We start from the raw sequence: 71,875 nt of genomic DNA, 5'->3' as shown, positions 1-71,875 counted from the left end.
GAACCCTCACCAACCTCCACCCACACCAACCTCCTCCCTCACCATCCTCCACCCTCAAAGGAATCACTCCCCAGTTGGCCACTCAAGCAGACTGATTGAATTCAAAGCCCTCTAGTGTGCAGTAGAGGCGAGTTCCTGCTGAAGGCTTTCAAGATGTTTGATCCTTCCAGGACCTCGCTTTGCTCCACCACACCTGGAGCTCCTACGTACATGATGACACATGCAGGCCAGCATACCCGTTTCCAACAACAAAATGCCTCAGCAGTGGTCGCTCCAGCTCTATCCAGGATAGACTACGCAAATGGTTGTTGCCTTGCTCTGCCTGGACCGCCGCAAAAAAGAAGCGGACCAGAAAATGTCACCAATTCAAGACCGCCAATGGGGAACAGGGTGCAAGAGGGGGGCGCAGGCCAGGAAAAGGGAAAAGGAGGACAGCAACGCAGGAGGGTTGAGCCGGTAAGGGGTTGAGGCAGGGCAGAGAGGGTGCAGAAAGCTGTTAAAATACAGCCAGCAGGCTTGAGGGGATGGGCTGGGCCAGGAGGTGGTTCATCAAATGGGGTGTGGCCAAAGGGAGTGGAAAGGGGGTGGCGAGTGCATTCGGGGAGTGTGTCCCCCCTATTATTGCACACTGGATAATAGTAGCTCATTTTAGGCCACTCCTCTTCAGCCAAAAAAGCACCCTTTATTCAAAGAGGCCATAATCAGGTGACTGTTACACATAGAACCCCCTTGCTGGCTGTGTGCCTGCTTACAGCAAATACAGAATACTGCTACATGGGCTAATGATCTGAAAATGTGCTGGTAATCGTCATTACTCCGAGTCCAGATCCTCCTCGTCACAGCCCGTACTTAATTGAGGCGTAGTCTCCCATGACAGGCTTCCCCAACTGCCCTTTCCCAAATGTGTTGTTCACCAGGTCTTTCTACGATGTTCACTTTCTTTATCTTCCAGTATAGCACAGACACACTGGTATAATGTCTATACTTCCTTGACTTTGGATTTCACTAGCCTCAAGCTCCCCCATACGGACCTTCCCCATATAAAGACTTGTTCAAGTTCCACTTCTTAACCAACACTTACTTGCTTAGGGCAATGCGTGTTCCAACTTTCATGCATGGAGACTTGTGCAAATCTTATCTTCCAGTTTCTTCGTTATCATTCACCTGCTTAAAATCACATTAGCCCCAGTTTCCCTCATATTGGCATTTTAGGCATGAGGAATTGTGCAAATACAGTCTTTCAAATGTACTTGGTCGGTACTCAAATGGTACTTTTAACTCTGTGTGCTTGTCACTATGCCCTGGGGTTCCACTATCTTTGGGACAACTCACCAGTGTTACCTTGCGTCCCCGGCCTCCTGCGCCCTGCTGCAGCGAAGTTTCAATGCAAGGATGGCGTCACCTGCTTGGCAGACCTGTTTCCAGCATTCTTCTTTTTTTCGCGTTCACTGACGGGTAACGTGGCTGCTTCCTGCCTTCATCGCGCCTGTACAGCTTCCCCGCTACCGCTGGTTTCCTCCCGGCTTCTCCCTGAAACCTGCTTCTCCCCTCTGGGTCTCTCACCACGGCGGTTCCACAGGCTGATGAACGGCAGCCCAGAAGCACCTGCCTCCTCCTACGCGGTCTGCTCCATCACATCTGCCTTTTCCTGCTGCTTTGCCCTTTGCTTCGCCCGGACGGCACCTTCTCTCTCCGACGCCACACACAACTTCTGATTGTCGGCGGAAGTCGTCCCGTGCAGCTGGTTCATTCTACAACAACTAAACTGCACATTGTGCTTACGGCTTCTCTCAATCCAATCAGTACCTGAGGCACTATGGGAGTTGGAGTCCATAGGATTAACCCCTTAAGTGCCAAGGACGGGTATGCTCGTACTTACTTTTTGCATAGACTTGCATAATCGCCTGGCACTGGTGACTCCATTGGGCATTCCTGCCTTTTGCAATATCATCATGAATAGGAGTTGTTAGCTGTGTTTTGGGTATTTGTGAGGTATGACTAATATCCTGTTGAGGGTATTTGACTAGAAGGGGGTTTGGGATTGGACCGTTAGAGGGATGTGTATAATGAGGGAAGGCCATCAGGGATCTTGGAATTGGAGGGTCTTCGTCACATTGTGGAGAAGATTACTGCGTCCCTCCTGATGAAATCATTGCATCTCCCTGACAGCCATCTCCTCCCATGTGATGCTCCCTCATAATACCACCCCCAGGATCAGGTAGTGGCTGCCGTCCCGGGCCCCGTGGGAGGAGACACTCAGCAGGATCCATCACAGTCATTTCAATTGAATGTATTGCACTCTAGAGCAGTAATTGCACCAAGACAGATGTGTAAGGAGAGACATTTCACTTCTGGGATTGCAAAGAATAAAAGCAGGACTGGATTTACATCTCCGGAAGGGGACGAGGCATATAGGCAGGTATGCGGACAGCCGGTGTGAGCGATGTTCAAAGACAATAATTACATGAAATAAACATGCTAGAGGCCAACCACAAGAGTGACGAGCCTTAATTCGACCTGCGACTATATATGCCAGCACGTCCCGTTCCATTCAGGAGATGTGAGTCCAGTCCTGTTTTTGTTCCCTGTATTCTGGGACTACCTGGATTTTTCAATTCTAAATACGGGCAGGAAATCCCAGAATGCGAATGAAAGCACGCAGTCCATAACGAGCATGTCTTGCTGGAATGGGGCGTGTTGGCACGTCTGCGTTCAGGGGCCTGGTTGCTCAGTTTCATCACCGCAGACGCTGCCTGCTTGGCCCCCAGAATTGGCAGCGCTCACAAAACCGCCTGAACACAAGTCAGTGAAAAACTACATTTCTACATCATTTCGACCCCCCTGCAGATTAACTGAGCGTGAAAACTAAAAGGTTACGGACTGGTGGGGTGGGGGGCTGTTCTTCGTGAAGCCCCTCCGTGCCCTGCTCGGTATGGAGTTTAGGGTGACCTTGGGCTGACCTCGAGGTTTCCCAGCACGGCTTTGAAAGGTCACGGACAAGAAAAGGGCAAGGCTTCGCCCCTCGCAGAGAAGCTGCGGCTCTCTGGCAGGGACAGCTGGTGAAATGCCAGCTCTCAACCCCTTAAGCCATCCTCGGGCCAGCAGGAAGGCAAAGGTCAAACCCCCTCCCGCCCCCCTCCTATATCCACCCCCCAAGGCCTGGAAAAGAGGCACTGATTTCATAATTCCGGCTAGCAAAAAAATCCGTACATTTTTCGCATTGATGCAAACATCCATGATTCCATTTGGGTGCTGCTCGTCCATAGTGCTATTTTTCTTTGCATTCTGGGAGCTGTAGTCATGGATTTGCCATTTGAATACTGGCATGTGCTACTGCGCCATGCAACCCCGCGCCAGCATTATAAAAACACCTTGATGTACACAAAACATGTTTTTATTTAATCGAATGACTTCGTAATAAGTGGACACGGAAAAGCAGGTAATATAAAAGAATTCACTTTCATGATCTCATTGCCTTAAGAAAGCAAGATCGTCCAGATGTTCCAGCTGCGCCAGCGTGTGTTGCTGCTGTGCAATCTATTGATGGCTCTAAGGCTAGAAAATAGGGTTTATTTGCTGAAACGCTTCTGAACAACCCGCACCAGCAATTTGAAACGCAAGCAAGTAACTCAGGGCGCCCATACACATGTAACCAACGCATGTTTTCTGTATGGTTTACATGTTGAAAGAACAAAAATCCTTTTCACTCTCACAAGCAATAATTGTCGGCTTTGCCAATGCTGCACGGTTCTCTAATGAAGCATGAGGGAGACTGTTTTAGTATGAAACACTGCAAACTGTACTAATTGCAGGGGCTGACAATATTGGCAGATAAGGCACAGAAAGAGGAAGGGATTTGCCCAGGATAACACACTTTAGTAAGTGGTGAAGCTGAGATTTGATCCATGTCTGAAATGGGGGCACCTACCCAGACATCATCCTAGTTCTAGTTGGCACAACTATGTGTTACTGTTTGGGCTTCTGGAGCGGAAATAAAGCTGTTTCATGGAGGAGTTTTGAAGAGCAAACAAAACACATCCACTCCAGACACTCGACTCTCCCAGCACTATGCTCACTCTCTAGTCTACACCAACACACAATGGAGCGCAGCTACACCCCTCCATACATTTCGGCCTAGCTGCTCCCATACGAACAACACCCCACGAACACCTCAACATGCTGCTAGAATGCAGCTACTCGCCACAATTAATCGGCATAGCCACACAGATAAGTGTCCTACACAGGCGTAACGCAGCCAGAATCCAGTCTCGGAGCCCAACCTCCTGACTGCACACATTCGACTGATCTCAACACCACCACGCCTATTGCTAGCATGCAGCTACTATCAATCAATCGCATCAGCTGCACACATAATGAGTGCACCCTGGCACCCTATCTCTCTACTGACCTGGACTACGGTCCCCGAGGGCGTTCAGCCCACAAGCGCTTTGAGGTCATACCAATGATATATAGAGCGCTATATAAATGCCAAATAACAGAACATAACATGAAAAAACTGTAGTTAAGAGAGAGTTAAGGTGATCAGATTTAACATGGAAAAAAACATGGCAACAAAACCTTTGAAAATGTGGTCACGGCCAAAGACCATGGCTTGTGTGCCCCTGAGAAACTATAGCATAACAAAACCCTTGAAATTCTGATATGGTATCACTGTGGCCATACGCTGCGCAACAGGGGGAGCAGAGTTAAAGTGGACTTCGCTTCAAATGCCAGTGTTGAATGTCAAGGGTTTTGTTGTGTTAAGTCCGATCACCTGAACTCTCTTTTAACAAAAGTTTTTTCACAGAATTGCAAGGGTTTTCTTATACTATTGTTTCTTTGGGGCCCACTAGCCATGGCCTTCGGCCGTGCCCACTTTACATGCTGCACCAATAGGTTTCTTTGGGGCCCACTAGCCATGGCCTTCGGCCGTGCCCACTTTACATGTTGCACCAATAGGTTTATTTGGTGCCCACTAGCCATGGGCTTTGGCCGTGCCCACTTTTCATGCTGCACCAATATGTTTATTTGGGTCCCACTAGCTATGGCCTTCGGCCGTGCCCACTTTTCATGCTGCGCCAATTGGTTATTTAGAGCCCACTAGCCATGGCCTTCGGCCGTGCCCACTGTACATGCTGCACTAATTGGTTTCTTTGGGGCCCACTAGCCATGGCCTTCGGCCATGCCCACTTTACATGCTGCACCAATAGGTTTATCTGGGGCCCACTAGCCATAGCCTTCGGCCGTGCCCACTTTACATGCTGCACCAATAGGTTTCTTTGGGGCCCAGTAGCCATGGACTTCGGCCGTGCCCACTGTACATGCTGCACTAATACGTTTCTTTGGGGCCCAGTAGCCATGGACTTCGGCCGTGCCCACTGTACGTGCTGCACTAATCGGTTTCTTTGGGGCCCACTAGCCATGGCCTTCGGCCGTGCCCACTTTATATGCTGCACCAATACGTTTCTTTGGAGCCCACTAGCCATGGCCTTCGGCCGTGCCCACTTTACATGCTGCACCAATAGGTTTCTTTGGGGCCCAGTAGCCATGGACTTCGGCCGTGCCCACTGTACGTGCTGCACTAATCGGTTTCTTTGGGGCCCACTAGCCATGGCCTTCGGCCGTGCCCACTTTATATGCTGCACCAATACGTTTTTTTGGAGCCCACTAGCCATGGCCTTCGGCCGTGCCCACTTTACATGCTGCACTAATACATTTCTTTGGGGCCCAGTAGCCATGGCCTTCGGCCGTGCCCACTTTACATGCTGCACCAATACGTTTCTTTGGAGCCCACTAGCCATGGCCTTCGGCCGTGCCCACTTTACATGCTGCACCAATACGTTTCTTTGGAGCCCACTAGCCATGGCCTTCGGCCGTGCCCACTTTACATGCTGCACCAATAGGTTTCTTTGGGGCCCACTAGCCATGGCCTTCGGCCGTGCCCACTGTACATGCTGCACTAATTGGTTTCTTTGGGGCCCACTAGCCATGGCCTTCGGCCGTGCCCACTGTACATTTTGCACCAATATGTTTCTTGGGGGCTCACCAGCCATAACCTTTGGCCATGGCCAATGGCACAATGACCCATTACCACCTGCCTAGTCGATGTGATCACTGTAGGTGTAAAGTTTCCTTTTTTTTCACCCGCTCCCGATTCCTGCAGGATTCCCCCAATAATGGCAATGAACTACACATACAGCAGCAATGAACTACCCATGCACGCTGTATTCCCCCGGTATTCCATTGATAATCCAAACATTTTCAAAAATCAAGAACTCTTTTTTCCCTCTCCCTGGCCCTCTCCCATTACCCCCTTTAACTCTTTTGTTCCTGTGACGCATTTTCTTTTTCTGAATGCGCCAGGGGTCAAGTCCTAAAACTTAAAGTGGGGGGACTCAACAACAAACGCAATGGGATGTGACGTCTCCAGAAATTAGCATATCAAGCTGAAATATGCACATTTCATTAAATTGCTTTGCATAACCACCTAAATTGCGCATGACGAATGGCGTTTGCCTTTCATAAAATCAACACACACACAAAACCAAAAGAGGATATATTCTTCTGATAGTGTTTTTGAAAACGTTAAAGGGTGTGCATGTTTTAAACTCCAAGAACCAAAACAAATGTTTTCCCTGGGACTTGCAGTACCGAAATGGGACATTTCACCTTTAGTTGTTTATTTTTCATCAGGTTATATAGTGCAGTGGTGAAGTGTCCGGCCTACAAACCTGACTGCAGGTTGATCCCTGAGGTCAGCTTGAATTCATAAATTCAAAGACACATTCAATGTTTCTCATTTTAGCTTGGGGGACTGAGTCCACCCTCTGAATAAAGTGGGTGGACTCCATCCCCCCGTGTGTACCCTAGGCTTGAGCCCTGGAATGCGCCTTCCGTTGTAGCCGTGGGAATCTCGCGAGATTCACCTAGTATTTCCCTGATAATCTAAAAACGTTTCACTCTAAATGGCTCCCCAGACCGCCTCCAAATCTCTATTTACACCTGGTATCCTCGTTCCCCTTCCTCACGTCTAGTCTGATGCAATTTGATCCCTTTCCCTCCTCCAAAGAGCTTTTTGAGCGCGTTTCAGTGTTCACATTACCTCGGTATTACCACAATAATCGCTTGCATCGAGCAAAAAAATTGCGGATTTTCTTTTTTTGAAAGCCTCTCTGCTGCAACGCATCATGGTAGATATAGCTATATTTTTGGGCGCAGGGGTCACCCTCTTCCCCGTCAAATATTTTTTAAACTCCTGGATGGTATACCCCCAAGCCTGTCTCAGAAATTACATCAACACTTCGGGCCCAAATGCATTTTTGTTTGGTCCAAAACCGCCTGGCAGTTTTTGTGCTTCGGCTTTGCCAAATTTGGACTTTTTCTCTATGGGTAAATGAATGGGAGTAGACCAAAAACTGTGTTTTTTTGTTTCCTTAATAACTTTTTTATTTTTTATTGAATCTTTTCCAAAATTCTAGTCTGAGGGAGCCTGTGACAAACATTTGGTTTGGAAAAATATCCGCCACATCAGTCCTGCAAGTCAAATGTTATTAGCAATAGAATTTTCAGCTATCCTATGACTCAAGGCTATCCCCTTAATTATAGGACGGCTCTCACTGCCATATACATATTTATATATATATTCACTGAAAAAACTTTGTTATGGTTAAGTTGCACTAATAAAAAACCTATGAAATTCAATGAAAATTCTTTGTTAAAGCGGCGTTATGGTTACAAGTAAAACAGAAAAACCTCCCAAATTCGCCAATTATGGTAAGCTAAGCAACCATAATTCACGCCACCACTGTGCACTGCTAAGACTAACACACAGGACATCAAAGATGAAATCACAAATCTGCCAAATGTTCCTAATTTTTGCTGGATCAAAGTTTACAAATACTTCTACTTTATTTTATTATATTAGATTGTCAAACCACTTTCTATTATGACCTGGGTTGCTGCAAACATCAATGCAGCGTTGGTGCCCGAGATGATTCTATCCCAGAGGAAGTCGGTAACTATGTCTTCCTCCCTCCGCACGAGATCTCTAAAAAGTCTAAATCGTAGTGGCCATGTGCCTTCACAATCCATTAGAACATGTCTTAGCATTTGTTTGGCAGGGTTTTCACAGACTGAGCATAGTTTTTTTGCCATGTCCCCTTGGTTGCGTTTTACCAGAACAGCACCACAATGGACAAGGTTCAGTCTCATTCTAAGGAAGTCTGAACGCAGTTTCCTATGACCATATTACCACAAGCACTTTTTTTCCTTTCAAACCTATCCCACTTTCAAATAACTCTACCACATAGCGGGTCGCAGGTGGGTATGGCCACTTTAACCCCATTTTCCGTCCCTCACGGTCATGGCCAGTAGCCAGATTGTCTGGGTCATGACCGTATACCCTGACCCGGACAATCTGGCCACTGCCCATGGCCACGGGCTATACCTCAGTCACCAAAGTATATCACTATTTGTTGTACCTACATTATGACACTTGTCAAAAAATAAAACACGGGCACACTTGCAAAACCATGCTTTCAAGTCCTTGCCAATGCTCCTTACACGAGTTTGCTTGAAATCTGCCAAATGTTTTATTTTTTCAAAAGTGTCAAGATATATGTACATACAATATTCATATAACTTAGCCCCAACTTGACAAAATCCATTTAGGCTTTACACAAACATTCAAGTTTGGGTCTATAATTTCTCTGAAAACTTTTGTCCACATTCGTCAAAAGCCAACAAAGTCATAAGCCATCTAAAAATGTTGAGACCCCCTTCTAATGTTGCCCCCTGTTGACAGAATGCCACCAAACTTTGCAAAGTCTTTCAGTACCAGGTCTAAAATGCCGTTCCATTGAGTGTTATCAAAGTTATAAGCCATCCAAGAGCTGCTTCTGAACATCTAAAGTGTTTGCAAACTCCACAGGATATACTGTTCTCAAACATCTGAACCGTTTGCAGACTTTTACGGTAAAACCCCCCAGTTTTTTTGTTTCTTAAGGCCATATCCCATCCGATCCTCATCACTCCTCACCTCCCCAGAGATTCTTTGGTAAGTTTGACAAGTGTAATGTTGTGGTTTTTTCTATGTTTCTGCCGCGCTGTCCTCGGACATCGGCCGAAGTCCGCGAAACCAACAGGGCGGGCGCTTCCAAAAATCTTACACATTCACATATTTCACCATCCAATCAGTGGACGCGTCCGATGTCCGCGGACATCACGTCACCCTCTAAGCCATTCGGATGTCTGTCCGCAGACCGAACAGGGAAATGGGTCAGCGGACCGAACCCAGGTATCACACATTTTTTTGGACCTACTTTTTGGTAGTTTAAAAAGAAAATTGGACGAATTTCAAAAGCACGCTTTCTGGACCAAGCCGCCGCTCCTGCTGCATATTTTGTGAAAATCTGTAAAGCGGTTTGGGCTGTAGGTGTGAGCAAAGTTTTTCTCCATTCACTCTATAGAGAAAATTAAATGTGGGGCCCCCCCTATAACTTTGCCCCCTCTTGATGAAACCTCACCAAACGTAGCAAAACATTTCAGAGCAGGCCATATACTTTCTTTGCAAAGTTTGGTGAGGATTCGTCCAGGTTGGGCGAAGTTATAGGCTGCCCAAAAAATGGTCTTCCTATGAGTTGAACAACTTAACCATAACTACACGGCTGCTACCCCAGGCCATGCTATATATACATTACACTACCACGGTAGTAGCTGTGTAGTTATGGTTAAGTTGCTATTCCCATAGGAAGAGCACTTTTTGGGTGGCTTACAACTTTGCTCTCCCTGGACGAATCCTCAACAAACTTTGCAAAAAAGGTATATTGCCCATTCTGAATTTTTTTGCAAAGTTGGCTGAGGTTTGGTCCAGGGTGGGCAAAGTTATAGGGGGGGTTCCAAAATTTATTTTTTTCCCATAAAGTGAATGGGGAAAAAACTTTGCGCACGTCTACAGCCCAAACCGCTGGATGGATTTTCACCAAATATGCGGCAGGAGCAGCGTCTTTGTCCCGAAAGCGTGCTATTGTAAATTTGGTGAAAATCTGTCCAGTAGTTTTTTTTTAAAACGATCAAAAAGTAGGTCTAAAAGAATTAGTGATATCTATGTCCGCTCCGCGGACACACTTCCCTGTTCGCTCCACGGACAGGACACCGATTGGCTAATCGGCTTGCATCATGTCCACGGACATGTGACGCATTCGCTGATTGGATGGTGAAGAGCATGAAGTGCGTCAGATTGTTCCGATGCGCCCGCCTTCTTCGACCCGTGTTTTGGTGTCCGCGGACATCGCGGCAAAAACATTAAAAAACACAACATTGCACTTGTTAAACTTATCAAATAATCTCTGGGGAGGTGAGGGTTGATGAGGATGGGATGGGATATGGCTGCAAGAAGAAAAAAACTGGTGTATTTTTGTCGCAAAAGTCACACGGTACATTTGGAGGTGTTCCACAATATAATGTGCCTAAAGTACAGGCGAAAGAGATTGCATTTTGACATTCAAGTGATGGAGATGTATAATCATGGAATTGTGGACTTGTAAATATAGATTGTTGCTTCTGTAGTCTGCAACCCCAACTTTATCTTGTGGTATTACAGAGTAATACTACATTCCGAATGCCCGTTACTCTATATTGTTTATATTGGTTGCCCAATATTTATTAAGATTAAATAGAAGCAATGAAACGCAAGTACAATCTTTGTGTGTAGTTGTTTTTTTTTTACGTGGTTATGGGGAGTGCAGCATCGAGGTGCATGTAGACCACCACTCGGTTCACCCAGGTTCAACGCTAATATTTCATTAAAATGTCATGTATGACCATATCAAATTGTGTATCAGTTTCCACGTTGTTTCTGTTTGTTGAGATTGTTTGATGTCTGTGCTAATCGTTAGTTTAAACTCTATGCCGAATTAATAAGTCAATAGATAATTTGTAATAAAGTTCGGGTATTGAGACACATTTTTTGTTATGTTTTCGAAACAGATACATTCTGCCTTTCTGCGATTGTCATAGATTCCAGATGCCAACTGACGGCTTCTTCAATCGGCAGCTGAACATAGTTGTCAACGCCTGGATCACAGTGACTCTTTTTTGGGACGATCGCCCAGGGCCCGTATGCCCTTACGCTGTACTAGCGATTATGAGCAACATAACATCCTTTACGGTGGTCTAGCCCCAAGTTGATGCAGAAGCCCTGGAAGTCACTGTGCGACCCAATCGCTTCTTTTACCGAAAACGAACACCTTGTGTACGCAAAAAGAACAACGCGTGCCTCACGATAAACATATAATTTGCAATTTGATTGAATATGGCAATAGTCGGATGTTCTCTGAGTCTTTATTGTGAAATAAAAGTACTTTACAAATTGTAAAGTGGTGTTGTTTTCTTTTAAAGTACAGTTTAATATTCCAAATTGTGACGTGCTGTGTTAGTCGATGTGTGTTGATTTTTGGGTTCTGCGTCACGTCACGTAGGTGGTTATGGGCGCGTTTGGCTACGCTGACGAGGAACATCACCGAGAAAGGTGTAGAATATCACTAGGTTTGGTGATGTGAGGCTCAGGGGCGGGGCATATGATTTAGTCACGTCAGGGCAGTTTACCTTAGGCAGATGCAGCAATGGATAAAACTAGCACAAGATGGACGCGCCCTGCTGCCAGATTTCGTATGTTTATAAAAGAGGAAAAGTGAGGTAAGGTGAATTGGAAATGTTTGCAATAGATCAACGTATGTATAAAAATACATGGCCGAACCCTCGGGACAATAATATTTTCTGAGCATTGCACTTGTGAAACTTATGAAATAATGTCTGGGGAGGTGAGGGGTGATGACGATGGGTGGGATATTTCTGACCTGATTTCGAATGAGTTTAGAAAGATTGGTGGGATTTTGTGCAGAGCTTATATGACGATTGTATGTGAATTCATTTGACAGTTTTGAAAAAATAAAACGTGGGTGGATTTCCAGCAAAATTGTGTAAGGCGCATTGGCAAGGATCTACAAGCATGATTTGGAAATGTGGCAGTGTTTTCTTATTTTACAAGTGTCATAATGTAGTTAAATAGCGGTATAGCTTTAGTGACTGAGGGGTAGCATGTGGCCATGAGCAGTGGCCAGAATGTCCGGGTCATGGAATAAGGTCATGATCTGGACAATCTGGCTACTGGCCATGACCAGAAGGGACAAAACAAAGGCTTAAAGTGGCAATGTCCACCTGGGACTGGCTTTGTGGTAAAGTTATTCGAAATTAGGATAGATTTGAAAGGGAAGAAAAATGTGCTCATGGTAATAGGGTGTTCTTTTTGCCTTCTGCAGGCTGCCATGAAAAGCGAAGAGGGGCCCTGTATGGAACCCCACATTCCCTTTCGATGGTGGCCATCTTAGAAAAGGATTTTCCTTCCTAAACCGAGACGCCACAGGCGTCCCGGTGTAGGACAAAAAATCCTCTTCTTTAGTACCACGGGTTCCCGCTTTGGGAACCTAGGCTGCTTATGGCCTTCATCCCCCATTTTAGGGTCTGGAATGGGGGGATAATGGTCCAGAGACCTCGTTATCCACCCTCGCTTTGCTTGGGCTGCTGGGCCGGTATCCACCCTGGAACGGAGGATGAACGCCCCAATATTGCCATTGGTATAACACAAAATGCAAATGGAAATGTTGGAAAATCTTATTGAGTCTATGTACTTTACAGAGAAATATAAGGTAGATGGAGTCTATACATTTTTTTTTGTTTAGTTCTATTTTTTAACTGTGAAAGGTGGTTCCTAAAGGAATATGTCTTTTGTTGTTTTTGGATGTGTTTTTTTTGGCAGGAGAGCTGAGAACGAAAGGTGGGGAGGGAAATGAGGGAGGAGAAACCAAACACTAATATGGAGGGGTAGGTGGACAGGGGAAAACGTTGCACGTGTGTTATTTCTAAGGTAGGGGGCAGTGTTTCTCATGCTCCTTGATTATAGGAGTGGTGGTGTCTCTTGGGGAGAAGGGATGGCCTTAGCTGATGCCATTTTAAGATAAATAGAAGTTTTGGTAAAAGGATGTACTGTGTACTAGATTGTTAATGGACGAGTAGGAATAGGTGTTAGAGCTGTGCAAGGGAAATTTTGAAGTTGAAAGTTCCTAGATCAGTAGAAAATGCAGTATCAAAATGTCCGTGAAGCACAGATCTTATTGTGAAGTGCGTACGGTTCTTGCACACGTCGTCATGCTGTCCTGGGTGTTAGTCTTAGCAGTGCACGCTGGTGGCGTGAGTTATGGTTGCTTAGCTTAACATAACTGTTGTAATTTCAGGGGGTTTTCAGTTTTACTTGAACCATAATGTCCCTTTAACAAAGTGTTTTTGAATATATATATATATATATATATATATATATATATATATATATATATATATATATATATGTGTAGGAAAATCCATGTGAGCCAAGTCACACATTCCACAACGCCACCTAGTGCTGGAACTTGACCTCCAGTTCTGAGCCACAACAGCAAGGCATTGTGGTTATGCAAATTAGCCCAAATGCAAACCTTTTTCTCCAGGAAATTGTCTTTGTCTAAGAAGGCAATACTACTTTATACATAGCTTAATCAACCCAAGACAGGCATTTGCAAGGCTGTCAGGACAACCAAATACCCGCTTTCCCCCTTATTAGGGATCATCAGTGCAGTATGAACCAGGTATGTGGAAAACCACTCTCCTAAGAGAGTGGTTTTCAGTATTAGGAAATATTGTATAGAACTTTTTAGAGTCTAGTATCTCTTGAAGAATCATTTATTTAGGAGTTACTGCAGTAGTGACAGTTTTACTGAATTCAGGTATTAATTACGTATCCATTTTTGTTTTCTTCTTTCTGAATTTTGTTGACAACACTGTATTTTTATATTGATAACATGACTATTTAAAATTATAAATGACTAACATCCATGTAATTTAACCAATTCACAACAATAAACATAACCAAAACAAGCATGAGTCTGCTAAGACTACTAGCATGAGTCTACTAAGACTACTAGCATGAGTCTGCTAAGACTACTAGCATGAGTCTACTAAGACTACTAGCATGAGTCTACTAAGACTACTAGCGTGAGTCTGCTAAGACTACCAGCATGAGTCTGCTAAGACTACTAGCATGAGTCTACTAAGACTACTAGCATGAGTCTACTAAGTGGCCGCATGTCATGGGTGACGTAACTAATCCCGCCTCTGTCTGTTGAACTTTGCATTATGGAGTGTGTAGTTCCCCATCGTAACTCTGTGCCTACAAGTTATTACGTGCGAGTGCTTTTGGCTGAAACACCAGGACTGGCGGAAGATGCCGGAATCACACATTTTACAGGTAAAAGGGCTCAGTGGGTGGGAGGCCGCTGCTGGGAGTTGCAGGTCACAGGTTCATATCTTGGGGGGGTGGTGGGGGTATGGTCATCACTGGTGAAAACACTGTATTACTCTTAGCTGCCAAGTTTCCCAGTTCTATTCGGAATCTTTGTGCCAGTCCTGGTCTTTTTCTGCACTGCATGCTGGGATTTTTAGGCCCACCCTTGCAATGGGAAAAACAAAACTACAAGTTCCCGCATGCAATTGGAAGCAAACAGCAGCACTGGCTCAAGATATCATGCATGGAGCTGGTAAACTTGGCAGGGAGGATAATTGTTTTAAAACTCTAGAATGTGTATGGTATTCGTCATTTATATATCGCCCTTTCCCCATTTGTATGGCCTCAATGCGCTTTGTGGTTGGAACGCCCTGGGGGACACTATAGGATAAATTACGAGCCTTGCACATTTTCACATCCAATAATGCCCATGTCACATTTTAACACCAAACTATGTACAAGTGCTCGGTTACTTGATTCACCCACTGCAGTTCATTGGGTTAATGCGCCTGCTGCAGAGATGTGTGTGTAATGTGGTAATTAAAGGCCCCGCTCCCAGTCGGTTGGATCCATCGGTGGGTGCGCACGTTGGCAACCGTAGGTTTGAGCTCGGGTGAGGCTGTGCCAACTCTGTGGACCTGCACCCTGGCGGTCAGATCTGCCCACACACGCTTGCCACCGCGTTCCTTGCGGGGATTTACTGCAGGTAAGAGTGGGGCTGTCTGTTGAGCCGCATTCAGGGAGGGGGAGAGTGGGGGGCGGGGTGCAGGAGTCTGGCCCGCCCCGCAGACACCCTCTGTCTGCAGATCAGCCGCCTCTGGTTGTGGCAGCTGCGAGGGCACTTTAGAGACGGCCCCTTGGTCTCCTCTCGGGGGCGCGGCCTGCCGGGTGTGTGTCTATAAAGGGAGTGCCCCAGGGGGGGAGGCACCTTGTCATCTGTCTCCGTCTGCCAGAGCGCCCCGGCCCAGCAGAGACGCAGGTGAGTGCCCACCCACCCAGGCAGTGCGTTATCAGGTGCCCTTTAGTGCTGCGATGCCCGGCTTGCAACCATCAAGTGCTGGCAGATCAGGGGGTGCGAGGCACGAGGGAAGCCAAGGGCTTTGCGGAGCGGAGGATCACACGGTTTGGCCTAAGTGTGGCCGCGATTAGACTGCAGCGATCGCCTTGGAGTCCCTTTATACCGCGGGCGCCCATAGACTTCAATGGGCTATCCGTCCCCCTCCCCGGGGTGTCTAGGTTTCCCGTGGAGAGGGCCCCACCCCGTCTGCACCCACAGGCACACTCCTTCTTTAGGCATCGGCTGCCTTGCGCGAGCGCCCCCCACCTGCTCTCCAGAACACGGTGTCCTGTGACCGGCGCAGGGGGCGTGCTCTCGCCTCCTCCTTCCCGTTAAAGGGCTGGATCCGCTCTGCAGCCTAGCCGCGCCCCCCCCACCCGGCGAGCGGGCTGCAGCGAATGGGACTGGCGTCTAGGCGCTGCATCCGCAAGCGCCCTGCTGCCGGCGTCCAGGTAAAGACCGCGCCAGGTGTGCGCAGACCGCCTCGGTGTAGACGGGGCCCGATGCCAGTAAGACTACTACCCCCCCCCAAACCCCCCCACCGCTCGAGACTAGCCTACATTGTAGTAGTGGACCCTTCGGGCCTCGAAGCGTTCCTTCCCCCTCAATGGACCGAGCACTACAGCTCCCACAATGCATCGTGAGTTCAGTCAGGGCTCGCTGACACATCCCCTCACCTTAGGTGGTGATTGGTCGAGTTTGCAGGTCGCTGTCAGTCGAGAGCGGCGACCCGGCCCGCTTTCTGTGTCGCCAACGAAACCACGAGCACCAGAACGTCTGGACGGGATCATTTCTGACCCCTGACCCCCCCCCCCCCCCCCCAGTGGCATTCTGGGGTAATTATCAGTCATATATTTCTTGTATGCAAGCTACCCGGTCTAGTGGCTAACGGCCATTGGCAAGATTGGCCTTCAGCCCCGCCCCCTGAAATGTCGGGGTACAGGACTTGACCTGCAGGGCGGGACACAGACAATAAGCGGTGCACGCGGCTGCACAGGTAACATGCCAGGCAATAACTCTAGCAAGGGTTTCGTTGCTAGAAACTGCATGTGTTGGCAATTTAAATGGTGCTGAGGGATAGTCCTTGCATGCCAGGGGAGTGATGGTGGGGGGGCACAGCAGAGAGTTAACTGCTTGTAACATCGAAGCTGCACTAGAATAGTCTCATTTTACATGCCCCCCACAACTAAGTGTGCCCGTCCTACAGCCTCTGAAGTGAGCCCTACTCCAACCTTTGAAGGGTTGCCCCCGAAATCTTCTAGTTGCACCGCACCTGCACTTGATTTGGTTCCTTGAGCTCGTGTGCTGCGCCCCCAGCTCCGTAGAAGTCGGCGTGGCTTGCTGGCAGGTTTGGCATACTGGCAAGAGGTTGAGTGTAAAAACTGACATGTAATATCTTCTCCTCCTACAATATGCTGCTCCCCACCCCCTTTTATTCGCAATTCAACCCGTGGTCCTGCCCCTCTTCTGTCCCTCACCCCGGTTTTAAAATGGCAAAACAGTGTAAGAAAATACATTGCAATGAGCACCATTGGGTTCAGGAGACCGCCCCCGCCCCCAGCGCCCCTTTTCGTCACACCTCACAAGGGGCATTGCCCATGGCTGCAGCCACACCGACCCTCCCATTCTCTGTAGAGACACCTGCAGACACCTTGGGAATGCTTTCTGCCCCAAACAGTCTACAAAAATACAGTCAATAAAACTCCGATGTTCAGTTGGCTCGGGAGGCTGCCCCACTGGCCTGTTACCAACGGGGCCCAGGTTCCAATCATCCCCACAGAAGAACAGAGGTGCCGTTCCGGAACGGCGGTGCACCCCCTCCCAAGTAAGGGAACGTTGTACCCTTTAGTTCCTGCCCAATTCGACCTCTGGATACCAGAGTACATCCTTTCCAGAACTAGGATTCCTGGTGACTTGAGACTGGTTACTCCGGATTACAGGACACTCACTATTCATTTCCTCTAGTGATATCTAGCGCCCCACCCCTGCACCGACCTGCTAACCCGGAATGACTTAAAGTACAAATACAAAAACGTCTAGCGACAGGATAGGCCGTGAAGTCCCCTGTTATCTTTACCTGTTCCTGGTGAACTTGACATTGGACCGCGAGTACCAGAAGGCAACGGGCGTGAAGGTGTTGGGATAAGACCCTCCTCCTTGAAATGGGACCACGAGGAAACTGTTCCTCGAATACATAAGTGTCCTAAAGCCTTCTTCTGGCGTGGCAGTGGACACTGGGGGGGGCTCGTCAACCCTAGCAGAACATGCGACGCAAAGTTTAAACCTGAATAGCTATACAACTAGCAAATCGCAATGGTGCAGCAAATGGAATCCCCAGAACTCGGCAGAGAGGCACCACGATACCTGCTTCTGGAGGTGACAAAAGAAATGGAGACCCCCAAATACCGGGGCAGCGTCCTCTACTGCCTCCCCCCTGGGTAAGGTAGTGGGGGGGGGGTCTAGGCAAGCCCGGGAATGCTGTGGGGCTGGACGCCCACCAAACGGGCGAACATGCCTGCGAAAGCAAACAAAGGACAGGGACGGACCAGGTGGCTTATGTCAGCCTCGGGCAAGTCGCCAGGGATTTCTACACGGTACCCCGATGTTACACGCTGCGCAAAGGTACTCGCCCCCTCACTTGCTTTGTGGGCACAGAACGTGACTTTGCGCCATTTTTGGGCCTACGTTTCTTCCACCAACTGCGCTCTTGGTGCCGCTTTAACGCCCTCTTCTGCCAATCGCCTTTGCCGCTCCTATTTATTGTGCCTTAATAGACCTTGCCCTGGCACCATGCCCACGAAGAGATGCATGGGGGGGGGGGGGGGGTTGAGGCTAGGGCAGTGCTATTCAAACTTTTATGCCGAGCCCCCTTGAGTAAAGTAGTGTTGCTGCCCCCACGTGCTTGATCTGCTCATATTTTCCCATACTCCCTTTTTAAAGAGCCTCGCCACTAGGGTCGGGGAAGCCCAGCACAGCATGTGCCCCCACTATGAGCGGTCCTGAGGAAGCTGGAGACTCAGCGGGGCGTGGGGTTCTGTGGGGTGTAGAGGCGGCAATTGGGGATGGGCGTGTTGGGTCTACTCTCTTGCCATGCTCATCCCTTGGCATTCCAAGGGCAGAGCCAGCCACACTGAACCCGTTCAGTGCCTGACCCAACACGCCACCTATTTCCAGCCCCCATCTGATAGGCGCTGGCATGCGTCCCGGAAGTGTGCGTGCCCAAGCCACGCCGTGGCCTTTCCAAAGGGCGTGCCACCCAAAGGCGTAGACCGGGTAGGGCCTGGGTGGGCAAAGCTCATCCAAATTCTCTAGTGCCCAGGGCTATGTGGGCATTTTCAGATGTTAATGTCGCTGCGGTGGGCCCAACTACAATAGCTTCAGGCCCCGCTTGTGAGACAATCCTGGAATCCTGGCTGCGCCTCTGATGTCACTGTGCCCAAATAACGGCTCTGCATAGCAATCCTAGTAGCAGTATTTTGATGGGTTAATACTAGTGTTCTTCTAATGTACCACATAAGGGACTACACCCCAGTGTTGCTGTTGGAAAAAGCATCCTCAGCACCCCAAGAAACGCCACCCCAGCCCCCACAATGCCACTTTCACAGTACATGCACCAGGTACTCTACCAAATGTCCTGTACCATAATGCAACCTTTTGCGGGCTGCATGGATGGCCTGAAGCTTTATTTTAGCAGTAAATTGATGCATGTAATTCTGTTTCCGAAAGGGAGCCCTTCTAATCCAGACCCCCTGTGTAATGTTCCATGCCACGTTCATAGTGCATTTGATGCGAGTGTCTAGCAACTGCCCTATGGTGGCATCAGGGCAGGTGCAAAGGGCACATGAAACTTTCTGACAGCTGCTGCAACACAAAGCTCTGATGTGCAGTGATGGAGTTTTTAATTGTCTGCATCTCTGGGTCAAAACACAATTGTGGGCACTAGTCAGCATAGTAGCATTTTAAACTGTGCATTTAAGACCTGCCTGTTTATGACATGGTGGCTACATGGTCACATAATTATACAGCCATGTGATTTTGATGTCATTGGTTTCAGCTGGGCAGAATGACTTGGTCATGACATGGCTGGTATGTATTTACTGTGTGGCCCGAATGTCTCCATAACCATCTGGGACCCGATCCAGGAGGCTGGCCCCTTGATCGCAGATTACAGCCAATATCCTCTTCCAGGGCACAGGAAGCCTCCTGGGGATGACCTCTAGGAACCAGTAATCAGACAGTCATGACTGATGACATAACTGAGTCATTTTGGGAATGGGGAAGAGGGTGGGGTTAAAGTACCCCACAGGTGAGGTTTAGGCCAAGAGTGCATCCGAGTTCTGCTTGGGCTCCCTAAACCTCCTGCCTTGCCACCCTTCTGCAGTCGGAAGACTTTGGGTATGATATCAGAAGGCATAGGGCACAGCCACTGTCTGAACCCCTGACAGCAGGTTTCCTTTGGTCAAATCTGCTGTAGCATTTTGCCTTAAAGGTGGTGAGGGCTGGAAAACCTGCCTTAGTCCATACAAGGATTTTCCTGGAACTGTTGGAGATGGTCTATTAAGTCTTCAGGGGAAGAGGGAAGCCGGACCAAGGGTTCTTTGCTACTTGTGCACTGGAACCAGGATCCTGCAGATGGAAGGACCCCCACCCCACCCCATGTAGGTGCCAAAAGCCTTCCTGGAGGGAACAATGACTCCTTGACCCTGGATTGGGCTTCCCAGCAACTCAGAACGAGCCATGTTTACTGCCACATCTGATAGCTCGACTGCCCTGGACTTGCTTCACGCGCTGCTACCAAACTTCCAAACTGCTTACCTGCCTCATTGAACTGGTTCTATCCCGACCCAGTGGCTACCTGCATTGCCACGGCTGGCCCCCTGCTGTGTAAGCACCCAAATCGCTGCATCCAAGGGCCGAGTGGGCCCAATGGAAGCAGTCTTAATCCAACTTGGAAACTGACTTGAACCAGAAGACTCATCATTTCAACCAGTTGGCGGTTCAGTCCAACTGTTGGAACCAGTCTTGATCGTGGACTCCACCGATATACGTCGGTCTCAAATACTCCATGCAGACTCACGGCTGGCAAAACGCAACTCCAACATCTCTAATGTCTACTGCAGAAAAGTGCCAAGAAGCCCAGCTTCATACTCTTACACCAAGGTAAGAAATGAATATGGCTGCAGTGGTCCGGCCCCGTCATAAATGGCCGTAGTGAATGAAGGTCCCACTCTTGCCTTTTTCAGTACTTTCTAGTACTCTCGACACATGCTGCTATGAAGTTGAGTAACAGTTGGAGCCTTCACTATACCTGTTGCTTGTCTCCATTGGTGAGTGCCACCGTCCAGCCACACAAGGCTGGGCTTGGCATTTCTCCACTGGTGAGTGCCACTGTTAAGCTGCCCAAGGCTGGGCTTGGCATTTCTCCATTGGTGAGTGCCACTGTTAAGCTGCCCAAGGCTGGGCTGGGCATTTCTCCATTGGTGAGTGCCACTGTTAAGCTGCCCAAGGCTGGGCTAGGCATGTCTCCTATCTGGAGAGGTGCAGCTTGTGGACTAGTCCAGCTATTGCTTTCCATACCGGACTGTTCACTAGGGCATGGGCGATTTCACCCTTTGCCTGAATTTGATATGGCCTTCTGGCAGGGGAGCCGGGTGAATGGTGCTTCGAGGCCCCCCACATCCCACCCCAGCCCAGGAAAACCAGTCTCTAATATAAAATGACCGTTCAATGCTATTACCCTAAATTCTGGGCATCAGCACCCCTCGAGAAATCCCCAAGTTTGCTCCCCTGACTTCTGGTGATGACCAGCGGGTGATGCTCGGTCGCTTCTGCAGTGTTAGTGCCAGTTTGCCCAGGCCCCTCAAGCACATAGCCACCCCCTTGAGACTGGGGAGGCCTCTACTGAAGGAAGGACCTCCCCACCTTGGGGGCCCTGTGTGGGATGCCCCAGAAAATGTTCTGGGCACCTTCATGTGAAGGCGTGGGTGGGACTGTAGGTGAGCAACCACAAACGTGTGTAACCTCGTCCCTGTGAAACCCATCCGCCACCCTCATGCAATACAAAAATAAAGACCCTATAACTTAACACCCCAAACCCACTCCCACCTGCCTGTTGCACCCTACACGAGGACACTGCCCTGAATGTTCCTCCCATTAATTGTGATGCCACCTTGGTAGCCTACATTCCATGTGGTGAGGTCCTACACCCATCCGCCCCCATGTAACCATGCTTGCCAGTAAACCCCCAGTGATGTCCCAGGCCCCGTTGCTTCCAGGACCTAGCTTCGGGCTTCTACACAAAGTGAACCAGTCTCTGCAGTGCTGGGGGGCACAGCTTGGGACTGGAGGATGTTGCCATCGGTCCATAGTCCAGTGTAGCTGCCCAGTGCTCGTGCCGGCTTTCAGGAATCCCGGCCTGAATTCATCTGGGTCCCCACTGGATTTCCAGGGACACCGCCTAGTGCTCCCCAACTCTTCAGACACTGGGATGCTTGTTTCGGGGTAACCAGTCAACCCAGAATGTAGGCTTTTGATGCCCACAGTAAATTGTCCTGTTCTTTATCCTCTTGCTGGTGAAGAGCCAGATAACTAGGGCATGGGTGTCCAACCTGGATCCCTCCAGGTGTAGGCCTCCAGCTCCCATGATCCCTCTCTATTCACTGTGCTGGACAGGGTTGATGGTAGTTGTAGTCCAAACCACAGGAGAAACACAAGTTGTGGATCTCTGATCTAGGGTGGCTTCTCTACATCTGTACACAATCAGGGAAGTGATAGTAACTGGGCACCCTATTCTGACTTCAAATGCAGCCTTTTCAGCGAGTATCACCGCACCTGGCACCAGTGGGTGAAAGGTGCCCCTGTAGCGCTATGGAGCGAGCGACGGGAACTAGATTGCCTCTTTATTTTTGACTGGGGCCGGGTGGGGGTAGAAAGTGAGGGTGTCATGGTCTATATTCTTTGCTCATGGGTGGGGCTACATATCCAGGGCCACACTACGAATGCTGCAGTGGAAGAAGTGAGAATTGTGGCATGTGCCATGCAACATGGAGCCCGGTCCATGGAACTGGTTGGGATCTGCAGGCTAGTGGACCTTAGGGAGTGCAGGGGGGCTCCTCCCCCATGGTGATGCTCCTTCGCAGATCAACCCCCCACCTCCGTTTTTCCTTCGGGAGGGGGCCTACACTTTCAAAGAATTGCCAGTCAGAAAGCAGACTGTTGGGCTCCATCGATGCTGCCCTACTAGTGAGATGGCGGGGAGATGGCTTTTAGTCCCACTGTGTGGAAATGTGTGCTAGTGGCAGCCTAGTTGTGCTTTTCCCCACACTGGCTTTTGTTTGACCAATAGTTCTGGAGGTTGGGGGGGGCGGGGCAGAAGAGGGGGAATGATGGACAGGTGATGGAGCCATCCCAGTCTTATGGGACCCCCATCTCTCAATGCACCCCTATTCTGAGCTATACAATGAAGCATGTCCTTATTCACACCCTGTGAAGGTGCCACCCTGTAGGCATATTGCAGTCTGGGTAAATGCCGGAGATGCTAAAACTGTACGGTTTTCCTCTTGAGATGCACATTTGAGAATCTGTGGACCAAATCTGCAGCAGCTTGAGGAGCAGGACCTACTGACCAGAAGCCCATCCCGTGAGATCGGTGGCACGAGCCAGGAGAGCCAGGACAGACTGGCCAGGGCACATCCCTGGTAAGCCGGCCATTGCGGGCCCTCTGGTCTTTGGATGCAGCAGTCTTGAGATTCTACTCCGCCCAGGCTGCTGGTAGCTGCCCACGCCACTCCTGTGACCATGCCAGTTGGCGATGATATTGAATGCCCTTTCTACCTCTTTTATGCAGGATGCCCAGCACTGCCCGAACCTTTGCATTTCATGGCTCCAGCATGGCTCACAAAAGATGTGCTTCAATAATGGCCCGGCCAAGAGTACCACTGAATGGATGGGGCGTTGCTACTTCCTGTTTCCTACCCGAGCAGGCCTTTTCATGGATGCTGAACAAATATTCAATGGCGTTTGGCCTCCTTTTTGGCTCGCACCTGTCCTTTGCTTCTGGGATACTGGACCAGTTCATCTTCGGTTCCACCTGTAGATTGACCCTCGTCTAATCTGCATTAGAATTCCAAGACCCCTTCGTGAAAGCTGCCCCCAGCGTCCATCTTGTAGCACTTGATGGACCGCCATCATGAAATTGCACATTGAAAGACTGGTGGCCAGTGACCAAGGATGGGGGCTAGTCCCCCCCCCCCACATGTTGCACAAGCAGACCTGGAAATCGGCGAGGCTCCATCTGGTCGCAAAGTGACCGAGGCCTCGTGACAGATGAAATCCACTTGAGACTCGGGAGGATAGCTCGGGGGCAACGCCTTTGAAGCGAGAAGACGCAGAACACATATTCGATCCCCAGAGCCGCACTTAGAAACCTCTGGGTATTAAGTGTGTTATAAATGACCAATTCAGTCTAGTTTATCTGAGCGTTTTCCAGGCCAGTCCTTCTGAATCCGCCAAGCCCCTCCCCCCACTTACCCTGCTATCCTAGCCACACCAGCATGCCCGGTTTCCTGTTGCACATCCTGCCCGCCCCTTGCATATTTTCATGTCGGTCACCAGGTCTTCAATGGTCTGCAGTTTGAAAGCGGTGCCTAAACTCTGGTGCCGGCTGCTTGTTGAACCTTCCCATTCTTTCTTTCAACGAGTCGTCCATCTTCTTTTCGGCCACTCCTGAGCTTCACCTGCCTGAAATAATCTGTGGGCGTTTACCACAGAGGTGGCTTGGGGGCAGCTGCACGCTCTATGCTGTAGCGAGTACACCAGGGAACCTGGTTCCTTGTAATAGGATTTTGGCACTTGCTGAGGGGGGGGTAGATTTGTGGGATTATGGACTACTGAAGAACCTTCAATATGCGCCTGTCGTTCTCCGTTGACTTGACTTGCCTTCTTCTTCTTTCCAGGAAGCATGTCCATCCAGAAGATTCATGCCCGGGAGATCCTGGACTCCCGCGGTAACCCTACCGTGGAGGTAGACCTGTATACCGCCAAAGGTAAGTGTCTGAAGAGCTGCGTGTGTCTGGCCAGTCCCCCATATCCTATGGAATCCATGCCCTTGAACTCTTAAGGTGAGTGTGTTGTGAAGACATCCCAGGTCTGGCCCTAATGGGGCTGCCGACACACTATTCGCAAGGATTGGAAGAGTCTCTTGGAGTACTGTGGCTTCAACCTTGAACTCTACATCAAGCCGTCAGTTCCCAAACTAAAGCTCATTGATGGCAATCCTTGACCAACGTTGTCCCAGCAACAATCCTAGCCATGCGTAGTCTACTGTCCTGGAGCGGAGAGTCGAACCGCGTCGGCGTGGCCACGCTGGTCAACCAACGTCATGGTGACTTGCATTGAGTGGTGTATAGGTTCTGACCAGTTAACAATTTTGTTTCCACCTCCGCAGGCCTCTTCCGTGCAGCAGTTCCCAGCGGTGCCTCCACTGGAATCTACGAAGCTTTGGAACTGCGCGATGGCGACAAGAGCCGCTACCTGGGAAAAGGTAGGTGTGGGTAGGGTATGCTCCCATTGATTCGGTGCAGTGTTGCAGGCTTAGGGAGGGAAGCGGTCGCTACAGAACCATGTGCTGGATGGCTTGGGGACTCTGACTACAGGTTGGTCTCAGAATGTACATGCACCCCCACTCTTCTGCAGCATGCCGGCGGGGGGCTAAGAATGGTTTTGGCTATGGAGCTTGAAAGCGTGCAAGTAGTTGCACATTAAGAAATCCACTTCAAACTAATTTTGATTTTGTGTGCAAGCGGCCGTCTCCAATCTGATGTTCCTTTTCTGACCTCTAACCTCTCAATTCTATTGCCTCCTTCCCAGGTGTGGAGAAGGCCGTTAACCACATCAACCAGACCATTGTCCCAGCGCTCTTGGCAAAGGTAAGCGGAAGTCTTCCTGCTGGGAATGCTACCTTTCCTGGCGAGGCAGGATGTCCAAATAACCCGTGAAAAATGACACTTTTTACATTCTAATTAAGTGGGGAAAAGCAAACCTTTTTGGCTCTTCCATTTCAATTTTAAAAAGGGATTTCTATGTAATGCAGATTTTAAAACCCATTCACTGTAAACTGAGGACCCTGTAGACCCATCAGCCTCTGCAATGCAAGATGTGGGGTGCCCCAGGTGCCTCCATAATTTTAACTATTTTCACGGTTGAAGCGACACTGGGTGCACTCCTTCCTCTTGTCTCTGAACAAATGCATGTAGCCTGGGCTTTGTTTTACAATCTAAATTGGGAAGTTTAACTATTTGTATTTTACTGTGGGTCATTTCTCATGCATTATTCCAACTCTTCCCTGGGCTACAATGTAACTCCCATGATGATGCAGGGCTGGGCCCCCAAGCAGCTGGCCCTTTCACGGAATCCAGGGTCAGGGCTGCCGGCATCTGAAACTCCAGTGGGTGGCGGTTCGTGAGGGGCTTTTGCCTGAGAACGAGGCTACTGGGGTTTGGTGGTATGATGCGGGACCAGGAGTTCTTCTTGGAGAGGTCTTCTAGAGGTGTGCCGCACGGCCCCTCCTGATCACGGTCTGCTTGACTTCCAAACCACACAAGGCCCTCCCTTTGAGAGGTACATGCCTCTAGTGGCAGAGGGGTGCCATGAAACGCCCGGCCCTCTCAGAGCAAATCTGAAAATGGGTCACCCCCAAAGTGTGGAACGCCCAAGTAGGGAGGTCAAAGCATCTGGAAGATTTAGGCTCCAAGTCGTTGGTGGTGAGTGGGGTTGGGAGATGACTAGCCCATACAATGGCAAAACTCCACCCGTCCAGGGTTCCCCTTCTGCCGACTGGGATATGAGCCTCCCAAGGGAGGGTCCGATATTTGCTCCTAATGCATACTGGCTCCCCCAAAGGGAAGCTACGGTAAAGATGCAGCTGGTCCCAGTTACACCAGTTGCTGCGCACTTGCTTTTGAGCGCGTTAAGCTACAAAACCAAATTTGTACTCTGCATGTAGCACCTTTTTAAATGGTCAGCGTTGGTGGTGGTTGGTGCACACCAAGGTTTGAGTGTCAACCTAGTCTTCCCGAAATCTAAATCTGACTGGGCTGTGGAAAACGAGCAGATTGGGGGTTGGGGGGGGGGGGGGTGGTGTGGGCTGGAGGGGGATAATGGGGCTGACTTTCCATGGAAGAACGGCAGTAAAATGTGATGTGTCCATGAGTGAAGTTGGGGTAGTCTGAGGGATTTTGTACGGTAAACACCCAAGTTCGGTTAGCTTTGTGACCTAATCTTTGCCCCTTAAGTATTGGTGTCGCTAAAGGGTTGCATGGCCGCGGTCAGTCATGTGGTCCCTGCCTGACTGCTTTATTGCACGATCAGCACACCTAGTGGTGAGTGACGTGTTGACTGTGCAATGGCACTGCTGGCTACAAACGTGATGAAAGCCTCACGCTAGAGGCCACGACGAAGCAACCTGGTGGTTCTCAGGAAACTGTATAATGCATTTACTTGGGTAATGGCCCAAAATGTCACCCTTATAATTCCGACGGCTGAAATTCCGGCTTTGTTTTTTTTAGACCCCCTCCTTACACCACATGTGTGGGCGGGTATATGATATAATAGTAATATGGGGGGGTTATGACCCCCGCATCTGTATGTGGCGTAAAGGGGTTAAAAAGTGTCATTTTCTGCCGTCGCAATTATGGGGGTCACAGTCATCACATAGATCCCATTACTTGGCCATAAGTAGGCTGTTTTCTTCCTAAATGTACAGAAACCATGGACATGGCCGTCATCCTGAAGTAATGCTAGTTGTGGTACCTAGCTTACATGGTGGAGGTGTGTGGCTAGGTGTTATGGACTGCCGTACATGGGTGTTCTTCAGGGGCTATCATGTATGTGCCTGTCAATTGCCCCAGCCCTGAATGATGGATCATAACTTTCTTTCGGAGAAGCCATCTGATGGGGTGGGGATCAGTAGTCTGTTGGTCGAGTTATGGACACGCCAAAGACCTCTACTCTAGACTTTGCTGGTTGACCTTCAACCTTCTTCGCTACTTTATATGTTGGCTGACTGCCTCACCTTCTTTCCAGAAATTTAGCGTGGTGGACCAGGAGAAAATTGACAAATTCATGATTGAACTGGATGGAACCGAGAACAAGTGTAAGTGTTCAACTTGGCATGGAGTCCAGCCCCCACCTTTTCACGCCTCCAACATTACACAGGGATGTGGATGCCAGGAAGTGTAGATTGGGATTAAATAATTGCCCCCGTTTGGGGAGTGGGGATGGAGTGTCAACTTGTTGATTGGACAATGCAAGGTGAGCCTGTCCATGGTACCCCCATGAACTGTAACCCCTAGTGGTACTAGTACATGCATATAGTCTTTGGTCCCCCAGTTCCTGATTACTCTTGAGGTTAGTTGTGTTGGTAATGGCAGCAGAGGAAGAGCTGTGGGAGGTGGGCAGCTGTTTTGGGATATCAATTGCTTGAAGCAATGGGAGGAGGGGTTCTGGCTCTGGGTTGGTTTGTTAATGGAGGTGAGCAGAAGTAGGAACAAAGAGTAGATGGCCTTTGATACGTTGGTCCACCGCCAGGATGTACATGTGCAGAGTTGTGCAGGCCTGTGGTCTGTTTTGGACTCCTACGGGAAGTTGTGCGCGCGCTCTTGCCACTGATGTTAATGGAAAAATCCCCTCTTTCCCACCAGCTAAGTTTGGTGCCAACGCCATCCTGGGAGTGTCTCTGGCAGTCTGCAAAGCCGGGGCAGCTGAGAAGGGCGTCCCGCTGTATCGCCACATTGCTGACTTGGCTGGAAACGCAGAGATCATCCTGCCTGTTCCGGTAAGTGGCCACTAGGCCCTCTGCCCGTTTGCCATCTTTCAGCAGAGATGACTCCCAACATAAGGTTATTTATAATGCGCATAATACCCAGAGGTTTCTAAGTGCGGACCCAGGGATGGAACCTGTGTTGCTCCATGTCTTGCTTCAAGGTGAATATGTTGCCGTTGCGCTATCCTCCCGAGACATGGTTTGGATTCTGTCCTTTGGGTCCACCTCCTGGCCGCATGGGCAGATGTTCTCTGGTGATATCAGGAGCTGCTTCGCCTTTTGGTCAGATGTTCTGGTGTCGCCACTGAATTGAGAGCTTCCCTCCTGTAATGCACCCTTGTCCTAGAGGTCGGCTCTGCTTCACTTTGGCCCAGTTTTACAGACACCCCTTTGCACCTGTTTGGGAAACAGTCTGGGAATAATCAAACCGATGCAGTAAAGCCAAGCCACCTAATTTTACATTGCCTGGAACTAGTACAAATGGCCATTTTAGACACTGGGTTAGTCCCCACTGATGCAATCCTTTCCCCTCGCCTCAAAGCAACTAGTCGCTGTTCATTTGCCCACTTGCGCCCCCACTCACCTGCTCCTGGACAGTAGTATGTGGGATTGGCTTTATTGGGGTTTATGCTTGCTCCAGATCTTGTTGTACGACAAGTACTAAAACTTCATTGCGCAACCTTTCGTTGTATTGAGGTTTGACACTTTTGTGGTCCAAGTGTCTAGGGCATTTGCTTCACACTGGCTTCCTTACTTTCCTATATATACACTCCTAGCACCAGGTAAACCGGACCGCAGTAAGAGCCTACACTTGGCCTAACCAAGCCTTGTTGCAGGAATGGCCCTAAGCTTTCAGGTGGTCAAGTACCTGCATTGGTCTTCTGGACAAATCCTTCGTATGGCTTGACGCCATCAAACCAGTGCTCAGAAGTTTGACTTGCATCCATTCTGCCCAGGCTTCCTCCCCACCCAACTGCATTGCCCCATTTCCGTGTCCCCGGCCAAAAATGGTAGACCCATTTGTAGCTTTTCAGCGTTTGCCATGCTGCAGCCTTCATGCCAGAGGAAGGTTAGTATAGGAAAGGGAGTTTGGCCGCCAGGAAGGGAGGTTGGGAAGGGGTGTTGTGTGCAGATAAATTCCCAGCAGAGCATAGCACTGGCTTGAGAGCCGCCTCCCACAACACATGGAGCCAAGGGGTAAGTGGCTGCTTTAGGGAGCAGGGAGAATTGGCGGGGAGCTGTAGTGCAGGGTGGCACTACGCCATGCACTGATCTGGGCCACCTAAAGGTCCTTCAGGAGGGTCTTTTCTGCATCTACAGCCCCAGGCCCCCTACATTTACTTTGGCTGTAAACACTAGAAGAGCATGGTTCAGTCTCCAAGCAGCCATAAAGCAGTGAGTTGGGCGCTATATGAATTAAACATGTGTAGAGGGATACTTCATTAATCGGTTCACCACACTGCTTGCTTTAAATAAGTGTAGTGGCCACCTTTTCGAATTCTGGACAGGTTTGTGAGTTGCCCAAGTATATGCTTGCCTCGTCTGATGGTCTGTGTTAATCTCTTGGTTGTCTCCCTGCAGGCTTTCAATGTGATCAACGGCGGGTCCCATGCCGGCAACAAGCTGGCCATGCAGGAGTTCATGATCCTGCCCGTTGGCGCGTCCTCCTTCCGGGAGGCCATGCGCATTGGAGCCGAGGTCTACCATAACCTCAAGAATGTCATCAAGGCCAAGTATGGCAAGGACGCCACCAATGTGGGAGATGAGGGTGGCTTCGCCCCGAACATCCTGGAGAACAATGAAGGTATGGGGTCTGTGGCCACCAGCCAAGATGGCTCTGCGGGGATGGTGTTCGGTGTGCAGGTGTAATGCGTACAATTGGCGTTTCGAGTGTTGATCCCTGAAGCTACTTCGGGGTCTGCTCCATACACGAGTCGGAGTGAATTTCTTCAGGCATGAATTCACAGCCATCTTTAAAGGCCCATATGTTTCACTCCTGTCTTGCTGGAAGTTTGTTATGAACAGGACCCTGTGCCCTTGGCTGGCTGGACTTCTTGGCCATAGTATGACCTTTAGTAACTCGGTACTATTGAAATGGCTATACATGATACAGGAAGAGCTGTGCAGTTTGTACAGCACTCTGGTGCTTCCCAATTCTGCTTCCACTCTTCCTTAAGTAGCATTGAGCCAAACAGTGGGTGCGATGGACACATGACCTTGAGGTGTAGGAACTCCCTGAAAGCAGCCACTGGTCTCCACACACGTGAGATGTGACTGCAGGGGATCCGTTACCTAGACATGTCAATCAAGGTCTTATTCTGACCAGTTTCACACAAGGCACTAATGACCAATTCCACATTAGGGGGTCAGGGGGCAGGGTTGGGAGGGCAAACCGGAAGAAGGCTCAATGTGCTTTAAACTGTGGAGACTCCCGTCCCTATACTATGGAGCTCCTCCCTCCACCACGGCATGACTCCAGAATCTAATACTATGGAACTCCTCCCTCCACTGCATGACTTCAGAATCCATACTATGGAGCTCCTCCCTCCACTGCAGAACATCAGAATCCATACTATGGAACTCATCCCTCCACTGCATGACTGCAGAATCAATATTGTGGATCTCCTCCCTCCACCACTGCTTGACATCAGAATCCATACTATGGAGCTCCTCCCTCCACCACTGCATGACTACAGTCCCAATACTATGGCGCTCCTCCCTCCACTGCATGACTTCCGAATCCATACTACGGAGCTCCTCCCACCACCACTGCATGAATTCAGAATGGAGGTGTATGGCTGACATAGTTACTCATGGGGAGGACTTGTCAGTGCTCCTTCTTGGTGAGATGGTGGCTACAGGCTCCCGGCTGTTTATAGTCGACTGACGGCTGCAAGATGATGGGGCAGTTGGCCAGTGTCCTTCCCAAGGGTCAAGATGGTCTCCTTTCATTGGACAGACATTTGGGTAACCAGATAGCCTGTGAAAGGTCGCTGCAGGCGGCGGTGCCTCTTTTAAACTAACTGTAAAGGTCAGAGTGGTGCCCTGCAGACCTGACCCAGTTTGTGGCCAAGACTATATCCGTATCTGCAAATGGAATTGTTGGGCCATTTGCAGAGGGTTTCACCCGCCTGTCTGTCCTCCAGGTTCCACATCCTTCACCCACAGGAACTACTTCGTGGGAATGTACTTTTTTTTTTTTTTTTTTTGGTGTTTTAAGCCTATACTTTTTTTCAGTGATATTGCGATGTAATTCCTGCTGGGGCACAGGATACCCGTCCTCCAGTGTCCCTCATGAACCGGTCCTACTATGATTTCATCACAGCAATTGCTGTACCTTAATGAAACCACCTTGTAAGGTTCAGGTTACCACAGGGAAGTCTTGAACTCCTCCCTCGCGCGATCCTGCATGTGCACAGAGGAGAACTGGTGGGAGACAATGGTTTTCTCTGAAACTGGATTTCCAGTCTTCGCGAGCAAATCACGAATGGTTTTATAGCCCTCTGCGGCCATGCAGAGACTTGTGTGAAATCCGAATAAACGGCGGGTAGCAGGTCTTGAGTACAGAGAACCCCCCTCCCCCCTCCCCCCGAGCTTTCTGGCCATCTAATCTGTGAGCCAGTGGATTCTATGCATACATTGGCTGGTCTTTAGGCCAAACGGAGCTGATGGCTGGAAGGCGTAGAATTAATCTCTTCCTCTGGACAACCCTCCAGACCATTGCTTTTCACCTGCCAAGCTATTACAGAAGGGGATAAACCGTAAAGCCCGAACTGCTTGGTCCCATCCCTACTGCACGACCACAAGCAACTCAGACATGTTTCGGCCTCATTGTGCCTCCTCGGTGAGTAGATCAGTCTCTAGGCCCAGCAGGTACGGGGCCCACGAGACTGGGCATACCCGTCTCCAATGGAGTAACTTTGCTGAAAATGTTGGGGGCACATACGACTGAAGAAAAGGTTCCCAGCCAAATGAATGGGGACAAAATGTTGTGCCATGAAAGTTGGGGGGGGGGGGGGGTACAAACGCCCCTGCACCCCTAAAATTACGCCCATGCCCGTCTCACTCTGGGTGATGAAGCAAAACAAAGGGGTGATGTCTGGAAGCTTTAGAACTCGACCATTGCACGAAGCTTTACAGACACAAGGCCCCTGCCCACTGCGGGGACACCCGCCACCGCGCTGGCTCCTAATCTTCAGCTGTTGCAATAGCCTTTACCATGCAAGATGCCATATATTGAGAGTATGGTAGTAATCTCTCTTCCACCCAGTTCTGAGGCAGGCCTTTGAGGGTATATGCTAGGGAGGGAGTGGGATCATGCAGTGGGAGGGAGACTGGTGAGTGGTAGCGGGGCATAGTAGAGTTCAGAAGTAATATCTGTAAGTTGGAAATATGGCGTGAGAATCCCACTTGTTTACGTTGGTAGGGTGTACATTGATGTTTGCATGGATGTAACTACTCCCGACGCCCAATTCAGGGTTGAGATGCTTTCTGGGTGCTGGCGTGTGGTGATGTGGTAATTTGCTGGTCGCCTGGATCCTCCGTGCTGGGCTGGTGGGTGACTGTATTTTGGCTTGCTTGTGCATTGATTTATGGTCCGTCCCACTTTTTAGCCCTTGAGCTCTTGAAGTGTGCCATCGAGAAGGCCGGCTACCCTGACCAGATCGTGATTGGCATGGACGTAGCTGCCTCAGAGTTCTACCGCAATGGAAAGTACGATCTGGACTTCAAGTCCCCCGACGACCCCAGCCGCCACATCACTGGCGAGAAACTGGGAGACCTGTACAAGAGTTTCATCAAGAACTATCCAGGTGAGCTGGCACCATGTGTCTAACTGGCTGGAGATGATACTAATGGGGTCTAGTAGAACCATTAACCTAAATGAATGCAAGAATGCAGTTCCCAGGCCGGCCACTGGACTTATGTGCCCCGGGCTATCGTGCACATGTGGGTCCTAATGGAATGTGCAGAATCTGCTTGGCTGGTATAGTGGAGTGGGCTTGCCCCTTTTGGGGCTCATGTGGACAGTGCTTGGGTCCATCTGTGACTACAAAGTTTTGGGCTGGTTGGATTCTGTTCTGGGCTGTTCAGCAGGTGGACAATAGCTGGGGCATGCTAAACCCGCTGTAATGGGGCACCCTGGCATCTGTGGGCAACATGTGGTCCACCAGACAATGGCAGCCCTCTTCCTAAAGTCTTATGCTGAGCTGTATAGTGTGCAGGGCAGGAAAGTGAAGGGGCTTGCTGCAGACGGGGTAGAGTAAGTGCAGGGTCTTGGCTCACTCGGCACGGACTGGCTCACGTTGCAATACTGATAGGATCTGAGCGGGTTCCACGGTAAGGTAACCATAGCATCTTCACGATGTTCAGGCGGAAGACTCCTATACATGACCACTTATGTTGCTTCTAAAAAGGGTGAGGTGAGCTGCCGCTGATCACGTTTCATGGCTTCCTCTCCCCTCCAGTGGTGTCCATTGAGGACCCCTTTGACCAGGATGACTGGGAGACCTGGAAGAGCTTTCAATCCCAGGTCGACATCCAGATTGTTGGGGACGACTTGACTGTCACCAACCCGAAGCGCATCCAGAAGGCGGTGGAGCAGAAGGCCTGCAACTGCCTGTTGCTGAAGGTGAACCAGATCGGCTCCGTCACCGAATCCATCCAGGCGTGAGTATCTCCAGGGCATGGCTCTCGCTGATGGTTGTGGTTCCCTCAAGTGTGGTAGGCTGGAAAACTCGCACCAATCGCCTCTCCTGTGTATTAGCCATTGTATGTAGGTGTTGCCATCTCACCAGGACCCTTGCATGCACCTGTTTTGCTTTGGCACTGAAAGGACAGCTCTGTGACTTTGGTGAGCCTCACGCTTCCTATGCCCTTCTAGACAATCGTGGCCCTGGATGGCAGATTATTCTGGGTAATTGCAAAGGCTCACATACAAATTCCTGGCAATAAATCATGTAAAGTAATTTCATTTGTATTTGATTGGTCTAGTCTGTTTCTGGTGGCGGATAGATTCCTTGTTTCTCCAGAAAATCACAATCTGTTGCCTTAGTGTCTGGAGTAGTCTTGCATTGAATGCACGCAGGGCAGCATGATCGTCTCCCTGATGGAACAGACTGGTGTTGCCTGGTGGGCAGTGTTGCTATACAGGCATTACGGTTGGCATGTGGGTTTTCTTTGGGTGCTAGTTCCTTATATGCAGGTCTAGATCCTGTGTCACTCTGCATTTTCGCTAGCTTATCACTCAAATCCGTGTCAAGTGAATGTGTCTCCCAAAATCTGTGCTCTAGAACGGGTATCCCACCTTGCCTTATTTCCCCCTCCCCCAAGGCTCAGTATATGCTTGCTAGTTAAGCACTAAACCTGTCCATAGTTGCACATATGTTGGGAACTAGTGCATGGTTGGTACGAAGGTGAGGTTCTGGATTAACCAACATGAGCGTCCATTTTGGCGCAGGATTTGCTTAGCGGCCTCCTGGGTATGGGTGGGGGAGGTGACGGTGGTATTTGAGCTGCTAAGACGTAAAGGTATCTGGGGAGCCACGTGGTGAACTGGGCTTACACCTGTAGCTGAGCTAGTGCAGGGGTTGTGGGGGGCTTTGGTCCACGTGCGACCTTATGCCGTGTATCTACAGGTGGTTTGGGACTTCTTTACTGGCTAACTTTTGATGCTGGTCTGTCTTTGTTTTTTTTGTAGATGCAAGCTGGCACAGGCCAATGGCTGGGGTGTAATGGTGAGCCATCGCTCTGGTGAGACAGAGGATACCTTCATTGCTGACTTGGTGGTTGGGCTGTGCACTGGACAGGTGAGTACACTGGGAGGGGGCCTACGCATTTGCTGCATGTTTGGTGGAAGCAGGCTGGGTCTTTCCAATGGCTACAGGAATTTCCCACATCCTGTCAGTGTTGCAAATCTGTGGTGGGAAACTGTACTTGGAAAGCCTGCAATCCGCGTGCTATGGAAGCGGAGTAACCGCTTAAATGATATCTGTACCCGTTAACGCTGCATGGGTTTATGACCACCCTAGTCCAAAGCCAGCCTTTTGCTCCTTTGGCTTAATTGCCCTCTCAAAGCTGTTGGCCATATGGATGAGCATGTTGGCTCCAGATGACTCGTCTAATCCTACACCACTGTAAAGCCCTAGATGGCACTGAAACTACCCCAGTTTTAGTGCCACATGGCCTGGGTGGGGCCGTTAAGCTGGTCGCAGGCCTGTCAATGATCGCAGTCTAGACCGGACACTCGTGTGGCCAGTGGCTGGGGGCGTTCTGTGCTGCCACTCCGTGCCCCGTCAAACTGCTTCAGGTGAACAAAAGCATATGGCGTCACACAGGCTTGCACCAAGCCTTGCAACATCTGCTGAACTGCAGGTGAAAGAAGGCTAGATAATTGTGACCCTCGGGAGTCCTAGGTCTGTTCTTCCAAGGTCCACTATTGCGGTCCTTGGTACAAAAGTCGGTAGTCATTTTAATATTTATAAATGTTTAATTGGTACATTCTTGCCAGGCATTGCTGTACTATCCTTGAGCATCTAGGAACTTGGATTATTGGGAAGTCTTGCTAGGCCAGACTTGACTACCCCAGCGATGGAACGTGGGCATGTCAGAAGACTAGTGTAACTTTGGTTGGTGGCCGCCAAAAGCAAGACCACACTTTTGCAAGGGCTATGATTGGAGATACTTTGGCCAGTTCTGTCATCTCGACTACCGTTTTTTCGATGGGTTTCTTTTTTGGGGAGGGTACTATAGAGGATTTGGTTTCTAGAGGTGCTCTCAAATCTAGGACTAGCACCATAAATGTGGTTGTATCTTCGAGTTTTGGTTTTAGGTAGTGCTGAAGCGCAACTTATAAACCAACACTATAGCACTGGAGTCCAGCTAGGAGGGAGGTTCATGAGATGTACAGCTTGTGGGTGTTTGGTTATTTACCCACCCATTGACTGACCATGCTACTCCCTATTGCAATTTTCCACCCACTACCTGCCCCTCCCAAAACTATTTTCCTGCAACGTCTTAATCAAGCAGTAACTTTATACATTAACCTTGGGTGTGCCTGTGTTGGATTTGCAACAAAGTGGGTGCTCAAGGAATGGGCCCATGTCTTAGCTGGGGCTTATTGGATGCTATGTTCAGGATGGCAGGGCAGGGGAGGGGTCTGGTGGTGGAGCTGGCCACTGGTTTGGCTCTCCCAAAAGGACGGGGGTTTGAGGCTGCTCTCTGCCATGATGCTCAGCTAGGGTCATCCTGGGAAAGGGGTGTTGTATCAACAGCCTGTTCATGTCCACTTTGGGAGCAGAATCTTTTCAGGTCAATCACAGGGAGGTGGATCCAACTTTGTGGCACAGGATGGAAGTCTGCACTGCCCATAGTGACCCCCCCCACCCCACCCTCCAGGACAAGACCTTGACCTATTTTAGATGGTCCTTGCATCCCAATGATTGGCATCATTAAACTAAATATTCATAGAGGGAGTTTGTTCAGTTCTATGCCAAGTTATACAGCTCAAATAATCTGTCACCTACACACCAGGATGCCTACTGAAACAAAATTGAGTTGCAACAAATATCTGGGGTGGAGAGGGAAGCTCTGCAAGGGGAGATGACAAGAAACGAGATCAGTGCCGCAATACCTGCTTTACCCATTAACAAGTCCCCGGGGTCAGACTGCTTTGTCGCAGAGTTTTATAAAACCCATAAAGGAACCCTAATACCCTATCTCACGAACTTATTTAATGACATAGGAGCGGCCGAAGCTTTACCCAAATCAATGGAAGAGGCGAAGGTGATGCTAAAGCCTTCGACCGGGTGGAGTGGGGATTTCTCTTTGCTACCATGATCAAGCTGGGTTTTGGGCCCAACTTTCTGGGTTGCGTTAGAGCCAACTACCAACACCTGCTCCTCCAGCTCTCCATAAACTGCCACATTTCTGGCCCTGTAGTTGTTGAGAGGGGCACGAAGCAGGGGTGCCCGTTGTCTACCCTACTATACACTTTGCATCCAGAATCCTTCCCATCAGCTATAAGCGCAAATGTGGACATAATACCCTTTGAGGGAGCACCCACAAAGTCGCTGCCTTTGAGGAAGACATGCTCTTGACAGTGGCACGAGATACCTCCCTGAGGGCAGTAAACCTGGAACTCGCCCACTTTGGGGCAGTGGCCGGACTAAAGGTGAACACAAACCAATCTGAAATCCTCCACCTCAAGACGGCAGCAGAGGACAATCTTAAAAACCTTCCAGTATAGATGGGTAGACAACTTTATAACATAACTAGGGGGAAAAGCCAATTATCCCCCCCTTTTGGAGAAACTTAAAACCAGAATGACAGACTGGGGTCCACTAACTAGAACCTGGATGGAGCGCATCAACGTCCTAAAAATTGTAGTACTTCTGCAACTCATGGCCCTCCTGTTCCGCATCCCGTCGCCCTCCACAAAATTTCGTGGGTGAATGGGGGTACCAGACCTCGGGGCCTGCTATACAGCCGCCCAAACCAGTCATTGGAGACTGTCAAAGACGATTGGGGGGAAAATATGAGTACCCATGGACAGGGCGGTCGCAGGGTTGGACTTGATGGGAATCCTGTGGAAACCAAGGTCTGACTGACCGGCGCAAATGTAAGTAGCTTAATCTTATCAGCCGTGGGGGGACGGATGGGACTACACGGTAAAAATGTCACACATTACCTCCTACCCCTCCCCATACACACCCCTTTTCGACAACCCGCAATTCACCCTGGGTCATAAAACATCCATTTGAGGCCTGGCAGCAAGGGGATGCCACAGGGTTAGAGACCATGTTAAACGGTGAACAGGTTAAACTTTTCGAGCAATGCAAAATAGACTATGGCCTGGGGGAAAGCAAAGGTATGGCTAAATGAGGAACTGGCTGCTACGTCCCACCATGAAAGAAGCAGGGAGCCGTCAACAGACCCCTTTCGATAAATACCTAAACGCAGACCCTGGGGACAGGAAGAGTAGTTGCATCCATTTACAAACACATTAAAGAGGGAGAGGCCCCCCATCCAGAGCATATGTGGAAAAAATGGGAAACCGATGCAGGGTGCACGTTGGAGGAAATGAAGTGGACGAAACTCTGGCCGCAGATTCCCAAATTAACAAGATCCCTCAAACGGAGATTTGGCTGAAACTAATCTGCAGTGGCATTTAACACCAGTCAAATTACGTAGAATATACCCAGGGACCTCACAACTTTGCTGGAGGAGGGGTGGGCACCTGGGGCCACATATGGTGGGAATGTCCAAAAATAGACCACTATTGGAGAGGTATTCAGGAAGCAATCGAGCAGGTCCTAGGGGCCACGGGTCGAGGGAACGGGGGCCTAGAAATGATGGGACTAAATGGGGCCCCAGAAGGCATCACTATGTTATCATGATGGCTGAAGCTTTGGTCCTGGCGCGTACGTTGAAGACAAAAGATGATCCTCCAGACCACAAATGGGTGGCGAAAATCTGGGCATTGTCTCCATGGAATGGCTTACATACTCTATACAAGGGGAGCAAAACAGATTCAGTACTGACTGGTCAGGCTTACTGGGGTACTTAAGAGACTATACAAGCTGGGCATGGGGCCCTAGGTCTGAGTCTCCTGGGAATAACAGACCCACTGGGGAAGGTGACCTATAAAAGACACTGGAGGAGCAACGCGAAGTGAGACCCAGAAAACACTGCAACACCGCTCTGAAAAACACTGCAGCGCAAGGACTGCACCCGGATCAGCGGGGGTGTGGGCGAAGGGGTGGCAGACAATGGAGGGGGGGACTTCATGTTGGACAATGTTGTTGAAAAATGCGAATAAAAATGTATTTGGGTCAGGGCGAGGGGGCAACTAAATATCCTCTGCATTGCGGTGAAGGATGCACCTAATGGGACAAAGGAAAACGCCATAATATTCCGCCTCCAGGGAGGGTGGGTGTAAGGTTGATGGCACAGTGGGCAATGCACCTACCGCATTAGCTATGCATCCTATGCAACACACCCAGGTCCTGGTGAGCCACTGATGCAGGTTTGCGTGATGGGCCCTAAAGTCTCTTCAAAGGTGCCCCATTAAACTCCAGCACGAATAAGTGCTCCAACTGTCCTGCAAAAATAAAGGGAAAAAGTGGTGCTTGGGGGTCGGTGCAATGGTTGCTTAGCCACAGTGCAAACAGCAAGGGCGCTCCTCATGGTGGGCATAGGGGCATTTGAGGGGGCATTGTATCAGTCCTGGCCACACTTGTGACCTGCTCTCTAGCTCCCTGGAAATGGAGGCTGGCTGCACTTCTGGGTGTAACATATATAATTTTGGTTGCATGCTGTAGCTGTTGAGTTGGCCTCAAGTCTTCGTTGCTCCACCTGCCGTTTCCTTGCATCCAGCTTATCTGCTATTCTTCTTCTTTCAGATTAAGACTGGTGCCCCCTGCAGATCAGAGCGACTGTCCAAGTACAACCAGTTGATGAGGTGAGATGTTACTGGTGTCTTCTGGGACTGCCTCTGGGTGGGGGGTAGAGTGGGGTGATGCTGTTGCAGACCTGTTGACTCCATAGTGCCTGGAGGGGCTTGGAGAGGCCCGGGCCATATTTGGCTATTCTCTAGCGAGAATAAGGGTAGTTCTGTTGCCAGAGAGCCTTGGGAAAGCAACCTGCCCACAACACTTATTTTATCTTTCTCCTCCAGGATTGAGGAAGAGCTGGGAAGCGCCGCGATCTTCGCAGGACGTAAATTCAGAAACCCCCGAGCCAAGTAATTGCTGGGACCCAGAGCTACCTACTTCTCGAAGGTGGTGACCCATTGTCTCAAGAATATCTGGAGACCTGACCCCATGTGACCCAGCCCTTGCCAGTAGGCCATACCCTTTCCAATGAAGTCATCGGCTACGCTTTCTCTGCATCGAGGCATTCAATGTGTCTTGGAAGAGGTTGCCTAATCCTTTGAGACCAGATTAGTTTAGTGTTGCTGGACTGACCTGGTCACTGGTGATTACTTTGCCATCCCATAACGTCATGTTTCTCTACACCAACTCATGTTGGCCTTGGCAAGCTTTGTGGCCATCTTTCCGAAGACCTGTGGGGCATGAGACCTCTGCAGGAAGACTTGGCAAAGTTGCCGAAGCCAATTTCACGTGCATTGACTCCACTCAGTTTGACTTGCCAATTGCTCTGCACATATGGCCGCCCAACACATGCTTGCATTTGTCACACATGCATCTTGACATGGGTCATCCATTGTCCAAGTGCACACATGATCTATATTCGGTATCCGAAAACTAAAAAAGATGAATTATCCCAACTGGTCTGTTTTCTTGACTTTATAGATGGGTGCTGTGACGTGTTGAACTAGTTAATTGCTTGCCCACACATTGTGTCGTTGCAATCATGTTGTAGAAAACTATCCAACAGCAACACTACCCCAGTGTACCGCAGGAGTCTGAAACATTAGTGTTGCACAAAGGATGGGTGTGTAGACTTGCTGAGCACAGGTTGAGCAGCAATGGAGTAATGGAGGAGGGGAGAGCAGCGCCCGGCGAGGGATGTTGCAAGGGAGTGGAGAGCGAACCACTTTGGAGGGCAGGCAATTTGGCAGCAAGGGATCAACCACGGGAGGAAGTGCAGCGGGAGCAATCAGCCAGTCCCAAGTTATGCAGGTGTGAACAGTGTGGGCTAAGGTGTTGGGCCTGCTATAACGAGGGATTTGTGCTCTTATGGGGCAAAGTTTCCAGACTTTTGGGGCGTAGTGAGTGAGAAGGCATGCCTTCTGGTACTAATCTGTCTAATTGGGGATGGTGGGTTGGGTGTAGTTGGCACTTCACTTTAGGAAACTGTCGTAGTCCATGCTTGAAGTGACTAGATGACCACCATTGAAGTGACTAGAGGGGCCCATTCAAGATTCTGAAGATGGGTATTTTTTTTTTTCTTCCCTTTGGGCTGTTTGAGTTGGAACTCTTCATGGGCCTAAATTGCATTGCTATTTGTGGACTGCGATGGCTATTACAAAATTGGATGCTATCCTGTCTCCATATTCTTAAGGCATAGATTGGAAGGGATTGAGGAAGATAATTTGACCATTAGGATTGGGAGAGGGAGGCGATCCATTTGGGAATGGATGAAGATACACCGAGGCTGGAATAATCTCCAGCGAGATTATTCCAGCCTCGCAATCACATACTGCAATCACATACTGGTTTCTTGGAGGTCCTAATGGTAGCTGAGGGCAATCCCCTTCTTACACCTTGGGACTACCCTGTATCGGTATAGGGTGCAATATGTATTTTTCAAGACCGTCATTTCAAGCAGGAGTTGGTACATCATGCCTCTGCAGTTGAGGGCCGATGGAGATACAGGCAGAAATGGCTTTGTTGGAAATGCAGAGGTCTGTCGTGCTCGATCACCTCAGTTTAGGCACTGAATCCGGGCCGGCTTTTCTTGTGGGGATTCCTGAACCGGGTGAAGCAGTGGATCTAATTAGTAATGACCAATACAGACGGGCCGGCTTGAGATCTGTGGATCAATGCGAAGGGCCCTGGGTTTGATGAACTGGCAGATACTGCATATGCCTTCTATTGGAGGCAACATCCAGTGCTCTCCTCCTGGTCAAGGTTCTGGGGGCATGGAGACTAGAATGTCCGATATGGGACGCCAACACAAAGGCTCGTTATTCCCTGGATCCATTTATCCAAATGCGGCGGGGTGTGATGGAAGGGGTTTATGGAAAATGTGTCATTGGTGGCAGAATCTGGGGGGGAGGGGGGATGGCACGGGTAGGAGGGGAAAGCCTTGGAACGAACAGCAACAGAAGATCTCTGGCAACACCCACAAATGGCGAGCTGGGATGAGGTAGGGTCCAGTCCCCTCACACAAACTGAGCCAATGGTCTCCTCTCACAGGAGGAAACTTTTCGGAGCAGGGAAAGGCGCCTGGCTGGATTCCTAAATCATTGCCTTTTGATAATGGGAATGCAAACTGCATAAAACGTATAAACTGCATCTTGTAACCATTATCTTCACCTCAAGTGCCCGGATACCCCTGGGTCAGGCGCGCTATATAAATAAACAAAACAAGCTGGAAATGGGGTGTTTTGGGGGGGGGGAGAGCGTATACAGGTCTTTACAGGGTAGACAAACTGGGCCCAGTGGAACAAAACCAATGAGTCATTCCGGTTACGCCAACCCAGCGTGCTGTGTTGGCGTCTGATGGCAATCCAACAAAAGCCCTAGTCCTGATGGGTTGTCAATTTTAGTATTTTCGTATTGTTTAAAAAATAGATTTGACCAGAGCCTATGCTTTTCGACTCCTTCAGAAACCAGGGAAAGCCTATCCAGGCCAGGAGCCCACATGCTGTTCCTCATAAGCCCATACCACCCTAATGTTGATGAGCTGCTGCACAAGTGCTACCAGACTGGGGTTGTGCCTCCTTATTTGCTACATCCTGACCAGATGGTTTATTTATCTGAAAGACCTTAGAAGGCTCTTGCATTTTGGGCTTGGTCAAAGCGACATGCTCTTGATCCTGAAGACCGCTACACTATCAAGTGGGGATTCGCATGAAATTTGGTTTCGATAAATTTGTGTCCTGGCAGTGCTCACCTCAGAGGTACCAACAATGCTGTCCACTTTCACTGCTTCAATGAGGTGGTCACAGAACCCTTTGCAGTAACAATGTAGGAGCAAGTCGGGCTTAACCACGGGTAAAGCTACTGCAGGGAATAAGTGCTGACATTCTTGCAGAGCTGGTCCTATTCGTTCAAGGAACGACTCCGTGCAGAGACCGAAGTCTTAAATACAAGTTTCCATTGCTTGCCAAGTTGAGTCCTTGACTCTCTGGGGGTGCACCCCCACATATAGACTTACCCACCGCGTTATGGGCACCTTAAGGGACCTGTGCAGGTGGAGGCACATGGCGGTTTCCTGGTGAGTTGGGAGGTGTAGATATTACCACACTGATCATTTTCCAAGGCTTTGAAGTAGAGACTCTGTCATGACTTGTTGGTTCTTTAACCTTTTAGGTAAAACAAACGGACAATCGAGATAAAATAATTCCTTCACCAAAATCAAACTACGAAGGGAAGATCCATAAAACATACAAAGTAATGCATTTGCAGATATCAAATTCTTAGACAATAAATCAGCATTAAAATAAATCATCGCACTTTCAAGTTTGTTCTTGCCAAACCTAAAAGAAGTCCAGGAATCCAGGAAACTTGAAACTGCACTTGCAATAAAGATCAGATACCCTTATAAACATATGCCCAGCAGGTATTGCACTCTCTCTTCGTACTGTGTGTATAATAATCCCAGCAGGTATTGCATTCAAAACATAAGCCCAGCAGGTATTGCACTCCTCTTCATACTGTGCGTATAATAAGCCCAGCAGGTATCACACTCCTCTTCGTACTGTACATAAGCCCAGCAGTCATCGCACTCCTCTTTGTACTGTGCGTATAATAAGCCCATCACGTATCGCACTCCTCTTCGTACTGTACATAAGCCCAGCAGTTATCACACTCCTCTTTGTACTGTGTGCATAATAAGCCCAGCAGGTATCGCACTCCTCTTTGTACTGTGTGCATAATAAGCCCAGCAGGTATCGCACTCCTCTTCATACTGTGTGCATAATAAGCCCAGCAGGTATCGCACTCCTCTTTGTACTGTGTGTATAATAAGCCCATCACGTATCGCACTCCTCTTCGTACTGTACAGAAAAAGCCCAGCCGGTATCGCACTGTACATAATAAGCCCAGCAGGTATCACACTCCTCTTCCTACTGTACATAAGCCCAGCAGGTATTGCACTCCTCTCAGTACTGTACATAATAAGCCCAGCAGGTATTGCACTCCTTCTACTGTACATAATAAGCCCAGCAGTTATCGCACTCCTCTTTGTACTGTGCGTATAATAAGCCTAGCAGGTATCGCACTCTTTGTACTGTGTGTATAATAAGCCCAGCAGGTATCGCACTCCTCTTCGTACTGTACATAATAAGCCCAGCAGGTATCACACTCCTCTTCCTACTGTACATAATAAGCCCAGCAGGTATTGCACTCCTCTCAGTACTGTACATAATAAGCCCAGCAGGTATCGCACTCCTCTTCGTACTGTACATAATAAGCTAAGCAGGTATTGCACTCCTCTTAGTACTGTGCGTATAATAAGCCCAGCAGGTATCGCACTCCTCTTAGTACTGTGCGTATAATAAGCCCAGCAGTTATCGCACTGTATCTTACTGTGCACATTTCTTTTTAAATGGATTGATGTCGTGATTCTAAGGCTTTAACAATGTACCACTACATGGTTATTGTTTCCAGTGTACCATTCCTTTTACAGACTATAAAAAACGAGCGCTCTTCTGAAATTATCCTCCATCTCAAAATACTCTGCCTGTATAATACAGATTCCATCTAAAACTTAAGTCCCTTCTGGCTCTGGAACATGGATTTGTTTTTTTAGGTGAGCAGCAACAGTACTTAATAGCTTGTGTTCCTTAGCAAGTTGTGTAAGTAAGGCTGGGCTGTGTATGTAATTAATTGATAGTATTACACACCAGTCATTGTTCAGTTATTTTAACCAACTCCGGATCATTAAGGACGGATTGTGTGAGACCACAGGAATTGAGGAGTACAACACAAGTTTATTCAAATGTTGACAGTATCTTTGCATCTTTCATCCTGTGTCCTGATAGAAGCTATTTTCTGGAGGGCTTGCAAATGTACGATATCTGAGAACCGGCCCAGTAACTTTTGGTTCTCAATGTCCCGGGAGGATAGCTCAGCGGCAGCGTGCGCGTCTTGGAAGCAGGACGACACGAAGCAACAACAGGTTCGATCCCCGGGTCCGCGCTTAAAAACCTCTGGGTGTTTAAGCGCGTTATAAATACGCAACTAAGACAAAAAAAAAAAACACAATTACGCAACTAAGAAAAAACAAACAATCCCTGTAACAGCGCCTCGATGCCTGCGGGCTGTGTGAGCGCTTTATAAATGTTAGATGAATAAATAAAAAAATGTGCTGGTTACCAGCTCCTACCTAATGCAGCCTTGGAGAGTTCCAGTACTCTACCCGGTACAACGAGGGGATCATATAGAGCAATCGAGCACACAATCTCCAAGTAATTCTATTCCATATAAAAGCTTTGGGACCGTTTCCCATTGTAATACCTGATCAAGGGAAGGCCGGATATTTTGCAATACCTAGTCGTATTATCATTTGTAGAATACGTTTTACTGCCTTTAAAAAAAAAAAAAATAATATATATATATATATATTTTATTCAAATGACTTGTGATGGGAATCCCAAATAAATTAAGAGTTGACTCTCTCCTAAGGTGTCTCCTTCAATACCCATCTCTTAACTGATTTTTTTTTTTTTTTCCTTCTTTTGAAAGGATTTGTTTGAGGAATTCTTTTTTAGTAATTCTCGTCTGCATATCTGGCAAACGCTTCTTGAAGACCACTCCTGTCTTCTCTGCTAAAATAAAATCATCAGCAAATGGCCAGTCTGACGATGCGACTTCTAGGCACTCGCCAATATCAGAAATCTATAAATTAAAGACTGGGGGCCAAGATACACCCTTGTCTTAAGTCATTGGGGGTGGGGATTTTCTGCAGTCTTGGTTCAGGCATATTTGAATGTTGGTGCCAGTGTGCAGCCAAATCAGAACACCTGGCAGTGCATCAGGGATTCCCCAAGAGTTTATTACCGCTGACCAAATCCAAGCTGATACATTGATTACTGCTAGATTGATCTATTCATATGTTCCTGAACAAACTAAGCCCTGTTACCCATGATAAATCCTTATCAAATTAGTTCCATGATCTTCTAAATACAGTTTGGTTTTTACAAATCCTCCCCGCACCACCACCCCTACTTCAAGCTGTTTTAATACCACGGACGCAAAGATCTTGCTGTCAGCATCCAGTATGGTGATGGGGTGGTAGTTTTTTGGATCTGATAAAAGACCTTTTTTTGAAGATGGGCTAATGTATGAAGTGGGACAAGTTGCTGGAAAGTTTCCAGAATGGTAAATAATCGCTCACGTTTTGGGATTTCCCTTAAATAAGCTATTTGACAAGCGATTGGGTCCAGGCGCCCATGAATTACTGGCAGACATAATATGCCCATGACACTAAATGTCATGTTTCATCCCAATCATGGTTTAGAGGTAATAACCTCCCACCATTAAGGCCGGAGACATGATCTTCCAAATAAATGTCAACTATGTGGGTAAACATTTTTTCTATTTGACCCCTACTTAACGCATTAATAAGAGACCAAAAGGATATCACTTTGTCCCCAAACAATGTAACATTTCTTCTGCGTCTGCCTGTAGGAGCATAGCTTTATGATTTTTCATCCAAATAAGTTGTTTGACCTTATCGATTTGGCATTCTTTTCCATGTTTTCTATATCACTATTTTTTTGTGCCGAATTGTAGACCTAGTCTCCCTTTTCCGCTGAGCGAGATCCTGATTGTACTTCTGTTTCTTGTTCAAACCCCCAGCCTTTACTGTTGGTTTTCCTTTTAATGGTTCAATTAATAACCTCGCAGAAAAACAAGTGATCATAAGTAAATGAGTATCTGCCATTCAAATGAAGAACAAACCTCAGCCATGTCACTATTTATGGTCCGATTATTCCAGATGATTCTATTTGATGAAAAGTTTAGACCGACTATAGCAAGGTTCTTGTTAGTTGGTGACCAGTTTTACATATGCTTTTCAACGTATAATGACCAGAACTCTTGGAGTGAAGTATGTAAAGGAGTCGCATTTCATGAACAATACCTCATCAACAAATCTATAATCCAATGTGGAGGAGAAATACACATGCTGTTGTTCCCACCCACACCCCGCACCCCCCACCTGCCCGGTATCGCCAGCAACATCGCAAATCAGTTTGAGACCAACATTCCCCAGTGCTTTTTATAGATTTTGTTCCATTTCTGATGTTTGTTCACCTATTATGAGTGGTTCAAATTCATCGGTTTTAGTACTTCCCCACACTTAGTCTGGTTTAAAATCACCCATTACATAACCAGTTGTGTCATCAGCGCCATCTTGAAATCTGGTCGGCAAAAAGCTGTCAAAAAATCGACTCTGAAACTCCAGCATGCGCAGTAGATATTACATAGTAAGATTTGTTTTGAAGCGAGTGACCAGCCCAACAGGAAAGCTCAACAGTTAAAAGGCCCTGCCTAATGTCATCAGAAGATCCAGGAAATGAGGACGATCAAACCTCCCATTGGTCTGCCCATTAGATTTTATTTTTAGCAGGCTGGCAGATTTCCTGTACCTGCCCCAGGAGGGTTGATTTAATGAGTCAAGTTTCCTGAAAGCAATGTCACAATCTTATCAGTTCTAGGTTATTAAACCGCCGAGTGTGCCCTCTGGAGTTTCAAGACCCACTTTAATGGTTCATTCGATAGCGCCTATTTGGTCATGCTCTGGAATCCCTGTGAAGAGTAGCTGCCAACCATGACCAATCAGAATCTGAGCACTCCTAACCCAGTTCGAATTTTACCACTGAATGCATTACTGAAATGTCGTGCTCACCACACAGGTCTGCTCTCACCAAACCATATTTATTGATTTTTTAATTTTATATTATTTGTTCCCAGCCAAGCTAATCTGCAGGGGCTCTAAAACTTCATAGGGTGTTGCACAAAAGCCTATTCGGCCAAGTGTGTTGGTTTCCTTCGTGACCATTTCTTAGAGTGCTCTAGAATCAAGGTTCTAATCGCCCTCTCAATCATGTTCTAAAACTGCAACCCTCGTAATAACCTTAGTTGAGATTGTGTTTAGATTAAGAATTTGAGCATATAAAGAGTTCCCTTGATCTATTCGGAAGCAGTGTTTTGCCTACTCTTGAATAAATACATTCTATTAACATGTTATAACCAATATGTTATGTTGGTGAACGATCAGTATGGTTTTTAAACGCTTAAGTATAATTTCTAGTTTTTGTTTCCCCGGTAACCACATTGTTAGTATAATTCAACTCTGGTCCATTTGCACCCCTAAAAATAGAACCGGATTTAAATTCTGCTTCACACTTTGGGGGGGGAGGGGGGCATCAGAGGCCACATTCTCTGAGGCACAATTTCTCATACAAATGATTCACCAAGTCCACGTCGAGAGGGTGAGTGTGGTCTCCACATTAATCTTTCTCAGTTTGTTGGATATGTCCAAAGTTGGGGCCCTTGGCCCCTTTTAATATGGGCCTTGTTTTAAATTGCTTGTCACAGTTCAAGTCCACCTGTGCTCTGTTCTCCACTGGACACCACTTCATAGAGAGCCTTAACTGCGTTAATGTCGGAGGTAGAAATATTCACTGGTGGTTCCTGGTTGGTTATTTATGTATCAACCCAATTATAGTGTCTGTAGTGCAAGTAGGTATAGTGCTCAGTCTGTCTTGATGGTGAACATCACTTGCATAGACTGTTATTTGGTCGAGTTGTATGTTTCTCCAACTGACCCAGGGCTAAACAAGATGGCTTTTAAACTGTGCTAACCATCTTCAAGTCCTTTAGATCTTAAAGGGAAAATGTGATATTCCTTCTGGGGCACCCCTGAAGAGGTCCATGCATAATCATTGTTTATCTTCCCAGTAAAGTGTTGTATAAATCTCCTCTCGGTTCTTTGGTAGTGACTCCTTTTCCCCTCGTCTAAAGTTTTTATCTGGCTTATCTAAGTAAGCGACCTTTCCAAGCTTGCCACAGCCGGGTCTGAGCATACGAGTGACTGTTGGTCCCCATCTGCCATCACTTGGGAATACTGAGTACTAGTAGTTATTACCGTCATTGCTAAATCAACAGCTTTTTGTGTTTGTGAAATTGGTTTCCACCATTGCCCAGCAGATGTGGAGGGAGGATCAAGTTGTGTTTGAGCATTCTGTGTGGTAGTTTGTGGTAGCCTTTCTGATTCCGTTATAGTTTGTACGTTCAGTTTCATCACTTGTGGTAGTTTATCCAGATCTCTTATTCCTCCATGGGAGATTTCCTGAGGTGCCTCGTGATATTCTTTGACCTCTTCAGAAGAAAATTGATGATAAAATGTTTAGGATTAAACACAACCTCTGAAAGTTGGTTTAGGTGTTAGTTTTTTTTTTTCTCCTTGGCAAAGCCTCTGATTATAAGGTTTCTAAAAACACATTTTTAAAAAGGAAATAATAAAAAATAGCTGCATGAGACACTTTAGACTTTCATTTCCATGTTTTGTTTTTTGATTTTAATATTCATATTGCCACTTTTCTCCTACTAACTTTGGGGAGGTATAGCTATTTGTAGGTTCCATAACCTCAGCGTTCCTCATCATTGAGTTACACCCTGGGTTTTGCACCTGACTTCTAAGCTCTTGTGGGCCTTGTGTTGTCGATATATCCATTTGCGGCGAGGGTGCATTGTTTTGCTCCATTGGAATTGCTTGTGATAAGTTTGACTTCTATCCTTGATATGATTTATGAGGGAAATCCATTGGTTCTGATATATCCAACTTATTCTGAATTGACATTAGTATTAATGTATGCATCCTGACCTCAGATTTAATAACCTCATCAAGGGCAGAGAAAGTTGAAATAACTTGGTTCAAGGAAAATGGGGTTGTTTGCGTATTGTTGGAAATTGGATGTACAATGCTGACCAGACTTTGACCTGGGCATCAGAGATGCCTTGTAGGAAGTGATCGATCATTCTTCGGTTTCTTCTTCTGTGTAAAAGGAAGGAGAAAAGCCTCTTTGGATTTATTGAAGTCCTACCAATGTCTGCCATTTGTGAGTGTCAGATTCATGATCACCATATTTTACAAATCAATATCGGCCAAATTTCCTTACTGCTTATCATGGGCGTGTTCATTTAACCCTTATTGATCTGGGGAAGCAAGCTTTTTTTTCTTTTCAGTTTGTCAACTAGCAATTTGAGAAATTGGGGGGTAATGGAATTTCCCTGCGTTGGGGAAACAGGTAAAGGGCTCTTGAGCCATTTCAAGCATTTGTTTGCGTATCGTTTGGCTGGAATGTTTGGTGATGCTGTGAAGGGCGTACATTGTATTCCCAATGTGGAAAAAAGAAAACATGGTTACAAGTGGCTTTGATTATAGGAACCGGTGCCTTAGTGCCACAGAAGCCCACTCGACTCGCCACTCTGTGTGGCAAACGGTCTCAAATGCAATCTGCTAGAGAACGCTGCAAGTGGCTCCTCCTCAAAATGGACCAAGTAAAAAGACTTTCTGCACAAGCCACAGAAGACCACTCTACTCCCTGCACTGTTATTTGAGATTGAATGTGAAGGCATATATTGCTTTGTATACTGCCAGGCATGCAGCACACGTATGTGCTGTTTCTGTAGCAGGGGAGACCATGTTCCTTGCTGTGAGGTCTGACCAATGGGTGCCATAACTGGTCATGGATGAGTCTGTTATGGTTGTGACTTGGCGGGTTGACAAAGGTTTTCCCCTTTTTACATATTTTATTTTGTCCACAATTTTAGAGCCAATACTAGTGCACAATACTTCCACTAGATCGTCCCCATCTGCTTGATACCACTAATGATTGTTGCACCAAGTGCATATTCAATCTGGCATGAGGCACTATGAAGATGCAGGACGCAATCGGGCCGAGCAGACGCATACAATTCCTGACTGTTATCGGCTGACCGACTACATAACACAGGATCTGGTTTATATTTGAATCCTCTCAGGGAATACTAGTGCTGGTCTTGTGTTGATAATGGCCACCTACAAACTGTTCTTGGCTGGATTTCTTTTCGTTGGTTGAACCCCCAAGTTGATGAAACAGATTGTTACTGGAGTATTTCTGCAGCATACCATTGAGCGCTCCATGTACCAGTCCAGATGAGGGTACACTGGAATGCCCTCCCTGCGGAGGTGTGATGCTACAACTGCCAATTCCTTTTATGAATTCATGAGGAGCTGATGCAATTGCAAAAGGGGGTACCTTGAATTGATAAATAACAAGACCTGGTTTGAACCTTAGGTACTTTCGATGTCTGGGAGCATTGAAATATGAAGGTATGCATCTTTCATATCCAGTGCTGTGAGGAAATCTCCCTTGAATTGGGGAATGACCTCTTGAAATGTCATTCTGAGTTTTTGCGGTTTTCACAAATGTATTTGCTGGTCTTGGGTCTAGCGCTGATCTTTTTGTTGTCTTCCTTTGGAACAAGGAATAACACAGAACACCCTAGTTTTCCTGTGATAGCGGCACTTGCTCTATTGCTTCTCTATTTGAGTAATGCCGGTATTTCTGCTTGCAGAATCTGAAGATGTTCTTGTGGAATTTTCCTGTTTCTTGGGGTACAATGCATGGTTCCCTGAAGAACGCTATGCAATACCCCTCTTCACGGTGGTTAAGACCTACTTTTTGGACGCATGCCCAACTGTCAATGTTTTGAGGCAGAGAGTACTCACCTGGAGACTGCCCTCCGCCACATCCTCTTTTCCTGAACTGTCTTTGATAGGCTGAAAGTGCTGTCCTTTGACACTTGCACCTGGTGAATAGGCGGACTCTGATATTCTGGCTTAAGTTTCCGTACGAGAACCATCTCGACTATTTGCCAATCTGCTCTTTTGAAAGGCCTCAATTGTGATCTGACCCAAGGTCTTGATTGTTTCGTGCTCCTTTGGCTTTTTCCACAGCTGCCTCAACTACCTTGCCAAAAAAAGAACACACTCCTCAACCAGCAAGTTTAGCGGGGTGGGTTGTTTGTGGCCTAAATCCTGACCCTCACAGCTTGATAAGAGCAAGCGCGTTCTGCTAGCAGCCTGCCCACTGTCTCCACTGAATCATGTGCATTTGTAATAACCGCATTAGCACATTGGTTGCCTTCCAGTAGCATTTGAGATTTCAAAGGTTCTTCAGACCCTCAATTTGATCCCACTGTGCCCTGTCATAACTGGCCATCCAGCACATGGTGGCAATATGAGGCTCGTATGCCTGGGAGGCCGCTACCCTTTTCTACAAAGCCTTCTGCTTTCCTTGTCTGGGGTGAGGAGCAGGGGCATTCTGAGGCTAAGGGAGTCCCAGCCCTCTTATGAGTTATTGGCATTTCCAGTGTGTCTAGTGGCAGGTGAAACCTAATGTTGAGGGTCTACCGGTGAAGATTTAAGTGTTTTCTATGCAGAGGTTAGCCCCCTTTAGTGAGAGCCGGGGTGACAAGTGATGGTTATTTGGCTCTTTAAGGAATGTTACTGCCCAATTTGCCTTTATTTATTCTTTATTCAGATTTTGTTCAATGAAGTCGGTGTTCTCCTGACTCATGAGTAATCTTAAAATATTCAGTGGCCTTTAACAGGTAAGAGATGATCCTCAGTAGGAGAGGATGTAATTATCTGATTGACAATTAACTGAGGAAGGCACAGGATAGTCGCGTTTTGGAACTGGATCTTCATCTAGTGTTCCTGCCTCCCCATCCGTATAATCCTGACCCTCAATGGGCTCTCATATACTGGTGGTGTGGTCTGTTTTGACTTTGTAGGAGGAGAAGTCTTCTGTGACAATATGCTTCCTCTAATGCAGTGTCTTTCTAAGAAATCCATAAGAGGACATCTGACTTTTGTCCATGAGGTGTTGGGAAGGAGAGAGGGTCTTTCCATTGCCCTCTTTGATACCGAATGAGCACATCTGGAGGCAGGGGGATGGGAGTGCACATAGAGGGTGTGCAATCACCTTACTGCATGCATTACAAGCCAGATGTAGCTGTGAATGAATATGGGTGAAAGGATCGAAATGCAATACAATCGAGTCAAAAGGACTGGAAAAAAAAGACAGATTTTTTTCTTTTTGGCCCCCCACATCCCAACCTACGTTTTTAGGCAAAACCCATTAATTTTACCTATACCAAAAACCCCACAAAAAATACATTAAAAAAAGGCATTCAGTCTTTTTTTCGGTCCTTTTGACTCGAATGTATTGCATTCGATCCTTTTGTTTTCGAATGAATGACTGGACACCGCTGTGAAGGCCATCTTGGTGAACGGCAGCCATCTTACAATTAAGGCCCAAGTGCGGTGAACAGTGTGCTGGTATTAGATCCCTTGCATGAGCGCGAACGCAACCCCCACTCCAGCCAGGTCTCAGAGTCTAAGGCATCCTTCATTGTCCTAGAAGTTACAGGCCCTCGCGCCCTGGCTAGAAAGCAACCTGCAAGGTCATGAGGAGGGAGCAGAACACCTCTTGGCAGTATCATCCGACGGAACAGATAGCAAGGTTCTCTTACCCCAATGAACCCCCCACAAGAAATACAGCTTTGCAATGCTTTCATCCTGAGACCCCTTTCATGCCAAAGGACCATCCCGACCACCAACCATAAAATGTTTACACCCCTTGATCGATCACTAAGATCAGAAGACAAGGCTATTGTGCCTTAATAAATGGGTCACGTAATTTGTGCAGGGTTGCAACAAATGATAGCAAAAAATGAAGGTGGATGACCTGATCTGTCTGAGAGTGAGTGAAGCATATGAGTTAGTGTGACCTCTGCTCTCCCACAAGCCCATCCATGTATCTTCCAGGTGCTTGTTAATGATAAAATAACATTGTGTTAGTAGCCAATTCGTTTTTAGGCCAACTTCACCTCTGATGACGAGCCCAGTAGTGCCCACGTGGAAGATGAGACGGAACAATGCCTGGCATCCCATATAGAGCAGGCCCTACATGTATAGGGCTCCTCCAATCCGTATTGTACTATGTCATTAGTGGTGATGTTTCTGCTTATGGTATTGTTTATTTATAAAGCGCCTATACACAGGCAGTGTTTCAAAGCACTCAAGGAGGGTGGGGACATGGGAGGGGGGGGAGGAGGGGTCAAGTTGCTCAGAGCCCTTGAATTTCTCAGACGATCATGGTCTGCACAGGCAGAGTAAGTGGAAATGATGCATTTAACAGCTGAGATACAGCAGATGAGCCTGACCGCGATTCTGTGGTTTTTCAAGTGCACATGAAGTGGTGAAGACAAGGGAAAACAGACAATCTACAGGCAGAGATTCATTCAGACCGTGCAAGTGCAAAACGGTCAAGGGGCGGGGGAGTCCAAGTGCACCCAGTCGGTAGAGACTGGGATAAGTGCGGAGAGAGAAGCTCTTTTGGATTTATTCAGAAGTGCAGCGAGGGGATGTGGTGCAGGGCCCTGAGGCACGTGCAAAGAGGACTGGCAGGGGTGCCAGGGACCTGTGAGACTGAGGTCAGCAAAGCTTTATGGAAGAGGAGGGAGATGTAAAGAGCAGAGGGCTAGGTTAGAAGGGTAGGGGGAGAGAGAAGGAGGAGAAGAGGAAGGTCTTGAGGAGTTTCTGGAACAGAAGATCAGGATCAAGGCAAAGGGCAGCAGGAGGCTATTCCAGAGGGAGGCGCCTGCTGAGGATAAGGATCTCACTCCAAATCTCAGCTTGGAGAACTGGCTCGCTCGCAAAAGGTTGGAGGTATATGAGTGGAGGGCTCGATAGGGACAGTATTTAGGTAGGCAGCGTTGCAGATAAGTAGGTCCCAGAAAGCCGAGGGTCTTGAACTTGATCCTTGCAGCCACAGGGAGGCAGTGTAGCGATTTCAGCGCTGGAGAAATGCAGTCCCTGGGCTTGAGGCCAAGGATAACTCTCGCTGTTCTGTTCTGGATGAGTTGCAGAGGGCGTAGGGCAGAAGCAGGGAGGTTGAGGAAAATGGCTGTTGCAGAAGTCCAGCCTAGAAGGAACCAGGTCTCTAGAGACAGTGAGAAGCTGGGTGAAAGTGAGAAAAGGTAGAGTGCCTCTGAGGAGGTGTAGTTGATAGTTTGACTTATTTGAGATGTCAGAAATGTGAGAGGAGAAGGAGAGTGAGGAGTGAAAGATGACCCCAAGATGATTAGCCTCGCGGGTGTGGGTGGGCGCTGGGCTGAGGGAGGCAGGCCAGAGTGAAAGTTAGAAAGCGGGATTAGGGTTCCCAATGTGAACAATCTCATTTTCACTCGCGTTGAGGCAGAGGTAGTTTGCAGCACACTATGACTGGCTAGCAGAAAGACAGTCAAATATGAGTGAGGAAGACAAAATGGCTGAGGGTAGCCTGAAGGATAGTTGCGTGTCATCCACATCACACTGGAAATTAGAGGTGATGGTATCGATCACACGTGCCAAGGTAGCCATATAGATGTTCAAGAACCAGGGGGATAAGTTTGATCCCTGGGGAACACCGCAGGTTCAGAGAGTGATAGTCGAGAGGAAGGCTCCAAGTTCCACCTGGGGCGGTCAGTCGGAGAGAAAAGAGATAACCAGGCCAGAGCCTGGCCTGTGATTCCCAGGGTGTCACGAAGACATGTGATTAGGATGTGGTTAATCGTGTCAGAGGTCGAGGAGAATGAGGACAGAGGGAGTGTTTAGTGTCAAGATTTTAGAGCAGGTCTACCCGGGTGTTCAGCAGAGCAGTTTCCGTGCCTCTGGATGCTCTAAAGCCAGTCTGATGGTCATGGAAGCAACCAATTGATTCAGTGTGGAGGTTCAGCTGAGAGATAGCCAACTTCTTAAGGAGTTTGCCCAGGAAAGGAGATTGGATGGTAGTTTGCTGGAATGGAGGGGTCGGCAGAGGGTTTCTTGAGCAGAGAGTGCACAAGAGGGTGCTTAAGAGCAGTTGGGAAAACTCCAGTGGAAAAGAAGAGATTGCAGGGCAGGGGCGAGGGAGTCAATGTTGTTCTTGATGGTTTTGGAGGGACAAGGGTCCCCTTGTTTGGATGAGGTCTTCATAGATCGGACTTGTCTGGTGATCTCATTGGGTGTGACGGGTGACAGAGAGGAGAAGTGGAGTGGTGGTGGGGCCAAGAGAGGCTCTCGTGTTGGTTTGTGATGTGGGGGAAGGGAGGAAAGGATGTCTTGGGTTTTTGAGTTGAAGTGTGCTGCCGGGGCCGAGCAGACGTCCTGGGTGGGTGTAATAGAAGAAGAGGCTTCTGCTTGACTGGCCAGTTCCTTGCAGACTTTGAAGCATTCAGCCGTGTTGTATGATGCTGCAGAGATGCAGGCTTGAATAAAGCCCCTTTCCTTGGAGCGATTGCAGAGTCGATATTGCCTTTGGAGGAGGCGGCAGGCCATTTTGTCAGATGATCCTCCCAACGCATTCCATTTCCACTCAGCTGCCCTACACTTGCGTTTAAGACCCCCAGATTGGAGTCGTACCAAGAGTTGCACTTTTTTGAAGGCATCAGTCAGACACTCATTACAGGGGAAAGAGTGTTGGAGATAGAGAGATTAATGTTGGTGAGGGCTGTGTCAGGTTGGGAGTCAGCCATAGGAATGGGAGGAGGAAAGTAGGTGGAGGCAAAAGCAGCCACTGTCACTTTTCTCATGGGTCTGGTGATTTTGAAGCCAAGTGGCTGTGCTGGGTGTGTCACTGCAAGAAGAGAGGAGAGCCTCAGGTGTGTTGATAGAAGAGAGTGGTCAGTCCAAGAGAGCGGCAGTGAAAGGGATGGAGAATGGGATGTCGGAGGAGATGAGAGCATCCAGTGGGTGGCCTGCGGTGTGAGTGGAGGTAGAGGGCAGGATAGAGAGAGAATGTTACAAAGGCTGCAAAAAGGTCCTGGGGAGTCCAGATGGATGTTGAGATCACCCAGCAGGAGGAGTTAGGAGGAGGAAAGTAGAGAGGAGGTCAGGTCACTGTCTCCCAAAAGGAAGAGAGTGGGCTGTCCAGGAGGCCGAATGAAAATGGCCATAAGGAGAGAAGATTTAGGAGAGTGAGAGCCTGCAGACTAGGCACTTGAAAGAGCAGTAGGGATAATGGACACAGGTATCCATTCTGGGAAGATCAGTGCTACTCCACCACCTGTCTTCTTTGGCCTGGGCGCAGAAAGGATTTTCTAGCCTTCAGGGAGGAGTGTGTCAAAGCTTGTGAGGAAAAAGGAGGCACAGTGGGCAAGAGCGCCTGTGCGGAGGAGGAGGAGGAAGGCACAGTGGGGAAGGGAGCCTATGCAGAGGAGGAGGAGGAGGAGGAGGAGGAGGAGGAGGAGGAGGAGGAGGAGGAGGAGGAGGAGGAGGAGGAGGAGGAGGAAAGGCACAGTGGGCAAGGGAGCCTGGCCAGAGTGGGAGGTGAGGTAAGGTTAGAGAGGCGAGAGAGGAGCGTGTCAGAGAAGAATATTGGATTGAGGACCCTGAACCATGATGGTTCCATTGAAGTAAACATTAATGATGACTGGAAATGGCAAAGAGGTCCAGGAGAACCTCCCAGCGAGTTCCACCATTGAGGGGGGGGGGGCGAAGAGGCAATAGGAGAGAGAAAGCCGACCATGTAGCGAGTCCATAGGTCATGCGCGTTACCGAAGAAAAGGATGTCAGTGAGCGTCTCTGTGGCGAAAGCCGTGACACAAGTGTCTGCAATAGGAAGGCATGGGTTGGATATGTGGATGGGTGTGATGTACCTGAGGTTGAGCACATTGTTTCTGCTTTTTTTTTTGTTTCAGTGCTGACACATGCGCTGAAACAGGTGTGGAGTTTTTGTGTGGGTCAGTGTATAGTTTCTGGTGTAGATGGATCTGGATCTGGTGCTGGCCCCACCCCACCCACCTCACCCCTTCTGTTGGGTATTGTGTTTAGCAGCCTGGGCCTGGCTCCTGCTTTTGAAGCTGGGAACTGGATTATGGGAAATCAATGTATTCCCTAACAACTGTCTCCTCAGTTTTGCTTCCGAAACCCTGACTGCCCTGTTCAGCCGCAATAGTTTCTGTGACTGCAGAAGGCTTGACGGTTTACTCAGCCTGCATCATGTAGGCCGCCCCACTTTTATTGGGATACTAATTTTTACTGCAGGCCTATCTTCTGGAAGCAATAGAGTGCTTTACAATCATAGGGGGAAGAATAAGGTTAGGGGGCAGAGAAACAAGGGAGTGAGGATCTGACTGGGGGAGAATGGGCAAAAGATCTACAGGTAACTAAGGGTGTAAACCATACTTTGACTGCCGATACTGGAGTGTCTTGGTTGTAAAAAGCTTGCAAGTTTACACACTCTGCATATCTCTTCAAGGGAATCTTTACAGGAGGGACACTTAAATTGAGTATTTTCCATTGTCAAAGCTGGAGGACCGGGAGACTATTTTAAATCAAGGGACAATATATGGAGATGTTCTACAAGAGTAAAACTAGTGTAATATCTGTCCCCCACCCCCCACTCTCCCTACTGCAATGCCTGAGAAGGCCTGGAGACGTTTTCGACCACCAATCCTCTGGAGTAGAAAGGCACGCTTTAAGGAATCGTGGCAGGTGAGTAGCCTCTAATCTACCAATATTAATGAGCTCCAAAATATTGCTCAATCTCTACCATAACAATAGTAAATCTAAGAATTGTGTATAGCAACCAACCCGATGGTGGGGGAAAAACCATCTGAGGACTTTGATGTGTGAAGATCAAGAGTACGGTACACCTCACAGTAGGGCTAGCATTACGGGGATGCCCTGTGTTCGACTTTGAAAATAAATAATGTAATACTCTGCACTAACCACTGCCTATGTAAAGCATGTGATTCTAAGCAGATCCACAAGCCTCAAACATATACATACACTCTAAGCCACCTGCACAATTTTTCTTAGATGAAACCTTTTTTTAAATTATTATAAACTCTGCCTTGGCAAGGAACGGGAGAATGGTCACCCTTTCTATATATTTATATATTAAGAGGACAGAATTTAGCAGGGTCGGATGGAAGAGTGTGGGTGGGGTGGGGGAGAATTCTCTAGTGTACCAGAAAAGACACTGAAGATTTCTTCTAATGGATACATTCCTCCGAAATAGTTGTCATACGAAAGCCTCCCAAAGCCATACCACAGACCGGACAGAGGAGGGGGGAATGGGGGGGGGGGGGGTGATGGGAATGGAATGAACACAGGTGATTTTGTAGAACTGATCAAATCGCTCACCAAGATGCCAGGTGATAAGCTGCCAATTGTGCTTCCCTGCATCCTCTCACCAAAAATTGAAAGAAGTCCAGAAATGTGACTCCCCTATGCAGAGCAAAAGTAGCTGCACGCCCGCTTGTTGAGTGGTGCCCAACCCAACATGGAACTCCCCCCCCCCCTTCCTTATGATGGGCCAGGTCATAGCCAGTTGCTACGGAAAGTGAATCCACCTGGAAATTGTTGTGGTTATTCGTCCCTTCTTTGGTCCCAGGAAACCCACGATAAGTAGATCTGAACTATACTGGATGGATCACAAAATCTACATTTTGAACACCCTCCTAAGGTCCAATCGGTGAAATCACTCCTGTGTCTTGATTGGTAAGGTGGGGAACAGAGCAATGAAAAATACATTTTCTGCTGCCAGTGGAATTCTGGGACTGCTTTTGGGGGAAAGGATGGCCTTACTGACTGGTACTTTGTCAGACCATTGCAAGAATGGAGGAGAAATGGCCGTACCAAGATGATTGTCAAAGAAATGAGAGCTACCAGAAAGGCACTCTTAAGTGATAGATGGCGTAAAGGAGTTGCCATCAGATTCCTAACAATAAGTTGAGGTCCCGGGGAAGAACCAAAAACGTCTTTGGAAGGTACCATGGTAAGACTAGCACTGAGAACTGGCACACATTTGATGAGTCAACGTGCCTATATTAATTGTGAAAGGGATTGGACCATGCACCTGAAGGTACTAGAGAATCTGTTCACAAGAATAAGGAACTTTCTAAAAGCAAGCCATGCCCAGGATGAGTTAACGCAGTGGGTCTGTCTAGATGTACACCATACACTGTTGTCCAAATCATAAGGTTCTTAGACTGGGACACCAGACTCTATAAAGTAATACCTTATGAGATGGCCAAGAGAAAGGTCCAGAGGTCAGCAGTACTTCTGATGTTTGGGGTAGAGGGTACTATCGACTCGGCTTCCCGGCCACCCCCTTGGCTTTAACACCAAAGTTCCAATGGTGGCCAACACAAGTTCACAAAGCTTAATCTCAAATGTCCATCCCTTAGGGACTATAACAAAACCAGAAAATGTTCTCATGGGAAGGCTCTTCCAGGCTCTACTTGCAGTCTGGAAAAGTCTTGATCTACCTGCTTTCATGCCAGATCTCTCTCACACTTCAGGATTCTCAAATTGGATCGCCATTCTGCTTTCTTCACCTTGGAGTTAAATTTGCACAATACTCCTCGTGGGCTAGTAAGGGTCCTCCCCGCCCTATTCATATGTTGTACTCTCACAGTGGTCTCCACAGGACCACAGGTCTCTCAGCCTCAACGTCATGATCTTAAGGATTCACTTCCTGTCTGGCCCGGGGATTGGGTTTATCAGCATTCACTACAGGCAGGTATTTCACAGACCTTGGTTTGCTCGGGATTCACTTCAGATCTCCCACACCATGGATTTCTCAGGATTCTGTTCAGGTCCTTCACAGATGCTGAATTGTCCAAGATTCACTTCAGGTCTCTCTCAGATCCTGGGTTTCTTAGGATTCCCTTCTGTCGGAATGGATATAAGCCCATTCGGCATCCCTTTCAAGAAGATGATTTTCGGTCATCCTCCTGTCATGGGTTTGGTCACTCCTCCTCCCAGTGATCGTTGGTAGAAAGCCTCTGGCCTGACAGTACCCCCAGTGGATTGATTGGGATGTGTTTCTGGACCCCCCTCTGCTCAGCTTCTTCCCCCCCCCCCCTGGGCTTCACGGTGTCAGTAGCTCCCTCGCCTTCCAAAGATTACAAGTATCTCCCAGGAAATTTGATTCACAGTATTCCTCTCCTCTCTGGTGCCATCTTCCTCCAGGCAGCAGTTTCTTCACAAAGTCTCCCTTCAGCTCTCTACCCTTGCATGAAGGGAGCAATAACAAGCACTTCTGCTTCCTCCAGGATTGGCTCCTCCACAGGGATTTTGCTTTTTTTATGTTTTATTCACCCAAGGCAGGGGAAGGATTTCCAAGATACTCCCTGATAGGTTATCCCTTTCTATGATTTCTATTCTTTTCAGGGATTGGCTATCCCCCCTTTCTTTCTCAATGCCTCTAATTAGGGTATTATTGATCAAGGTCTGATATTGGTTCATTATCTGATAAATTCTATTATGGTTAGTGAGTGCCTTGAAGGGTACAAACGAGTATGTGACAAGCAATGCCATCTTGGAATTATACACAGAACGGTTGGGCCCTAGGCTGACTGTCCTTGCGCTACGCTCTATAATTCGCAGAGTGTGTTTTGTAGCAGTGTGGTTACGGGTGGCATGGGTCTGTGACAGTGCCTGGGGTACTTGGGATTGTGATGTGACATTAAGTAGTTGTTCATGTTGCCGGCGCGGTGATAGTGGGAATGGTGCTTGCATTGTCACTTGTATGGTGCCCCTACCCCTAGGCACAAGGAGGCATAGGGAAGACAGGGTAATAGGGATCACCACAGCCTCTGCCCCTCTTACTGACCCTATACACATACTATCTCTCCCCAGCCTAGCCAGGACAGCCACCCAGCCCGAGAATCGCAGAGGTCTTGATATAACCATTACTCTAGCCTAACCAGGACAGCACAACCAGCCCAGGGACCACAGAGGGCTTCATAGAATAATTGCTCTAGGTAAGAACAGCACACGAGCTCTGCATGAATATTAGTCTCATGCTGGCATTATGCACTTCTTAAACCCCAAGACACTAACCAAAATATCTTCTCTCTCCTTCCTCTCCCCTTCGACCACCTGTGAAAATGGAATTGTTTTTAACCCTAAACATGGCTTATTATACTAAATGACGGTTCTGTTTTTGTAATATGTGGTCAACCCTGTATGATTGGAATACTCTTTGTTTTGATACTGGGGTCGCCCCCCTCCTCTTTTCCTTAAAACACATGTATGGGTTTAAGCCAAATATGTCAGTTACTCACTTGTCACAATCGTCACTATCTTACATGTATGGTCAATAACAGCCTTGAAAAGGACCCTAGAGGTTGAAACGCGTGCCGGCTGACATTAAGACTACAGGTCTTCACTACACTAATAACACCACATTGGGTTCTGAATCCAACTATTGTAGTGGATATCCATCATCTGTAAGTCAAATAGTGCAAGGTAACCGCGACGGTATTACTTTCATCTTGGAATTACTTTAGCGGTTCTCAGCAGCTCTGCAACATGCCCTGTCTTTCCTGTTTGATACCAGTTATATTGCTTTGTGACCTGGAGCGGGTGAACCCCCCAATCAGCTCATTGCCTCCATTTTTCCCAGGTGAGGAAATGGCTTCATCCTAGCATGGTTTCGCACCTAGCACTCAGTGGCCTAATACATGTTGGTTGCTCTGGTGTGCTGACTGTTGGGTCTTTTGATGATGCTTTATGGGAATTGATGTACTATAGGGAATTATCACAGAGGGCTTCAACTGAACCCAAGATACCTTGTCTCTTGGCGGACAGTGAGCTGGCGGGATCCCACCTCATCCACCCTCTGGGAGGCACATCTGGTAGCGTGCCAGATTAGCACAGTCCTGGATGGCTAACCTCTCCCTCGCACTAGTATGGGGCGATCAGGCAACTCTCAACACCATGCATTAGTAAGGCCTTTGAGAAATTGCAGAACCATTGGCATTGCCGAATAGGAACCCTATTTTGGTGAGCTCTTATAAGGGAATAGAACCACCAAATACACTTTTACAACAATTCCACTGGATTGGCCTAGGTATACCAAACTCTGGAAATGTGCCAGTGGAGCACAAGAATGGGTCGAGCTCGCTGTCCCTGCACCAACTTACAACACCAACAAGCATATATGGATTTGGTGGATGGGCCATGTGGAAGGTTCAGCAGCCTGGATTTGAAATTAAACACAATTCCCCCCCCCCCCACACCTCTTCATGGAGGTCCCCACTGAGGGCAAAGCAAAATGGCACAACCAGATGCTTGGTGCCAGTCAAAGGGCATTGAAGACAATGGTTGTTCCACTCCGCTTCAATGCCAACAGAAACAGCAGGAATGGAGGGAATGTTTATGAGAAGGCAATCTCCATAGGAGCTTGCCTGTTCATTGCTTCAGGAGCCCCTCAACAGGGAATTGCCCTAGACCACGTGGCCTCACACTTCCTGTTGGAGATGGAAGCAAACCGTTCGATCGTGGGAACACCTCACTTAGAGAAAATCTCCTCCTAAAGCTCCCTCCCTGTTCAGCTTGAACTTGTTGGAAACTGCCAACGGTGGACACAGTATGTCCAACCAGAGTGCTTACGCTGCCAGCGTGGTGTGGCGCTGCTACTGTCGCCTCGTTCTCGGTCACGAAAACCAAACGAGCATGGCCTCTCAGCACAACCTCACAACGCCAATCTTGTTGACCGTGCATGACGGGGAACTTGAACCTCTTATTGATTGTAAAAAGGATCAATATGTCTGACAAACTGCCCTGCGTTCCCACAAGCAGATTTGGAAGGACGACTTCTAGCAGGTCCTTACAGACCTGGGAAGGGCACGGATAATGGCACTCTTGCCACCACTCACTGTTAAGGCCACATCCAATGTCTTTCTCCCCAGGACTATGAACATGCAGTACCCGTAAGCACCGTATGCCATGGCATGCGCCACATCCAGGACTGACACTATAAACTGTTGACGTTTGGAGGGAGACAGAATGCACTAAGTGAATACACCTAACTTGTGGAGGAAGGTGCACATCGTTTCAAGGCCATCCAGGACTCTTCTGATCTGTCCTACAGGAACCAGTCTTCAAGGTACAGAAGAATACCCACTCCCTTCCTGTGAAGACAGGAACTACCACCATGACCTTTGTGACTACTCTTGGGCCATAGTAAGGCTGAATAGGTGCACTCCAAACTGGCTGGGACTGCTTCACACCAAAAAACAATGTATTTCAGATGTTTGGGGTGGACAGTAATGTCAAATCACTCATCTTGCAGCTCAAAAGACACAAAAAAATCAAACAACTACCAAGCCTGGAGCACTGGATGATCTGTGCTAAGGTGACCTTCTTGAAACTATCCTTTCGAGGGAGCATTTTGATGAGCTGTAGATGTGGGACCGGTCAAAGCCCTCCAACCTTATTTGGTATCCCCAAGCAACAGGAATACCCGTCTTCTGCTGATGGGACAAGCTTTCCTTTATCCCTTCAGCAACAGCTGAGCAATTTCTTGTTGCAGGAACGCCCCCGGGGAAAGGCAAGGTGATGGGGTGGGGGGAGGGGCTTTTGGATAAATGGCAAGCAGCATCCCTGGTCTTCAAACTGTAAGACCATCTGTCTGGTCTAGCATGCCAGGCCCCCACAGGCAACTGAAAAGAAAGTGAATACATTAGGACAGTTTTGTGATGAAATACCCAAAGGCAGGGCCATCTTTGCACAGGGGTGACCTGGGCAACTGCCCAACTCACCGGCTACTGGTAGGGCGCCGCTAGCGCACAAAGATTGAGTGCCCAGTACCCCTCAAGCCGCTTAGGAACTTTTCTTTATTTTTGCTCATGGCGGGCGGCCTGTTGCGTCACCAAGTCGTGCACCTTGGTGACGTGTCGGGCGACATGTGTCCATCATGGGAAAAATAAAGCAATCTTCCCGGGTGGCCTATGGCGTCACCAATCTGCACCTGGAGAGGAGGGGCAAAGGGCTGACCCCTTCCTTTACAGGTGGGCCCTAGTGACAGGACAGGCAGCCCGTCATGAGAAGAAAAGAAAAGTTCCCAGGTGGCCTGTGGCGTCACCAAGCTGCACCGTTCTCCGGCCCACCCCTCCTACTCCTGGTTACATCCGCATGTGGCCTGCCGCACTGTATTCACAGTTGAGGTATACTAGGGTGCTTTTCTCCCCACGCAGGATTCTCAAACTTAGGTGGCCCGGTACCTAATACGCATTACTGTTTTGCTCTGATTTGTGGTATACTAGGGTGCTTTTCTCCCCTCGCAGGATTCTCAAACTTAGGTGGCCCGGTACCTAATACGCATTACTGTTTGTTTGCTCTAATTGTGGTAACTTGTGCTTGCCGCTCACTTCCTGTCTGCGTGCTCTCGTTTCGTCTGTCTCCCCCCCTCCCTCCCTCCCTCCTACTCCATGGTGCTCTCCGTCTCGCCTATCTTCTCTAACTGCTTCTCCATTGACTATCCTGCTCTCCTCACTAAATCTGGTAGGAAAAAGTTTAAAAAGGACATCCTGGTCTCCAACCCAGGCCTCCTATCGCTGACACCTACACGAATGCCTGCTCTAAGGAAACTCTCACTGACATCCTCTTTTTCGTGCCTTCGCCTGACCTATGGACCCTTCATATGGTCTCTGTGCTCTCTCCTTTCTCCTCCTCTCCCATTAATGGTGGCACCCGTTGGGATGTCCTCTTGGCCCCCTTCCGCTCCTCTAAGGCCATCATTAATGTCTACGCTAATGGGACCGTCTTGGTCCAAGGCCCTCAGGCCAACCTTCACCTCTTCGATAGACGCTTCCCACACCTCATCAACTTCCTCTCCTCTCCTGCTGTCCCCCCTCCTCTATCCTTGGCTACCTTGCCTCTACCCTCCCTCCCTGCCCCCTCTCGTGCTCCTTCTTCACCTCCTTCTTTAATACCTCCGCAGGGCGTACCTCTGATCTGTACCCCTCCCCGGAAGTTCTTCAAGGATGGCAGCCTTCTCCACATTGCCACACTAAACACTCGCTCTGCCATCAAGCACTCCTCCAATATCTGTCACCTTCTTGAGGAACTGGACCTCGACGTCCTTTGTCTCACTGAGACATGGTTCACAGCCAGCTCTGCCACCTGCTTTGACACACTCCTACCTGACGGTTACAAGATCCTCTCCATGCCCAGGCGCAACTGTGCAGGGGGGGGGGGGTGTTGCCCTTATCTTCCCTGAGTGGATTCCTGCCACTGTCACTCCTACGCAGACCTACTCCTCTTTTGAATGTCTTGTCTGCCGACTCTCTCTCTCTCCTAGCCATTCCCTTACCGTGGCTACTATCTATCGGCCACCTGGTCAAATTTCCTCCTTCCTCTCCGAGTGGGCAGACCTCTCCTCCGCACTCCTGTCCTCAACCACTCAACTCCTCTTTCTTGGCGACTTTAACATCCACCTTGATGCCTCCAGTCCCCCCACTGGTCTCTTTCGTGACCTCTGCGACTCTCTCTCTCTCTCTCTATTCTCCCATCTGGGCCTACTCACTCTGCTGGGCACACTCTTGATGCTCTGATCTCTTCTGACCTTCCCCTCTCCGTCCCTCTCTCCACTCCTCTCTCCTGGAGTGATCACTTTCTCCTATCCTCCCACCTCACCCTGCCTACCCCACAGGCAAAGCCACCCTCTTCACTGCCACCCACCTTCTCGGTCATCCGACCCATGAAGCGTGTGTCAGTTGAGGCTTTCGCTGCTACCTTCTCGCCCCTTCGGCTGACTCCCACCCTGACACAGCCCTCTCCAAGCTCCACTCTGCTATATCTGTTACTCTTGATATCCTTGCCCCCGTCATGAGAATCCGCCTGAAGCCCAAAGCCAAATGTAACTCCTGGTATGACTCGGATCTCGCCACCCTAAAACGCAAGTGCAGGGTTGCAGAGAGGAAATGGCGTGCTTCATGTTCATCCTCTGACAAACTGGCCTGCCGCCTGCTCCAAAGGCAGTACCGGCTCTCCGTTCTCACCAAGAAGAGAGCCCTTATCCAAGCCCGCATCTCTGCGGAATCAAACAACTCCGCCGAACTCTTTAAAATCTGCAAGGAGCTGGCCAACCCTGTTGCAGTCTCTACCTCTCCTGTCCCCTCCCAGGCCCTCTGCACTGCACTGGCCTCTCACTTCATCTCTAAAACTCAGGACATCCTATCCTCGCTCTCCTCCTTTCACCTCCCTCCCTCCCTACCCGGCCCTTCCTCTGGCCCTTCTGCGGTCACCCCTCCTCCCTCTTTCTCTGCCTTTCCACCTTTCTCTGCTGACGAGGTTTCCAGACAAGTCCGATCAATGAAAGTCTCGTCTAAACAGGTTCACCCCTGTTCCTCCAAAACTATCAAGGACCACATCGACTCCCTGGCTCCTGCCCTGGCTGACTACTGCAACCACTCCTTTGCCTCTGGAGTCTTCCCTTCCCCCCTCAAGCACTCCCTTGTGCACCCTCTTCTCAAGAAACCCTCCTCCGACCCCTCCTGCCCGGCTAACTATCGCCCTATCTCCATCACTCCCTTCCTGGGCAAGCTCCTGGAGAAACTGGCCATCTCCCAGCTTAACCTCCATTCTGAATCTGTTGGTAGTCTTCATGACCATCAATCTGGCTTCAGAGCTGCCAGAAGGACGGAAACTGCTCTCCTGAACATCCGTGAAGACCTGCTCTTGAACCTCGATTCCAACACTCCGTGTGTTCTCATTCTGCTCGATCTCTCCTCTGCCTTTGACACTGTCAACCATGCCATCCTGCTCAACCGTCTCCGGGAAAACCTGGGTATCACTGGTCAGGCTCTGGCGTGGCTGACCTCTTTCCTTTCAAATCGACCCTCCCAGGTCCAACTGGGGTCCTTCCTCTCCGACATCTTTTTCTCCACCTGTGGTATCCCCCAGGGATCTAATCTCTCTCCCTGGCTGTTCAACCAGTATCTGGCACTCCTTGCCCACCGCATCGCCGCTCTCTGCCCTAATTTCCAGTGCTATGCGGACGATACCCAGCTCATTTTCAGGCTACCCTCAGCCTCCCCCTCTCCTTCCCTCATCTCTGACTGTCTGTCTGCTATCCAAGAATGGTGTGCCGCCAATGACCTCTGCCTTATTGCCAGTAAGACTGAGATTCTACTCATCGGTACTCCCACTCCCTCCTTCCCTGCAGCTCTCTGGCCTGCCTCCCTTGGCCCCCTCCCTGCTCCTACCGGCAAGGCAAAAAACCTTGGGGTCATCTTCGACTCCACACTCTCCTTCTCTCCTCATATTTCTGACGTCGCCAAGAGGTCACACTACCAGCTGCACCTCCTCAGAGGTATTCTTCCCTTCCTCTCCTTCCCCCAGGAGCTCACTGTCTCCCGAGCCCTGGTTCTCTCGAAGCTGGACTACTGTAACAGCCTCTATCTTAACCTGCCTGCCTCCACTCTCCGCCCTCTGCAACTCATCCAGAACAGAACTGCGAGACTTGTCCTTGGCCTCAAGCCCAGGGACCGTATCTCTCCAGGACTGAAATCTCTACTCTGGCTCCCAGTGGCTGCGAGGATAAAGTTCAAAACCCTCTGCATTGTCCACAAGGCCTTCTGGGGCCTGGGTCCTAAATACCTTCAACTCTCTCTTCCCAAATATCTTCCTTCCCGAGCCCTTCGCTCATCCGCCTCCAATTCCCTCAGGGTTAGCCGCTTCTCGAAGCATCGAGGAGAACCATCTCCGGTTCCGGAAGCACCTCAAAACCTTCCACTTTGCTTCTGCTTTCTCTCTCCCTCTCCCCTGCTGAACAGCTAATAAATTCTTCACTGAAACTGCACTGATCCTGCAACTGGACCACTCTAAACGGCCTCGGTCCTGGGCCCAGCCACTCTCCACTTGCACTGATGCCCTGGAACCCCTTTGCGCTGCGGGACTGTCTCTGTATCCCTACAGCCCCCCCCTTCCCCAGCACTTGCTCTGCACTTACCTCGCACTTGCCACCAGCTGGCCCTATTTATTTATTACTTTAAGGCTCTTACCTTGTACTGCACTTCCCCCCCTCCCTTTCCCCTTGCACTTTTCCCCCTCCCCCACCCCTGCACTTGCGCGATCTGAATGACACCTGGCCTAGTAGGATCGTTGTCCGTCTCCCCTTGTCCCTCCCCTCCCTGCCTCGTCGCGCCTTGAAACACATGTGTATAGGCGCGTTACAAATACCATATCATATCATATCATGTCATACCTGGATAGTTGGGCAAGAGGACACCCCGGATGGGGTGACACCTTTGCCCCTCCTCTTCAGGTGCAGCTTAGTGATGCCACAGACCACTCATGAACATTTCTTTATTTTGTAAAAAGCTGGTGCCTGAAGACCCTCGTTACCTACCCACCCACCCCTATTCTCACAGGCACCTTAGTGAGTCAACAGGCTGGCCCAGGAACTTCATCTTTCCCATGCCAGGCGGCCTGCTGTGTTACTAAATCGTGCCTGGAGAGGTGGGGTGAAGGGGGCCAGAGCCTGGATAAAGGGCACAGCACGAGCCGTGGACCACGCAACAACAACGAAGAGCGGAATGCCCCCCTGCACAGAGGAGGACCGGTGGAGCTACCTGTCAAGCACCCCTGCACAGAGGAGGACCGGTGGAGGTACCTGTCAAGCACCCCTGCACAGAGGAGGATTGGTGGAGGTACCTGGCAAGCACCCCTGCACAGAGGAGGACCGGTGGAGGTACCTGTCAAGCACCTCGAATTGGGGGAGGTACCTGTCAAGCACCCCTGCACAGAGGAGGACCGGTGGAGGTACCTGTCAAGCACCCCTGCACAGAGGAGGACCGGTGGAGGTACCTGTCAAGCACCCCTGCACAGAGGAGAACCGGTGGAGGTACCTGTCAAGCACCCCTGCACAGAGGAGGATTGGTGGAGGTATCTGGCAAGCAACCCTACACAGAGGAGGACCGGTGGAGGTACCTGTCAAGCACCCCTGCACAGAGGAGGACCGGTGGAGTTACCTGTCAAGCACCCCTTCACAGGGGAGGACCGGTGGAGGTACCGGTCAAGCACCCCTGCACAGAGGAGGATTGGTGGAGGTACCTGTCAAGCACCCCTGCACAGAGGAGGATTGGTGGAGGTACCTGGCAAGCACCCCCTGCACAGAGGAGGATTGGTGGAAGCACCTGGCAAGCACCCCTGCCCAGATGAGGACCAGTGGAGGCACCTGGAGGTGGATTGGTTGTGGAACACAGGAGGCAGTGGCAGTGAGCGGCTTGAAAAACCTACAAAAAAAAGGCGAGTCATATCACAACACTGCCAGGTCCTTGAGTGCAATGTTTGATGGTAAGGCTTGATTAAAGCAAGCTTAAACAGTTCCCATGAAGCAGTGTTTTGGGTGTGGAGGGACAGGAACTGGCTGCAATGGCCATCGGGATTTGGGTGAGGGGGCGTGTGTCCGCGCACGCCTTTGGCCCTACATTTCCCTCTTTCTCTGCTACTCGGCTCTCATTCTTTTTGCACTTCCATGCTCGGCACTACCTCCCAGTCTGACTTGGTCCCACCCTGTGCCGCCGCCCCCCGACACCGGATTGGTGTTTTTCTGGGGGCAGGCGAGCCAGGCACATAGCTTAAGAGCCACTCACAGGGCAGCCTTGCCTGGGCAGCCCACAAAGGAGAAAGGCAAAGAACGCCTTCCTGTGGGTGCCATCCATCCCTGTGTGCCTGTTCGCACTGGCACCCCCGTCCCACTGCATGGACGCCACACTCGTTCTCTGCAGCTACTTCCAAATAAGAGACTGAGTGGAAGGAGGGGACATTTTCGGACCACCTCCCTCCCCTATTCCTACACTTCCTGGGTAGGTCCAGTCACGGCTGCTTTTGGTCCAGCGTCCTGGCCCCGGAGCACTCACGTGGGAATATCTTTAGGAACTGTGAACCATTTCGTGGTTGAGGTGGATAAGACTCCATTTTGCAAATCACAGACTCCATTTTGCAAAGGCAAAACAGCCGTGGAGGTTTCACTCAAGTTGCAACTCTCCCCATCAGGCACGCACAGCGAGCAAGTTCCTCCCCCAACCTACTCCCCTGTGCCGTCTCCACGACTGCTCGGTTCCCATGAGAAGGCTGGCTGCGAGAATGCAACAAAATCCACACTGTATCTTCTGCCTTCCGTCTCCCTTCACTGACTTAGATGTAGCCCAGAGCAGGGGCCAGAGCAAGAACTATCTGTCTCTATAAACCTGCCCCACACCCCACAGACCATGGCCATAAAAACATAATCCCAATGCCCTCTAGGGCAGAGCCACCAGTTAGAAAGGCCCTTAAGCCCGTGAGCTTATTTTCCCTTTGATATGGATAAAGGTAAGCGCACTGTTCTTCCTATGCAAAATTGTACAAACCTAATGGTAGACTAAGGAGGGCTATGAGTGAACAATATAAATACATGTACGTGTGTAATTAGAAGTTCCTACGCTACTCCGCTACAATGAAAACACGATGCATGTTAATCTAGAGTTTCGAAATGCTCATAGCAATAGTTTGTAACAATATAATACTTAAACAAATGCAAATCTGTACACACGAGCACCATGCTACCTCACTTTTATAAGGTTGAATGTAAATACATGCATAGTGCCATATAAGCATAATGCAGAAGTTCATCACTCCTGGCTAGCCTCACCCCCAGCTAAAGACACACCCATAGACCCCGAGCTGTGACCTGCACGTTTATGAATAAGTGAATCTCGGGTCAAAGATTTGTTTTATTTCTTGATCACTTCTTGATGAATTATTTTCTTTCCCTTTGTGTTATGATGAGAGTGCCTCGTTAAATGGAAGATGAAGCATGTCCTAACCCAATGTGATTTAAGCATAGGATAGCCAGCCACGTGTTAAAAGCCACATGTAAAAATTGTGTTCTGAAAGGCCCTGAGCTATGGTATAATATGGAACCAGACTGCAAAGGGGCCTCGATTCGTTCCAGTTCACCTGGGTGTCAACAGAGATTAACAGGGAGTTAGTGATGTTTGGACATTCAATCACTGAAACCCCCCCCCTAATGAAATGTATGCTTATCATGATATGTACCTTGTGTGACCTAGTCATCTCAGCCATCTATTCTAAATTCCCCTTTTTTTAACTAAATGGACACCTCCGACCATAC

The 71,875-nt window shown here is 48.7% G+C and overlaps 1 protein-coding gene across 2 annotated transcripts; it reads left to right on the top strand.

Moving 5' to 3' along the window:
- The first annotated feature begins 15,201 nt into the window (after window positions 1–15,201).
- On the top strand, window positions 15,202–40,534 carry ENO3 (enolase 3). 2 transcript variants are annotated; one of them, XM_069643775.1, is made up of 12 exons: window positions 15,202–15,350; window positions 24,383–24,472; window positions 24,874–24,969; window positions 25,296–25,354; window positions 27,510–27,579; window positions 28,127–28,260; window positions 29,830–30,052; window positions 32,862–33,059; window positions 33,714–33,915; window positions 34,946–35,054; window positions 39,648–39,706; window positions 39,923–40,534. In XM_069643775.1, exons 2-12 carry the CDS (start codon window positions 24,388–24,390, stop codon window positions 39,990–39,992), a joined length of 1,305 nt encoding a protein of 434 aa, XP_069499876.1. In that variant the 5' UTR covers window positions 15,202–15,350; window positions 24,383–24,387; the 3' UTR covers window positions 39,993–40,534. The 2 variants fall into 2 exon arrangements, with proteins under 2 accessions (XP_069499876.1, XP_069499870.1); XM_069643769.1 differs by lacking the exon at window positions 15,202–15,350 and adding an exon at window positions 15,644–15,880.
- Window positions 40,535–71,875: the final 31,341 nt, after the last annotated feature.

This window comes from Ambystoma mexicanum, chromosome 1p (assembly GCF_040938575.1).
Source record: "Ambystoma mexicanum isolate Mex_15411 chromosome 1p, UKY_AmexF1_1, whole genome shotgun sequence".
NCBI lineage: Eukaryota > Metazoa > Chordata > Amphibia > Caudata > Ambystomatidae > Ambystoma > Ambystoma mexicanum.
This window is presented reverse-complemented; position numbering and strand designations above follow the sequence as displayed.

What these genes read in the sequence shown, in the direction of transcription:
- ENO3 (XM_069643775.1), top strand. Translation starts at nt 24,388, where the DNA reads ATGTCCATCCAGAAGATTCATGCCCGGGAGATCCTGGACTCCCGCGGT. An exon ending in GTCACCGAATCCATCCAGGC is followed by an intron (nt 33,916 to 34,945) that starts GTGAGTATCTCC and finishes TTTTTTTTGTAG; the next exon opens with ATGCAAGCTGGCACAGGCCA. An exon ending in AAGTACAACCAGTTGATGAG is followed by an intron (nt 39,707 to 39,922) that starts GTGAGATGTTAC and finishes TTTCTCCTCCAG; the next exon opens with GATTGAGGAAGAGCTGGGAA.